The 70,167-nt window shown below is 45.1% G+C and overlaps 3 protein-coding genes across 5 annotated transcripts in view; 1 reads left to right on the top strand and 2 right to left on the bottom strand.

The window, feature by feature from the left end:
- Positions 1 to 16,956: 16,956 nt before the first annotated feature.
- VAMP5 (vesicle associated membrane protein 5) lies at positions 16,957 to 39,972 on the bottom strand. 2 transcript variants are annotated; one of them, XM_051974370.1, is made up of 4 exons: positions 36,786 to 39,972; positions 23,596 to 23,733; positions 22,829 to 22,974; positions 16,957 to 18,228 (listed from the first exon to the last, which is right to left on the bottom strand). In XM_051974370.1, the coding sequence occupies exons 1-4, from the start codon at positions 36,786 to 36,788 to the stop codon at positions 18,210 to 18,212; spliced, it is 306 nt and encodes a 101-aa protein (XP_051830330.1). In that variant the 5' UTR covers positions 36,789 to 39,972; the 3' UTR covers positions 16,957 to 18,209. The 2 variants fall into 2 exon arrangements, with proteins under 2 accessions (XP_051830330.1, XP_051830329.1); XM_051974369.1 differs by lacking the exon at positions 36,786 to 39,972 and adding an exon at positions 34,391 to 35,526.
- Positions 39,973 to 42,611: 2,639 nt separating this feature from the next.
- Positions 42,612 to 49,022, bottom strand: VAMP8 (vesicle associated membrane protein 8). Its single transcript, XM_051974372.1, has 3 exons — positions 48,778 to 49,022; positions 45,686 to 45,844; positions 42,612 to 43,840 (listed from the first exon to the last, which is right to left on the bottom strand). Exons 1-3 carry the CDS (start codon positions 48,778 to 48,780, stop codon positions 43,703 to 43,705), a joined length of 300 nt encoding a protein of 99 aa, XP_051830332.1. The 5' UTR covers positions 48,781 to 49,022; the 3' UTR covers positions 42,612 to 43,702.
- A 14,332-nt stretch (positions 49,023 to 63,354) lies between these two features.
- The window catches only part of GGCX (gamma-glutamyl carboxylase), a 15,151-nt gene continuing 8,338 nt past the window's right edge, over positions 63,355 to 70,167 (top strand). Inside the window, exons 1-5 of one of the 2 annotated variants that reach the window (XM_051974366.1) lie at positions 63,355 to 63,576; positions 64,076 to 64,246; positions 66,714 to 66,872; positions 67,068 to 67,233; positions 67,852 to 67,930. In XM_051974366.1, coding sequence (XP_051830326.1) covers positions 63,534 to 63,576; positions 64,076 to 64,246; positions 66,714 to 66,872; positions 67,068 to 67,233; positions 67,852 to 67,930 — 618 coding nt within the window. In that variant the 5' untranslated portion in view covers positions 63,355 to 63,533. Of the gene's footprint in view, positions 63,577 to 63,696; positions 64,247 to 66,713; positions 66,873 to 67,067; positions 67,234 to 67,851; positions 67,931 to 70,167 lie in introns of those variants that run through there. The other variant, XM_051974367.1, reaches the window with a different exon arrangement.

Raw genomic sequence — 70,167 nt, 5'->3', positions numbered from 1 at the left:
TCTTCTCTATCTTCTTATTCATTGCCACTTTCACCAAAAAAAAAAAAAAAAAAAAGTCCTTAAATCAAAAGGCCTGCTTTGTCACCTCAGGCTCCTGGACAATTGTCCCTTCCTTCATCAGCTTCCTCTTTAACCTTTGTTCTAGCAATGGGTTTCATAGAGGGAGTCTATGATTTCTGGGAAGGTCGTCTTCTGCCAAAGAGGGAAATAGGTAGTTTTCAATTTGTAAAATTTAAATTGAACAGAGGATGGAGGAACATCTCCCATGGCACCAATTAACTTCATTAGCTTCTTGTGCATTTGTTGGCTACAACCTTTCAATAAGATTGTGGCTCTCAGAACATTTGTCCCAAGGTACACAACCTTCCCATTGGTCATCCACTTGGTTAGAATTTCAGGTCACTTTTACACCACATGCAATTTCTTGTTTCTGCTTTGGCTTCTACTTCTACACTGGATATACCCTTATAGAGGTGTTTCTGAAAAATTGATAAAGATGCTGGGGAACTGTCTTCTTGGAGCCAAGAACTATGTCCTCCACCTCCCTTGGTGACAGCTCTTACCTCTTCTTCTCAACTTTCCAAATGATGTTATAAGATCCTAGATTTAGAAATGAAAGAGACTTTTGATGACTTCAGGGTTTTTCCTGCCTCCAACTCCAGTGATTTATTCACTATCCCACTGTTGAATGTGCTATCGTTGCCATTGTTTTCATTTGTTTATTTGGTTTTTTCTTTTTATAGGTATAAAATATCGAATAAATATCCATTAAACATCAAATATCAACAGGTATAAATGGTTGTTAATGTAGGAGCTTAGGGATACTTAGTTTTGGGGGTTTTTTTTTCGATTGAAATGAATGATGATTTTGTTTTTTCAACATAAGAATTCACTCCAGGAGATTTTTTTATAAAAAAAATTTTTTTGGTTATTGGGTTCCTCCCGCCCCCACAGAGGCAATTGGGGTTAAGTGACTTGCCCAGGGTCACATAGCTGTTAAGTGTCTGAGGTCAAATTTGAACTCAGGTCTTCCTGACTTCAGGGCTGGTGCTCTTTCCACTGCACCAACTAGCTGCCCCTTGTTTTTGTTTTTTTAAAGAATAATTTTCAGCAAGATAATTGTATAAATATGTATGCATATATTAGATTTAACATATTGGATTACTTACTATCTAGGGGAGGGGTAGGGAGGAGGGGAAAATTGGAACACAAGATTTTTCAAGGATCAATGTTGAAAAATTATCCATGCATATGTTTTGAAAATAAAAAGCTTTAATTAAAAAAGAGATACTCATATAGCTTGTAAGTAAATCCATGATTCATCATAAAGAAAAAATGTGAATTACAACCTTACCCTTTAAACAGTTTGGTCCTGCTACATTGAAAATTTTTTAAAAGAAAGAAATATCTTTCAATTGATCAAAGATGGACAGAAGCAGCTACACCCAAAGAAAGAACACTGGGAAATGAATATAAACTGCTTGCATTTTTGTTTTTCTTCCCGGGTTATTTATACCTTCTGAATTCAAATCTCCCTGTACAACAAGAAAACTGTTCGGTTCTGCACACATATATTGTATCTAGGATATACTACAACCTATTCAACATATAAAGGACTGCTTGCCATCTGGGGGAGGGGGTGGAGGAAGGGAAGGAAAAAATCGGAACAGAAGTGAATGCAAGGGATAATGCTGTAAAAAATTACGCTGGCATGGGTTCTGTCAATATAAAGTTATTAAAAAAAAAGAAAAAAGAAAGAAATATCCTATCATCTTGCTAAAATTCATAAAAATCAAGACAACTTTTATAACCCTCCACTGTACCCTTGGTGTTTGATATGCTGATTGTTTTTTACTATAAATAATAAAAAGAATAATTTGGGGGGATTTCATTTGGCTTTGGTTTTTAAAGAACTTTCTTTTGTTTTTTCTTCTTTAAAGATTTTTTTTTTGTTATTCTTATTGTTGTTTGTTCTTTAAAGAATAAGTTATTCTCCTAAGACAGGGGAAGCAGTGTTAGATCCTGAGTCCATCTCCCAGCACAGCCCATAACAGGCCCCTCTCCTTGTGGGGAAGAGGCCACAGAAGGGAGGGATCGAATAACCAACCTGGAGGGGGTTTCACTGTGGCAACGCTTGTGTGCATGAATTTTCTTGATATCACATTACTTCCTATTTTTAGCAAACTGTCATCCTGGGAGAGAGGCAGAATAACGTAATGGAAAGAATGCAGAACAGAGGGGAAGGACCATCTAGGATCACAGCCGGCCTCCAACACCTGCTGGCTCCATGTCCCTGGCAATTTGATAAACCTCACTGAGCCCCAACTTTGTCATTTAAAGTGAGAATAATAACAACTTTAGTACCTCCTTCATAAGGCTGTGGTGAAAATCTAAGGACATGATTCTTGTAAAAGTTTTTACAAACTAGAATCAAGATCACTGATTGAATAAAGAACATCAGCTAGGTCAAGATCATTAATATTTCTCAAATAAATGGGTGAGCTCAGGCAGAGGGGTTAAACTCAGCCCACAGGCAGCAAATCAGCCTTCGAGACTGCCGAATGCTTCAAATCCAATTAAAATGTATTTGGGAAATGTTTAATAAAATAAATACATGTATCTAGGATATACTGCAACATATTTAACATATATAGGACTGATTGCCATCTTGGGGGGGTGAGGTGGAGGGAGGGAGGGGAAAAAACGAAACATAAGCGAGTGCAAGGGATAATGTTGTAAAAAATTACCCTGGCATGGATTCTGTCAATACAAAGTTATTATTAAATAAAATAAAATAAATACAAATACAATACATTTAATATATTTTAAATAATTAAAAAAACAATAATGTGTGCTCTGCTAAGTCAATGTGCCATCTTTATTTGAGTCTGATGCCAGTGGTCTTACCAACACAGGGTTAAAACTAAAAAAGATCATAAAGCTGATCAAATCCAGTCTCCTAATTTTGCTACCAAGGAACCTGAGACCCAAAGGGATGAAAGAGTAACAGTCTCTCAAATGTCCCACAAATGAGAGAAAAACTCTTCAGGCACTAAAGAACTGTGAATTGACGTTTTTGCTGTTCATCCATGTGGGACTCTTCGTGATCCCATCTGAGGTTTTCTTGGCAAAGATGCTGCAATGGTTAGTACTTCCTTCTCCAGCACATTTTACAGATGAAGAAACTGAGGCAAATAGGTCCCAGAGCAGCTACTATCTGAGGCTAGATTTGAACTTGGGTTTCTTGACTCTAGATTTCATACTCTATACACTGCGCCGCCTAGCTTGAGCATCCCTTTACAAATGAGAGAAAATCAAGCATCCCTTGGTAAATGCTTTATGAACTTGAGATTACCTTCTTTTGGACTCTGGGTACTGAAGTTTCTAAAGGCCCCTTTAGTGTACTAAAGGAATAATCTGTTACAGACCTTTGGGGGACTATTTTGTACCAATTGTCATCATTATACCACCTTAGTAAATACTCCTTTATAAAAATTACTTAAAGTTGGTTGACTAAAGTGATGCTGAACTGATAATATGGCTAATCAGAGAGGGTACCACTCGAGGTTCAAGCCAATGATATTAGAAAAAGAAACCCTACATTTCTCAAACATAATATTAAAATTGTGAGGAGAAGATATAATTGTTATATTTTTTGTAAATATGTATATATATGTGTAAAGGATATGTGTATTTGTCATAGTTTCCTTTAAAAATCAATTATGTGCTAAAGTAGAAAGAAATCATAAAGAAATTTAAAAGGTCAGAATTAATAAACCCATTCTTCAGAGACCATAACACAACAAAATTAGCAATGAATAAAGGAAATATGACCAAAAGATACAGGCCTAAATAAAAATTAAATAATAATTTGGTGAAAAAATACATCAAAGGAAAAAAATAAATAATGATGTTGACTGTAATGATAACAGTGAAACAAAATATCAAAACTTTTGGGACAACTCCTGGGTCTGTATCCCAAAGAGATCATGAAAGAGGGGGAAGGCTCCACATTTGTAGCAGCTCTTTTTGTGGTAGCAAAGAGTTGCTTGTTATATTTATTTCTAATAATTTTCTTCTCTCTTATTCTTGAACAGGTTAGTTAATATTTTATCAATTTTGCTGGATATTAAACAATGATGTTTATTGTATTAGCCCATTTAAAAAATTTCTCTATTTTAAAAAAATTAATTTTTTTTTAATTTTTAAAAATGTTTAAATTTCTCTATTTCTTCTCCAATTTTCAAGATTTCTTCTTTCATTTGAAAAGCGGTGTGGTATAGTAAATCAACAGGTAGCCTCAGAGCCAGAAAGAACTATGTTTAAGTCTTATCTTGGATATATATTGGCTATATGACTTTTGTCTAATAACTTAAAGTAGAAGGCTTTAATCTAAATATTGCAGAAAATATGCCAACCAGCAAAGGAACTTTCCTCATCTGAGATTTTCCTACAAAATGAAATCACTGCTTTTGTACTTGCTTTAAGGTTACCAATTTATTTTCTAGTACTTTAAATTGTATACTGTTTATTGACCTCTTTTTTAATTTTGTAATTATATTTTCAAAGATGTAAAATTCCACTTTAGCTGTGCCCAAGGTTTTTTAAAATTTTACATTAATGTTATATTATTTTTCCAATCTCATGTAAAGATAGTTTTCAAAGTTCATTTTTATAAGATTTTGAGTTCTAAAATTTGTTTTTCTCCCTTACCTTCCCCCATCACCAGACTAGCAAGCAATCAGATATAGGTTATTCACATATATTTATTTTTAACATATTTCCATATGAGTCATATTGGGAAAGTAAAATCAGGGAAAAAAAACCAGAACAAAACAAAACCAAAAAAAAAAAAAAAGAGTGAAAATAGTATGCTTTGATCTATATTCACTCTCCATAATTATCTCTCTAGATGCAGATGGCATTTTCCATCCAAAGTTTATTGGAATTGCCTTGGATCATTGTATTGCTGAGAAGAGCTAAGTCTATAAAAATTGATCATTGCACAATCTTGTTGCTGTGAACAGTTTTTCTGGTTCTGCTTGCTTCACTTAACATCAGTTCACTTAAGTCTTTCCAGGCTTTTCTGAAATTAGTCTGTTGATTATTTCTTATAAAACAATAATATAGAGGCATCTAGGTGGCGCAATGGATGGAGCACCAGCCCTGAAGTCAGGAGGACTTGAGTTCAAATTTGATCTTCAGGCACTTAACAACTTCCTAGCTGTGTGACCCTGGGCAAGTCACTTAACCCCAACTGCCTCAGCAAAAATAAAAAATTTAAATTAAAAAAATCTTTTAAAAATACAATAATGTTCCACTAGTTCCATATGCCAGAACTTATTCAGCTTTTCCCCAACTGATGGGCATCTATTCATTTTCCAACTCTTTGCCACCACAAGAAGAGCTGCTACAAATATTTCTGTATACGTGGGCCTTTCCCCTTTTTTATGTTCTCTTTGGGAAACAGACCCAGGAGTTGTCCCAAACGTTTTGATATTTTGTTTTACTATTATTATTATAGTCAACATAATTATTTATTTTTTCCTTTGATGTATTCTTTCACCCAATCATTATTTAAGAGATTATTACTGAGTTTCAGTTTAGGCCTGTGTCTTTTGGTCATATTTCCTTTATTCATTGCTAATTTTGTTGTGTTATGGTCTCTGAAGAATGAGTTTATTACTTCTGACCTTTTATATTTCTTTATGATTTTTTCTACTTTAGCATATAATTGATTTTTAAAGGAAACTAGGAGAACTACATGTATCCTTTAATATTCCTGTTCCCCTCAGAACAATTAAATCCCAGCTCTATTTTTTTTTTCTTGTTTCTCCTTTTTTTGGATTTATCCAAATCTAAAAGAGGAATATTAAAGTCTGTTATTATTATTGTGCTATTATCAATATTTTCTTGCTTTTTGCCTACTTATTCTTTTTCTTCTTTTTGCTTATTTGCTCCAACAATTACAGAGATAATTTTATTTTTTAGATCATTTTATTTTTATTTTATATTTGTATTGATATCTTTTTTTACATCATCTTCATTTATTAATATATTTCTTTCCCCTCTTCTATCCAGTGGATCATCCCTGATAATGAAGAATAAAAAAGAAGAAGCAATTCTGCAAAAGTAACAGGCAAATCAATTAAGTCAGATAACATATGCAGTATTCCATATCTATTTTCCACATCTCTGCAAATAAGGGCAGGATGTACATTTTGTCATTTCTTCTCTGGGGTCAAATTTCATCCTCATAAGTAAATTAGATTTTCTTTGTTGTTTTTCCTTCGTTCTCGAAGAGGATTATGACATCAGGGAGGTGATGCTTAGTCACTAATCCTTTTGGTTGTGTTAATACTTAACATTGTTATTTTTTCATCATCTATGTTGCTTTTAAGTACAATATGTCCTTATTTTTCTCACTAGGATTGATTGATGTTAATCATCTGCTTATATGAGATTACTCCTACTATTTTAGAGTTGCCTAAAGCAGAATAGATTTTATTCTGTCCTTTCCCCTTCCTGCCCCCCAAAAACCTACACACATGTTATTTTAATTATTCAACTTTTCATAGTAATCAAAGTAAAGGGGCAGCTAGATGCTGCAGTGGATAGAGAACCAGCCCTGAAGTCAGGAAAAAAAAAAATCAAAGTAAATTCTTTCAAGTAAAGCTAACAATAAAAAATGTTCTCTGAAAGAATATTTCAATTTCTTTTTGTTATTTCAGAACTTCAAAAATTTAAATCTTGTTATAATTCTCCATCTACCTGAAGCTATAGGGCTAAAGGGCTTTCTCTCTACCCTCTCAAGCCCATTCCTTGGTCATCTTACCCTTTTCCAGGGTCTCGGGTGATGTTATGGGCCTAGTTGGACTGAGGGAAGATGATTCCATCCTTAATTTTCAACTCTGCATCTATGTGTTTTAATTGCATAGTGTTTCAACCAAGAGCAAAGTATAAATCTGAAAAGATAGTTGTACATATCTGCTCATGATCATAAAATTGTTTTAAATTGTTGTAAAAACTGAAGGTTTTATTTTTTTTTAAGTTTTTTTTTATTTTTAAAGAAATTTATCTAGGATTTGGTAGCTATTATTGGAAATTCATAAAGATTTATGCCATAATTACTAAGTTTTCTACAATCTCACTCATGGGTAAATGGATGAAAAGAATGGTAGGGTAGAAAAACACAGTCTGGCCTGAACCCACTGGTACCTTTTTAAAACTGTTGGGATGAGGAATTTGAATAAGTTCTTTTTTCTTTTCTTTTCTTTTCTTTTTTTTGCTGAGGCAATTGGGGTTAAGTGACTTGCCCAGGGTCACACAGCCAGGAAGTGTTTGGATTTGAATTCAGGTCCTCCTGACTTCAGGGCTGCTGATCTATCCACTGCAGCATCTAGCTGCCCCTATTTGAATAGGTTCTTAAGAATTTAGTCAACTGCCTTATGAGTACACCGATATTGGTCTAGGCAGATCCCAGGAAGTCCTTCATGTGACACACCAGCCTTGAGGACTTGGGAGCAATTTTATTTGAGAGGGATGGCCACCAGAAATCTCTTGCATTTGCCAAAAGATGAGTTGCTAGTGATGAGACTTGTCATCCCGGGCAGAAACTGAAATTTTTGACTACGGAAAAAGTTATTATGATAAGTTCTCAACTTTGCGTATGAGCCTCAGTTTAATTACAATTTAGTTAAAAATTCTAGGCACTTTGTGGGTCAAAATCCTCTTCAAGCTTCATGAGCCCCCACCAATGGGTTTTTTTTAATGGTAGAAAGGACACACTTTAATCACAACAAAGGCATTTGATGAAATAAAAATGGAATAAAATAACAACAAATTCTTCCTCTTTAAGACTTGAGCTTGTTTTCTCAGAAATGCAAACATATTAGAGAAAAGTAGATTTGCACATGAATCACATATGGGGCGTACACATGTAAGGCCTCCAAAGATAGAAGGAATCTTCCTTTCCATGTCTCTGTTTTTCACAAAAAGCTTCAAGCAGTAAGAATGAATCAGAGAGCTGAGAGGAAAATAGAAAAGTTTTTTAAAGGATGAGATGTGATAAAATATCCATCTGAATGGGTCACGCTAAAGGACAGCCTGAAACATATGGCCAAGGGATACAATTAATTCAGAGAATCCCAAAACACCCCCCCCCAAAAAAAAGCTCAAACAAAAATCCAGACAGTTTTTAACCAGTCTACCACATCAGACTAGGGAACTTTTCCAGAAGAAGAGACATGAGTAATATAGTGGCTTCTCTCTCTCTCTCTCTCTCTCTCTCTCTCTCTCTCTCTCTCTCTCTCTCTCTCTCTCCCCTTTTTTATTTCTCTTTGTTCTGTGTTTTTTCCCTTTCTATCTTTCTCTCTCCCATTTTTCTCTCTGTGTGTCTTTCTCCCTCTGTGTTTTCCTTTTTCTCAGTCTGCCTCTGTCTCTCTGTCTCTCCTTCATTTGTAGAACCTCATAGATTTGGGGATTTATAGGTAGGAAGTGCCAGAGGGAAGCAGGACACCTGGGACTTCAAAGCGCTTGGACTCCCATGGCAGCTGAGTTTGGAGAGCTCTGAGGGGGTCCTGATTATTTTTGCCCTCCAAAATACACTTGTCAATCAACCAGGGATCATCAGCTGCATTCATGGGGTGAAAGAGGGCTGGCCTGGTGACAAAATCCCTAGCCACCCATCTGTGGCGGTGACTTTGATGAGGAGAAGAGGAATAAAGGATGCTTCTCGATTTCTGATCAGGGACAAATGGACTGGGTGGTCTCTGAGGTTCCCCCCAACTTTGAGATTTTGTAATTCCAAAAATAAGCTAATTTCTGACACAGACACTTTTCAAGTTTACCAATTTTTCCATGTCACTTTAAATGAATCAGTATTACTAGTATTAGTGAGTACTAGTATTCCCTTTTATTCTTGAGATTTCCTTTGAGCGTAAAACTGAACATATTTCTAGTAAACTCCCACTGGAATCAGCAAAAAAACCCTGCTTCTCCTTTTCCCAGTGGCTTCTTGGAGTTGGTCTTTGGGGAAGGAAGGAGTACATCCTAAGCTACCTCTGGTTCCGTCGGAAAGAGAAAACGTAAAACCTCAAACCATTCCTGCCCCGGGCTGTTGCTAGGCTTGCAAAGGCTTGGCTCAGCTACCTATGTAGTGAACAGCTACTTGGGTAGAATCTCAATCTCCCCTTCATTATCTTTCTATTTCATACAAAGGAGATGCTGACAATTTACACCCGCCTGAAGGCCACTAGGTGGCGCACTGGATGGAGCACTGGGCTTGGAATCAGGAAGGTGAACTCAAGCCAGTCTAAGACATTTGTTTACGAATTGTGTGATTCTGGGCAAGTCACTTAAACTTTGTCTCCCAAAGTCTCCTCATCTGTAAGATGGGCACAATATCACCACTCACTTCCGGGTTATTGTGAGGATCAAACGAATTAGGAGATGTAAAGCATTTTTCAAACTTTAAAATGCTATATAAACGTGGTTATTATTATTTACTTTTGAGGTTTACCTCAAGTTGGAAAATGGGAAATGAGACACAAGCAATACTTGACCTGTATTTTATTTTATTTTTTTTTTTAAAAATAACTTTTTATTGACAGAACCCATGCCAGGGTAATTTTTTACAGCATTATCCCTCGCACTCACTTCTGTTCCGATTTTCCCCCTCCCTCCCTCCACCCCCTCCCCCAGATGGCAAGCAGTCCTTTACATGTTGAATAAGTTACAGTATATCCTAGATACAATATATGTGTGCAGGACCGAACAGTTCTCTTGTTGCACAGGGAGAATTGGATTCAGAAGGTATAAATAACCCGGGAAGAAAAACAAAAATGCAAGCAGTTTATATTCATTTCCAGTGTTCTTTCTCTGGGTGTAGCTGCTTCTGTCCATCTTTGATCAATTAAGGCTCTCTTTATCGAAGAGATCCACTTCCATCAGAATACATCGTCATATAGTATCGTTGTTGAGGTATATAATGATCTCCCGGTTCTGCTCATTTCACTTAGCATCGGTTCATGTAAGTCTCGCCATCTTAACCTGTATTTTAGAGATTTCCCTGAAATAAATTTCATGTAGGGGAAGAGGAAGCAGCCTTTGTGACAGATTTATGTTGTTATAAGCAAATGGTTATTTCTCTAAACTTTAAGGAGCCAAGCCTAGAAGACACTGACCCAAAGTGTGGGGAAGGGAATAGGAGTAGGACAGTGACGCTGAAATTAGAACAGCTTCTTAATTATCCTACCAGAAAAACAGGACAAAATAGCTACTTCTTTTGTGGGCTTTTAGTCATAGATTTTAGTCCTTCATTTCCCAAGGGGCAATCCTCCGCATCACTGCCTACAACATCTCCATTATCATCTCTACACCTGCCTGAGGAAGATGTATATCAAAAACACTCATAAAGGGGCCTAGGACATGAAGGCCTACAGGTACGGGAGCTAGCACACGCTTTCCTCACTCAGAGGTCCCCATTGTCTTCCAGCAATATTCAATTGTCCCATGTGATGTTTCTCTCTGCTGATTCCCACTGGACGTTGCATTCACACTATTTTCCTCAAGTCTTCAGCTATCTGGTTATTTTCAGGAACTGTCCAATATCCAGGAAGAAGACTATCGTTAGTAATCTGGATATATATATATATATATAGTTAGACTATAGAGTTTCCCTCCCTCCCAGAGATTGCAGCTCCATTTAGCAAACTCAGAAATCCACTGCACAGACCTGTGGGTTAATAAGCCTCCCGCTGAAGCTCCCAGTAGTCTTTCATTGTATCCTCATCTGAGACACAATCTTCCACTGTTTTCTGCAACTCTGGACTCCATCTCCTTGAGGTCTTGAGCTAAATAAGCCTATTTCCTACCTCGTAGACTACAGTTGTCCTTATTCAGCTCTCCGAGACAATGGCTAACTCTTTTATTTGCTATTTTTCACAGGATCTACATACTTCCAGATCAGGAAGGGACCTCAGAGAATATCTAAACACAGTAGTTAGCAGATAATCAAAAGCACACATTGTAATAGTTCAATATTTATAAAGTTCCTACTATGTGTCAAGCACTGACCAAGGGTAAGAATACAATAAAAGGAACAAATCCTACACTGAAGATGTTTATATTTTCTCAGAGACAATATTGTATACATCCATAAATATACATGAAATAAATATAAAATCAATTCAAGGCATTTAAATACAAGTAAGTTGCATGTTCAGTCAATTCCTTCCGATAATGGGTCTTATATGGTGACAAATATAACCACTTTGGCATTCTTCCTGAAACGTCATAAACAAATATTGTCATAAGTTAAATAGATATTTCCTCTGTGACCTCTGGATCTCGTGAACAGCCTTTGCAATGAGTGACAATTCTGGGCTGGTACATGGCCCGACGTGGATGTCATTTCTTCTCAGAGGGCTTTCTCGGCTGTAGTATTAAGCAGAAACAAGGCTGCCTCAGGGCTCATCCCTTCCCCTCTCTCTGAACAGAGATCCTCATGGTCTGTAAATGAACTAGCTAATTCTCTGACCTTCCACTGGCTACCGACACTCAGATTCTTCCTCATCTTAATCATGATCTCTGCATCTGGTAAGCGGAATCCATTGCTCAGAGTCTCCCTAGCAGATTATCCCTCACACCTTTCTTTCTGCTCACCATGGAAACACAATCACTCCCCGCCGGGCAAAAGGTGTTTTGGATGCACTCTCTAAGGCTATTTTGTAGACTGAAAAGCTGCTCAATCTTTCCATAACTGGGTTAAAAATGGTTTTCTAATGACCCATGATTCTGTGTAACCTGGGGCTCGAGTCTATTTGCATAGACTGTTCTCATGGATGGAAAATAATGGCTCCATGCCTTTGTGATGGATAATGTTAGCAAGAGCTTAGAAGAGGAGAGATGTGAGTTTTTCTCGCTTTTAGTTTAGAGAGAATACAAAATCAGGTGTGGGAACTCTTCAAGGAGGGGTCCCTGGAGAGAGAAAAAGAATACAAGAAGCTGACATGTAGAGAAGGTATAAAGAGGAGAAGGAAGAGGAAAAGGAGAAGGAGAAGAAGGAAAAGAAGGAGGAGGAAGAGGAACAAAGAAAGAGAAGGAGAGGAAGAGGAGGAGGAGGACCAGGAGGAATTGCCTTAGCAGGGGTCCTCAAACTTTTTAAATTGGGGGCCAGTTCACTGTCCCTCAGACTGTTGGAGGGCAGGATTATAGTAAAAACAAAAACTTTGGTTTGTGGGCCTTTAAATAAAGAAACTTCATAACCCTGAGTGAAGGGGATAAACGTCCTCTGCTGCTGCATCTGGCCCACGGGCCATAGTTTGAGGACCCCTGAGAGGGTTTAGAAAGTCAGTTATGAGTTCTCTGGCCTAAAGAGGATATCTGACAAAAAAGAGCAGGAAAGGAGAGCTGTATCCAAAAGCTGTGTCCGGTATCTAGGATCTGCTATAGCTGGAGTTAAGATGACCCGAGTTCAAACCTGGCCTTAGAGAGCTACTAGCTGTCTGATCTGGCCAAGTCACCCAACTGAGTTTCCTCATCTGTAAAATGGGCATAAAAACACTTTATTTCTCAGGTTGTGATGATCAAATGAGATAATATTTGTAAAGTACTTAGCAAACCTTAAATGAGAGCTGCTTGTTGCTGCTGCTGTTACTACCCTGGTGCTGGACGACCCAAGAGAATAGAGCCCTTGGGTGTTTGACTCACTGGGGCATGGAGACGGTGATGGCTAACCCCACAATGGGCCGGGCGGGCTGGTGTGTGGGCTCAAGGTCATCCACAAAGTCAGGATCGGTCAGTCGGGCGACATCAAAGACTCAGAGCTAAAAGCAGGTCCCGCAGGAGGGGCAGGACTATTTGGCAAGATCAGCTTGCCTTCTGATACTTCCGGAGTAATGAGAGCAAAGGTAGTATGTGTAACCAGACCGTGCCATTGATGGGTCACAAGCACGGGTATTGTACTTTGTATATTTAAGCTAAGACAGGCTGGTCATTGTTGTCCAGTCATTCAGCTGTGTCCATCTCTGTGTGACCCCGGGGACTTTCATCCATAGGGTTTCCTTAACAAAGCTAATGCAGGGTTTGCCATTTCTGTCCCCAGTGCGTCCTTATGTTACTGATGTGGATCATAGGCAGATGGGGAGGATGTTGCGTGATTAGCCCAAGATCATATAGCTAGTGTTTGAGGTTGAATGTGAATTCATATCTTCCTGATTCCAGACCCAATGCTCTACTCATTGCACCGCCCAGCTGCCCCAATATGACCCACATATCTGTTTTATAATGTGGTTTTATTTTTGCTTTATTAAGAACTTTTGCTAAATACGCTATTACTATAGAAGCATCATATTTTTTTTTTTCAGACAGCACAAGGAAAGCTTCATTCCCCTCCCTTGGGAGTCAGTTCTCCTAACACTGAATCTAGGTCATGTGAGTCCAGAAGCAGAATTCTTTTTCAGGAAAAGAATGCTATGAATGAGATTTTTTTAAAAAGTGGGATGCAAAACTCTGAGGTGCCACTACACACCTCTCAGATAGGCTAAGAAAAAAAGAGAATGACAAATATTCATTTGGAGGGGATGGGGGAAAACTGGGACACTGATGCACTGTTGGTAGAGTTGTGAACTGATCCAACTATTCTGGAGAGTCATTGGAACTATGTTCAAGGGCTATCAAACTATGCATACCCTTTGACCCAGCAGTGTCACTACTGGGTTTGGATCCCAAAGAGATTATGAAAAAGGGAAAATTACTCACATGTGCAAAACTGTTTGTAGCCACCATTTTTGTAGTGGCAAGGAACTAGAAACTTAATGGATGCCCATCAGTTGGAGAATGGCTGAATAAATTATGGTATATGAATGTTAGGGAATATTATTGTTCTGTAAGAAATGATCAGCAAGAGGATTTCAGAAAGGCCTGGAGAGACTTACATGAACTGATACTGAGTGAAATGAGCAGAATCAATAGAACAATGTACCCAGCAACAGCAAGATTATACAATGATCAATTCTGATGGACATGGCTCTTCTCAACAGCAAAGTAATTCCAGTCAGTTCCACTGGTCTTGTGTTGGAGAGAGCCATCTGCTTCCAGAGAGAGGATTGTGGGCACTGAGTGTGGATCACAACATACTATTTTCACTTTTTGTTGTTATTGTTGTTTGCTTTTTGTTTTCTGTCTCATTGTTTTTTCCTTTTTGATCTGATTTTTCTCATGCAGCATGATAATTGTGGAAATATGTTTAGAAAAATTGCACATATTTAACATATTGGATTTATTTGCCACCTAAGAGAGGCGGTGGGAAGAAGAGGGAGAAAAAAGTTTGGAACACAAGGTTTTATAAGAGTGACTGTTGAAAACTATCTGTGCATATGTTTCAAAAATAAAAAGCTTTTAAAAATTTAAAAAGTGGAATACAGTAATGTGCTTTCTTGTGCTTTCTATTTGGATATACTGGCAATGTCAAGCCATAGATTAAGAAACTGAGAGATGAGGAGAGATGATTTTCTTTTGATTTATCTGAGCAATAGAACAGCCAGATTTAATATTGTCACTTAAAATTTTTTATTCCACCAGTGTTCATCTTCACAGGAGGACATTAAAGTAAAAAAAAGTTTTCATCCCAAAGAGTAATTTGAATTGGCTTCTTGCCCAGAGAGAATTTATCAAACAACTCAAAAAAGAATTTAGAAGTCAAATGAGAGACATTGAGGAAAAACTAAAAATAAAAAAACAAACCCAAGAAAAACAAGAAGATTATGAAAAAAAAAGTTAACCAACTAGAAAAGGAGATATGAGTCTCAAAGACAAAAATAACTTTGAAAATTATAATTGGGCGAGAAGCCAATAAAGATATGAGAGACTGAGAAATAACAAAAGAGATTATAAAGAATGAAAAAATAGAGTAGAATGTGAAATATCTTATTAGAAAAACAAGAAATCAAGAAGAGAAAATATAAGAATAATTGGACTGCCTGAAAATTATGACTGAAAAAAGGATCTTGACACAATAAAGCAAAAATAATCCAAGAAAATTGTCCTAGAGTGATAGAACATGAGGGGAAAGTCGAAATAGAAAAGAAAATCATCCATCACCATCTCAAGGAGATCCTTTGTGGAAAACACATAAGAACATTATCGCTAAATTTCGAAACTCCCAGATCAAAGAAAACATTTTGCAAGAAACAAACAACAAAAAATCCCCCAACAATTCAAATACCCCCAACAATTCAATTAGAATTGTACAGGACTTAGCAGCAGCCACAATAAAAGACTTTTATTGCTCTTGGAATCACATCTACTGATAATCAAAAGAACTAGGCCTGTGGCCAAAAATATCATATCCAGCAAAATTATCTATAATATCCAATGGAAAAAAAAAAAAGGACATTCAACAAACTTAAAGATTTTCAGGACTTTCTATCAACCAAACCCAAACTTAATAGAAAATATAACATTCAAGAGCCAATATCAAAGATATTGGATATTCAACATGGAAAAAACATTTTTTAACATGGGAAATTTATAGCATATGCTTAAGATTGACATCAGCAATACAGCAGCTCAAAAGAAAGACTGGGGCAGAGTTAAAGTAAAAATAGTAATTATGTCATACAAATGAGATGCAGAGGAAGAATAGACACAGAATCCTTAGAATGGGGAGGACGGTTAGTAGTTTTGAAAAACTGTTCACATTGGGAATGGGTTAAATGAGTAATATTACACATGTACTATATATATATATATACACACACACATATATATAGCACCCTCCAAAATCTATAAAGAAATAAGAGGGGAGGATTGGGCATACAAGGAAGTAAAGGGTGAAGGAAGAAGACAAGGAAGGATCCATGGATGGGGGAGTGGGGTTAAGTAATAGCAAGGCAAGTTAGGAACAGAATTAATGCAAAGAGTCAGCAGGGAAGATGTGTGTGTGTGTGTGTGTGTGTGTGTGTGTGTGTGTGTATCTACATATATATCCTTTCCTAACTATAACCAGCTTGGGGGTGGGGAGGGAATGAAAGGAAAAGAAAAGAATAAAGTATAAAAGGTGCATAGCAGAGAACAAAAGAACAATTTACAAGGAAGTAAAGAAAAGATAGACACTTATAAATATAATTTCTTCTGCTAATAGATATACTTTCTTGAACTGGTATTGTTATTTTTTTTGAATCCTCTCTGATATTCTGCTGGGCACATGACAGTGTTCTCTTTTGTTTTGTATTCCTTTTCTGTTTTTTCCTTTTTCTTATTCTGTTTTTTTAAATAAAATAAATTTGGGGAAAAAATTTTTTTTATTCCATTTTGATGCAGCAGTATCTCAACTATGTCAAAAATGTTTTAGCAGTCCTTTTTGTAGTGGGGAGGAACTGAAAACTGAGTTGAGAAATAGCTGAAGAAATTATGATATATGAATATAATGGAATATTATTGTTCTATAAGAAAAGATCAGCAGTTTTATTTTAGAAAGGCCTGGAGAGATTTCCATGAACTGATGCTGAGTGAAGTGAGTAAAACCAAGAGAACATTATACATTATACACAGCAACAACAAGATTATGTTCTGATCAATTGTGATGGATGTGGCTCTTCTCAAAAATGAGGTGATTCAGGTCAATTCAATAGACTTGTGTTGGAGCAAGCCCTCTGCATGCAGATGGAGGACTGTGGGCACTGAATGTGGATGGATCACAATATAGTATTTTCACCTTTGTTGTTGTTGTTTCTTGCTTGGTTTTTTCTTTCTCATTTTTCCCCCTTTTGATCTGATTTTTCTTGTGCCACATGATAAATGTGAAAATATGTTTAGAAGAATTGCACATGTTTAACCTATATTGGAATATTTGCTGTCTTGGGATGGGGCGAGAGAAAAATTTGTAACACAAGGCTTTGCAAGGATGAATATTGAAACCTATCTTTGATATATTTAAAAAAAAAACCAAAAAGCTATTATTAAAATTTTTTATTCCATTCAGTCAATATAATTTAGCATGTAAGAGTATGTTATTTGAGAAGGAAGCAAATGTTTATTAACCATCTATTACGTGGTAGGCAAGATGCTAAGAACTTTACAAATATTATCTTATTTATTATTTTCTCTCACAGAAATCCTGGGGAGGTGTTGTTAGTATCCCCTTTTCCAGATGAAGGTTACAAATGAAGACAGAGGTTAAGTGACTTGTTTGATAGTTATGTCCATGCAAAATTGGGAAGAAGAGAAGAATTATAGGATGCAGGTACCTGAGGTGTTTTGGATGAATTTATGCAACACTGTATGATTATCTTTACATTTTCAGTCATAGGACAAATCAAAGGTCACCTGGGCAGGTGCTAGCAAATTAGCAAAGAAATCTTGTACACGAAGACAGGCTGCTAGTCTACATTTGCTCATGTGTGAAGGAAACCAGGGCTGGCTATTCAAAGGCCACCTGATGGCTTCAGCAGAAACTGCTCTCTGAAGAACTCTTCCAGTTTACATCCCTGGGAGACACATGGTTATATCTGCCCACTCACTTCTCTTTTCCCTTTGGTGCTTTTGCAGAAACGAAAAATACTCTTGACATGCCCCTGATTTATTGATTTGATCTTCAGATCTTTTTTTTTATATTATACATTAAATTATATTTTAGCTTTTACTTCCTTTTTTTTTTTAGAATTTTTTTTATTTTATTTTATTTTTTAATAACTTTTATTGATAGAACTCATGCCAGGGTAATTTTTTACAACATTATCCCTTGCATTCACTTCTATTCCGATTTTTCCCCTCCCTCCCTCCACCCCTTCCCCCAGATGGCAAGCAGTCCTATATATGTTAAATATGTTGCAGTATATCCTAGATATAATATACGTGTGCAGAACCGAACAGTTCTCTTGTTGCACAGGGAGAATTGAATTCAGAAGGTATAAATAATCCGGGAAGAAAAACAAAAATGCAGACAGTTTATAGTCATTTCCCAGTGTTCTTTCTTTGGGTGTAGCTGCTTCTGCCCATTTTTGATCAATTGAAACTGAATTAGCTCTCTTTATTGAAGTGATCTTCAGATCCTTAAAAGGTGGAGACAGTGTATATGCTCAGAACTAGTGAATTACTTGGTTAAATCCCTATAGCAGAAGAACGTAGAGAGAGACAAGAAAATATCCACGATATAGAGTTCTCCGTCAGAAGCTCCATCCAAGAGAAAGAGTCCTGCTAGGAACACTCTAGGGAGTCTTAGAGGATCTAGGGAAAACATAAGAGCAGAGGATCATCATGGTAGCAACTAGTATTTGGACAGCGCTTTTGGGCTATTCTGAGTAACTTGCATATATGTCCCCTTTGATACAAAGAGCTCAGAGATACAGGGCTTTCCTGTCCCCTTTTTGTAGAGCAAAAACTAAGGCCATCAGAGGTCCAATGCTTTGCCCAGGTTAACTGGCTAGAAAGGATGGGAAGCAGGATGCAAATTCAGGCCCGCTTGGTGCCATGTCCAACGCTGTATGCTCTGTGGCAGCCTGCCACAGAGAAGGGAGCTCAGATTGTACAAATATGGAAATTTGATTAAACAGTTCAGAAGTATCAGAAGTCAGATGTGAACCTAAGTTTTCCTGATTCCGGGTTCAGCACAATAGCTACTATACCACACTTTCTGTCTAAAGAGGATGGCGGGTGATATTGTAGATTGAGCTCTGTACCTAGTCTTTCAAATCTGACCTCAGACTAGTTGTGTGACTCTGGGAAAATCACTTAATCTTGTTTGCCTCAGTTTCCTCATCTGTAAAATGGAGACATTAACCCTACCTTCCTTCCAGGGTAGTTGTGAGGATATAATGAAATAATAACTGTAAAGTGCTTTGCACTTCACATAGTAAGCCATATATAAATGTTACCCACAAAGAGAGTGGACCATTGGAGAACTATCCCCTTTGAAGTAGACGAAAGATTGAGCATTCTGTCACTGCATATGAGCTAATTATCGATTCATTGTACATGCATTAAGAAACATATACTGTGTTCCTGATTTGTAGTTTATGTATTCTATTTCTGTATATGTTTCTACTTGATAATAACTTTCTAACATGGATTATACCTGTATGTGTAGCAAATTGTAAAGCTCTTTTAATGCCCCCAAACCCCTGTGAAACAAAGGTCCTTCTGTTCAAAGCCAACAGTCTCTTATTGACGTATCATAACATCAGTCTCTAAAAACAAAATTTGATTTTGCAATAACAAAATTAATGTAACTAACATAAGAAAAAAGCTATCAATTGGGAGAAAAATCTTGGGCCAATTTTCAATACATATCAGAGGATATGAAGAGATAGCTCTCAAGAGAACTGAAAGCTATTAACAACCAAATGAAACTCCAAATGATTAGACACTAAATAAATGCAAATCCAAACAACTCTGAGGTTTCACTTCATGTTTAGTTGATATGATGATGTCAAAGATGACAAAAGAGAGGAAAGGATGATGTTGAAGGTGTTTTAGAAAGACTAGAACACTGACGGGCCGGTGATGGAGCTGTGAATTGAGTCAATCATTCTAGAAAGCAATTTAGCCCTATGATTACAAAATGATTCAAATGTCTATATGCTTTATCCCAGAGATTCTATCATGAAAGAACTCAAAGAGGGAAAGGATGTACACCAAAATATTCATAGCAATATTCCTTGCAAGATCAAGAACTGAAAATAGACATCCAATGCCTGTGAAAGAGATTTTAAAATTATGACATATTGTGCCATAAGGAATTGGAAATGTGAGGGATTCAGAGAAGTATAGGAAGATTTTTATGAACTGATGCAGAGGAAAGCAAGCAGAACTAGGAAAGCAAAATATACTCGGAAACTAGAAAAACAGTAATATACACAATGACAATTTCCAACTGAAATGGAAAAAACAACTATAAAACATTCAAAAGTGAATCCTGTGCAGATAAGAGTACCACAGGATAAGAAGGCATAGTCTACCCAGTTGGGAGGAAAACTGTGAGAGAGCTCAGATCTACTGGTATATGGTACGTGCTATTTATTTTTTTTTTGGCTTTTGGAGTCACTTGGAGTTAAGTGACTTGCCCATCACAAGGGCAAGTCTGAGGCCGGATTTGAACTCAGATCCTCCTGACTCCAGGGCTAGCGCTTTATCTGCCCCTGTACATGCTAATTTATGAATTCTCTTATTGGATAATTAGAGGCGCTGTGTCGCAATGAATTTAGAGGACTAATCTTGGAGTAAAGAAGGCATAGATTCAAGTCCTGTGCCGGACATATACTATTTGATTCCAGGCAAGATATCTAACTTTTCAGGGCCCCAGACAGATCTTTTAAGAATATAAACTAAAGACAAATGGCAGGCTAGTCTAGCCTGCATTGTTAGAGGTCTTTTCCACTCTGGGACTTCTAATACTGAATGAAACTCCAAAAAATTGTGTATTACAAATATCCCGGGCACTACAGCATAGTAGAGAGAACATTCACTAGGAGGATCTCAATTCAAGCTCCAAATCGGACCCATATCAGCTACTTGTAACCCTGGACAAGTGCCCTAGGCCACATTCTGAGACCAGAAATTATAAAGAAAGTATTACTCGCATGGGGAGGGGGATTTTCCTCATCAGGAAGTACCCAGTGACACTTGTCTGACTGACAAGGATTATTTAGGAACGGCTGCAGCCCCTCAGGGCTGCCCTAGTCCCTTTCCTAGGAAAAGAGGTTGGAGTTGGGCTTAAAATCCAGAGGGGATACTGTTTTTGAGACTGCTTCCTCCCACTTTCTTTATATCATCTTGTTCCTTATTACATGCAAAATGTTTAGGTTTGACAGCAAAATGCTAGATCTAGAGAGAGCAGCTTCTAGTGGGTGTGGGCTACAGAACATGATGATTCGAAGTGGTTTGGAACTTTAGGTTAAAACTTAAAACGTAATGCCTGCTTGTCAGAGTGATCCCAGGATTACACTCCCTGTTACAGACAGATAAAGAAGATGAGACTCACAAGGGGAATTTTCTTTCCCAATTTCACAGGAGGAGAGTTAAGATTTGGGATTTGGACCCAGGGCTTCTAGCTCCAAATTCATCGCTATTCCCAATACACCATCTTCAGTTAGTGGTTGATCTCCATAAAGACCAGGCTGGCTGTTCTTTGGTGTCCCTAGCATTGTCAGCTTGGCTACCTGCTTCCCCAACCGTCTACCCAATATCCACCCCCCAAAAAATGAATTGTCACTAAGGAGCCCCAAACAAAGCAAGGGGCCGATAGTCTTAAGCGATCTACTTTCTAATGCATTCTTCATTCCCACTGAAAGCACCTCTTGGTTTTTCTGGTTTTTCTCTGCCCTCGGATTATGCTTTGTCCTGGTTCGTGGGTTCTCCCAGAATTTGGTGGGAATCCGAGTAACCCTTGAAAGGTCACTTGTGAGCTTATGTTCTGTTGGCCCAATCAGAGGAAAGGTCAAGCTTTCCATACCCCCTGGCTGGGAGCTCAGTCTCCAGCCCCTGGATCTCTGATGAGGAAGCTGATCGTGGGCCTTGGGCCTTCTCCAGCACTCCAGCTCATTACCCAGAAGCTGTCAGGGCAGCCTTAGATTAGACATTCAGCCCCATTCAGCCGCTGACAGAGGAAATAGGACCCCTTCACTTCAGTCCACTTCTTTCTGAGGAATTAGAAAGGAGAGGGAGGGGGAATCGGTGTGATGAGATTATTTAATAATAAGGATGTTTTGTTTGGTTGGTTTTTGAGACGCGGTTTCTCTGTCTCCCCCAGGCAGTGGCAGCTCACTGGCTGACCCCTTCACTGACCAACATGGCCATTTCTGACCTGAGCCAGATGGATCCCTCCTGGGCAGCTCAGGGGAGCTCACACATGGCAGAGATCTCCACACTGGTGGCCTGGACAGTCCATTAGCTGCGTATTAGCCCTACCCAACTCAGAATTCCCAACTCCAGCAATTCAGCCGCTTCCTCCTCCCCGGGCAGGGAGTAAGAGGCAGTATCTCCAGCACCTCCTCACATTTATGAAACAGCTTACAATTTTCATTTTTTAAAAGGCCTTTAGTATCACCTTTTGATTCAGGGAAGCAGAGCCGTACAGTGGGAAGAGAGTGACTCCGGAGTCCGAGGGCTTGCACAAATTTTGTCCCTCTTTATTGCCTCGAAGGGAAGGGAATAAGTATATATAGGGTGCCTACTATGTGCCAGCCCTGAGCTAAGTACTTTTGGTAAATTTTATCTCAATCGAACCTCATAACAATCTTAGGAGGTAGGCGTGATTTTCTCCCCATTTTATATTTGAGAAAACTGAGGCAGGCAGAGGGGTCACACAGCTGTTGAAGGCAGGACTCCCTGACTCCAGGCCCCGCACTCCCTCCACCCGGACATTCTCTAGGAACGCCATCTAAGTTGGAGAGACAATATGTCTCTCTCTGGGGACGTGGGCTTGGAGGCAGTGGACTTCCTAAACAGGGCACGGCCCACCCTGGGGTGGAGGGAACAAGAAGAGAAACTGCTCTGACCCTTTCGCACAGAAACCAGGCGGTTTGTCCAAGAGTGGTATTTACTGAGCTATTTTCTAAAGTCTCGCAGTGGGGCAGGATAGCTTGGACCCTGTAGGGTTCAGGGCCAGCAGGACTACAGGAATCAATGTCTAATAACACGCACTTGGCGGAGTCAAGTCCACCCAGGAAAAGTCCCTAGAGTTTTTCCAACTCCATCACTCTCTGTGGTTCTCAGGGCCCTGGCAGCTGGTGGGGTGCAGTGGAGAGGGTGGGCTCGGTCCCTCTCCCCCAGAGTTCTCGCTCACTCTCCTAGCCTTGGATGGATCCCCCAGCCCACGGCCAAGACTCACTGCCAGGGTTTTAAGATCGCTAGCACCACGATGAGAATGACTAAGAGTAAACCACCAACGGCCAGGCCCAGGATCACTTGCCACCGCTTGTTCTTCCAGAGTCTATCCTGGTCCAGCGCCTTGGCCGTCTTGTTGAAGGTGGAGCTCTGTAACGATAGAGATGGGAAGAAGCTGAGGGCAGGGAACCAGCGCCTTCCAGGTCAACATTCATGGTTTTTTGGTACCCTCTGAACCCTCTCCTTTATCCCCAGTAGCTCTCACTCAGGCCCTGAATTCCACCCTCATGAAGAATCATGGATCTAAATCTCTTGGGCCTCCAAGACCCAAGTCATCTAAGTCCCTCATTTTACCAGCGAGAATCTTGGGCCCAACGGAAGGACTTGCTGAGGGTGATCAGCAAGTTTGAGTTTGGGCCTTCCTGACTCCCGCCCAATGCTCTCTCCATAGAATCCGCCATTATTGCCCAATGAGCCTTGACCTACTGATTTAAGAAGCCAGAGACTCTCCTTCCATATCCCATCTCCAACTTCCCTTCTCTGCTTTTGGAGGGCTGAATTAACATCAGCAAAATGTCTGTAAAAGACATCAGTGTTCTTTCCCATCATCTCCTTCTCTAGGAACCCGCTCCCACCAGCCCATACACCCCTGGCCCGGCCCTCAGTGCCTCACTCGGGGCCCACCACGTTCCTGTTTCAACACCTCAGCCACATTCCTACTTTCCCTCCCAGTTCCCTCTTCCCTCTCCCAGCCCCCATTCACCCTCCTACCATATCGAGGAGCAGGTCGGATCGCTGCTCCAGTTCTGCTAGTTTGCCGTCCCGCTCCAGAACTCGTTCAAAGTTGTTCAGCATGATTTCAGTCACTTCATTTGCCTGCTGCTGGCACTTCTCCAGGTCCTTTCCCGCCTGAGTAACAAGGTCAAAGTTAAGCCGTGTCCTTTTCTCTTGGCCATCGAGCCACCGAGACCATCCTTCCTTCCTCCTTCCATTTTGGTGAAGGTATATGATAGATTTTGAGCAGGAAAGAACCTCTCAGAACATCTAATCCCATTCCTCTCCCTCAGCCTTTCAAGCAGTAAGGAAACCATGATCCAGGAGGGTAATCAACCTGCCCAAGGCCACACAGACCGAGTCACTATTTGATCTCTGACTGAAGTCATTGCACTCTCTCTTGCATCAACCTTGCAGGTGACTCAGGCTAGAATCCATCTCTGGCCCTCTAGATTCTGAGATTTCTAAGGGAATTTAGAGAGGATCTGGTTGGTTTCTTTACTTGAGAGATGAGGGAAAGATCTCCCCAGATAGGGATGATGTGGTCAAGGTCATTCAGCAACAAAGAGTATATCTTGAAGGAACCCTCCAGGTCTAATGCTCTCCAGTTCTTCCCTCCCTTTCTCTTTCCTTGCTTCTTTCCAGTTCTTCCCCACCTTTCTCCTTCCTTGCTTCTTTCCAGTTCTTCCCCACCTTTCTCTTTCCTTGCTTCTTTCCAGTTCTTCCCTCCCTTTCTCTTTCCTTGCTTCTTTCCAGTTCTTCCCCACCTTTCTCTTTCCTTGCTTCTTTCCAGTTCTTCCCTCCCTTTCTCTATCCTTGTTTCTTTCCAGTTCTTCCCTCCCTTTCTCTTTTCTTGCTTCTCTCCAGTTCTTCCCTCCCTTTCTCTTTCCTTGCTTCTCTCCAGTTCTTCCCTCCCTTTCTCTTTCCTTGCTTCTCTCCAGTTCTTCCCTCCCTTTCTCTTTCCTTGCTTCTTTCCAATTCTTCCCTCCCTTTCTCTATCCTTGTTTCTTTCCAGTTCTTTCCCTTTCTCTTTCCTTGCTTCTCTCCAGTTCTTCCCTCTCTTTCTCTATCCTTGTTTCTTTCCAGTTCTTCCCCCCTTCTCTTTCCTTGCTTCTTTCCAGTTCTTCCCTCCCTTTCTCTTTCCTTGTTTCTTTCCAGTTCTTCCCCCCCTTTCTCTTTCCTTGCTTCTTTCCAGTTCTTCCCTCCCTTTCTCTTTCCTTGCTTCTTTCCAGTTCTTCCTCCCTTTCTCTTTCCTTGTTTCTTTCCAGTTCTTCCCCCCCTTCTCTTTCCTTGCTTCTTTCCAGTTCTTCCCTCCCTTTCTCTATCCTTGTTTCTTTCCAGTTCTTCCCCCCTTCTCTTTCCTTGCTTCTTTCCAGTTCTTCCCTCCCTTTCTCTATCCTTGTTTCTTTCCAGTTCTTCCCCCCTTCTCTTTCCTTGCTTCTTTCCAGTTCTTCCCTCCCTTTCTCTATCGTTGTTTCTTTCCAGTTCTTCCCCCCTTCTCTTTCCTTGCTTCTTTCCAGTTCTTCCCTCCCTTTCTCTATCCTTGTTTCTTTCCAGTTCTTCCCTCCCTTTCTCTTTCCTTGCTTCTTTCCAGTTCTTCCCTCCCTTTCTCTATCCTTGTTTCTTCCAGTTCTTCCCTTCCTTTCTCTATCCTTGTTTCTTTCCAGTTCTTCCCCCCTTCTCTTTCCTTGCTTCTTTCCAGTTCTTCCCTCCCTTTCTCTATCCTTGTTTCTTTCCAGTTCTTCCCCCCTTCTCTTTCCTTGCTTCTTTCCAGTTCTTCCCTCCCTTTCTCTATCGTTGTTTCTTTCCAGTTCTTCCCCCCCTTCTCTTTCCTTGCTTCTTTCCAGTTCTTCCCTCCCTTTCTCTATCCTTGTTTCTTTCCAGTTCTTCCCTCCCTTTCTCTTTCCTTGCTTCTTCCAGTTCTTCCCTCCCTTTCTCTATCCTTGTTTCTCTCCAGTTCTTCCCTCCCTTTCTCTTTCCTTGCTTCTCTCTAGTTCTTCCCTCCCTTTCTCTTTCCTTGCTTCTCTCCAGTTCTTCCCTCCCTTTCTCTTTCCTTGCTTCTTTCCAGTTCTTCCTTCCCTTTCTCTATCCTTGTTTCTTTCCAGTTCTTCCCTCCCTTTCTCTTTCCTTGCTTCTCTCCAGTTCTTCCCTCCCTTTCTCTATCCTTGTTTCTTTCCAGTTCTTCCCTCCCTTTCTCTTTCCTTGCTTCTTTCCAGTTCTTCCCTCCCTTTCTCTATCCTTGTTTCTCTCCAGTTCTTCCCTCCCTTTCTCTTTCCTTGCTTCTCTCCAGTTCTTCCCTCCCTTTCTCTTTCCTTGCTTCTCTCCAGTTCTTCCCTCCCTTTCTCTTTCCTTGCTTCTTTCCAGTTCTTCCTTCCCTTTCTCTATCCTTGTTTCTTTCCAGTTCTTCCCTCCCTTTCTCTTTCCTTGCTTCTTTCCAGTTCTTCCCCCCCTTTCTCTTTCCTTGCTTCTCTCCAGTTCTTCCCTCCCTTTTTCTTTCCTTGCTTCTTTCCAGTTCTTCCCCCCCTTTCTCTTTCCTTGCTTCTTTCCAGTTCTTCCCTCCCTTTCTCTTTCCTTGCTTCTTTCCAGTTCTTCCCTCCCTTTGTCTTTCCTTGCTTCTCTCCAGTTCTTCCCTCCCTTTCTCTTTCCTTGCTTCTTTCCAGTTCTTCCCCCCTTCTCTATCCTTGTTTCTTTCCAGTTCTTCCCCCCCTTTCTCTTTCCTTGCTTCTTTCCAGTTTCCCCCCCTTCTCTTTCCTTGCTTCTTTCCAGTTCTTCCCTCCCTTTCTCTATCCTTGTTTCTTTCCAGTTCTTCCCTCCCTTTCTCTTTCCTTGCTTCTTTCCAGTTTTTCCCCCCCTTTCTCTTTCCTTGCTTCTCTCCAGTTCTTCCCTCCCTTTCTCTTTCCTTGCTTCTCTCCAGTTCTTCCCCCCCTTCTCTTTCCTTGTTTCTTTCCAGTTCTTCCCTTCCTTTCTCTATCCTTGTTTCTCTCCAGTTCTTCCCTCCCTTTCTCTTCCTTGCTTCTTTCCAGTTTTTCCCCCCCTTTCTCTTTCCTTGCTTCTCTCCAGTTCTTCCCTCCCTTTCTCTTTCCTTGCTTCTCTCCAGTTCTTCCCCCCCTTCTCTTTCCTTGTTTCTTTCCAGTTCTTCCCTTCCTTTCTCTATCCTTGTTTCTCTCCAGTTCTTCCCTCCCTTTCTCTTTCCTTGCTTCTCTCCAGTTCTTCCCCCCTTTCTCTTTCCTTGCTTCTCTCCAGTTCTTCCCTCCCTTTCTCTATCCTTGTTTCTCTCTAGTTCTTCCCTCCCTTTCTCTTTCCTTGCTTCTTTCCAGTTCTTCCCTCCCTTTCTCTATCCTTGCTTCTCTCCAGTTCTTGCCCCCCTTTCTCTTTCTTTGCTTCTCTCCAGTTCTTCCCTCCCTTTTTCTTTCCTTGCTTTCTTCCTTTCTAGCTTCCTTTAAAGTTTTGTCAATGCCTTTTGTTCTTACATCGAGGTCACTTTCCAACATAGCACCCCACCTCCACCGCCTACAATCCTCCCTTGTCATAAAGAAAAATGCTTAAGCCAAACCAACTCGGTGCCCGTGTCTAACAGCACCTACAACATTCTGAGCTCTTCGTCCTCTACCCGTCTGCCAAGGAGAAGGAGGTGTGGTTTATTATTTGTTCTCTAGGACTAAGATGAATCATGATAATAGGACTCTACTATTGTTGGGGGTTCACAAAAAGCCATTGAAGAAGAATGATGTTAGTCAGTCAACAAGCATTTATTAAGCACTTACTATGTCCCTGCCCTCAGGGAACTCGCCTAGGCAAACATCTCTGAATCTATAAGGTACACACATTGTAAAGGAGAGGTCATCTCAGAGGGAATAACCGGAAGGGGGCATGAAGCAGGGAAGGAGCCGAATCTTGAAGGAAGGACTGGAATGGGGTGAGCCTTAAGGCAGGGTGACCTCCAGACTTAGGCTATTAAAATGAGGTGATGTCAGTCATGGAAATGCTTACATGGTGGCCATGTCAGAGAGTAACAAATGAAGGAAAGAAGAATTATTGATCAACTGTGAGCTAAATATTGTACTAAGGGCTGCTGAGGAGAAAGATGATCTCTTCCCTCAAGGAGATTACATTCTTCTTTTTCCCCTGAGGCAATTGGGGTTAAGTGACTTGGCCAGGGTCACACAGCCAGGAAGTGGTAAGTAAGTAGCTGAGGTCAAATTTGAACTCAGGTCCTCCTGACTTCAGGGCTGGTGTTCTATCCACTGCACCACCTGGCTGCCCCCAGAAAGATTACATTCTTAATGAGACAGTCAACCAAGATTGAGAAGTGATCTTGGAGGAAGCTGAATGGATCCATAAAACAACTGATCAATGGACAGCTTTCCAAGAATAGTTTCGCCGCTGGCAGAGCAGACGCCAGATCACAGATGTCCATACTCCCCGCCCGGTCTGGAATCTCTAGCGCTTCTCTACCGACTTGTTAGTGATCTGTCCGGTCCATAGGTTCTCTCTCCTAACGTAAGTGGAAGGAGATTCTTTCCACGCAGGGCCCTTGGATCCTGGCTGGCCTGTGGCTTTCACATCACAGAACCGAGAGGAGATCCACCATCCCAAAGCCGTGTGGCCAGAAAGGATGCTGACATGTGAGTCAGAACAAAGGAGAACCCAGCTTTCCTGACTAGTCAGACCAGTTCTGCCTCCCATCCCGCCCCTAATCTCAGGGAAGATTAAAGCTTTTCTTTACTCTTAGGAAAATCACAGCCTTCCCTTCCCCTGGCGAGGGCTGTGGGGGAGTTGGGCTCACCCAGACCAAAGCAGTTTCTTTGTAGCTTAAATTGGCCACGTGATCAACGAGAGATCGTGGATTTGGGAGAATAGAGAGAACAGGAGGATCCCAAGACTCGGAAGCCAGAGGGAAGAAGGAGGTTTATGGGCTGAGGGACCGTGTTCAGTGTGATGGAAAGAACCTTGAATTTTGAGTCGATTTTAAAAGAGACCCTTAATTCTGTGTATTGTTGTTCATTCATTTTGGACTCTTTATGATCCCATTTTGGGTTTTCTTGGCAAAGGAATAGAGAGCCATTTTCTCCTCCAGCTCATTTGACAGATGAGGAAACTGAGGCAAAAAGATCAAGTGACTTGCCCAAGAGGACACAGCCAGTAAGTATGTGAGACCAGTTTTAAACTGTGCACTGTGGCGCCACCTAGCTGCCCTCCTTGGTTCCCATCCTTGCTCTAATGAACTTGGACAAGTTTCTCATCTTCTCCAAACATTTTCTCCTCAGTGCTTAGCAAATAGTAGGACCTTAATAAACATTAATTAGCTATTGACTCATTCATGAAATAGACATTAAAATACTTTCACTACCTGTTTCCTAGATTAGAAAAGGACTTTGTTCCTCCTGAAACTAAGATTATTTTTAAGAGTAGAGGAAAACACCCTGTTGTAGAGTAGAATGCATTAGAAGAAAAGGAGGGGGTGATGGGAACTAGAGATCAAAGAGCAGAGTCTGGGAACGCTTCTGTGCCTTGGCTGAATCGGGGCAGTCACAGTCAGGTCTGAGGGCCGTCTCTCTGCCTCCAGAAAAGGTTTTTAAAATTCTAGCTTCCCTAGAGGGCCGCCAACTCTTCCCCTTCCTGACTGACCATCCTTAACGTTACTCTGCTGGGCTATGCAGTTTACTGCTGATTTATTTCCAATTCGATTCAAGTGTGAGCCATTCCTCTAATTCTAGAACTGGAAGGGTCCAAGCTCTAGTTCCCCCTTCTCCCCTTCAATTTCACCCGGGAGAAATTCCATCTTCATTAAGAAAAGGAAGGAAAGTGACTTGTCCAAGTTCCTCTCTCCAAGAGGAGAATAATGCATTGGCAGAGTTTTTTAGGGTTGCAGGGCACTTGAAAAAGTCCCTCATTAGGTAAATTTGGCTTGAAGGAGCTCTGAAGCTCCATGGAGATCTATGACCACACATATCTAAGCCCTGGCACATCCCAGGATCCTTTTTCCTCAGCACCCTCATCCAGCAGATACTCAATAATTATCAATGCTTTATCATTCAGCATAAAGACACATAAATAGGGGCAGCTAGGTGGGGCAGTGGATAGAGCACCAGTCTTTTTTTTTTTTTTTTTAATAACTTTTTATTGACAGAGCCCATGCCTGGGTAATTTTTTACAGCATTATCCCTTGCACTCACTTCTGTTCCGACTTTTCCCTCCCTCCCTTCACCCCCTTCCCCCAGATGGCAAGCAGTCCTATACAAGTTAAATATGTCGCAGTGTATCCTACATACAATATATGTGTGCAGAACCGAACAGTTCTCTTGTTGCACAGAAAGAATTGGATTCAGAAGGTAAAAATAATCCGGGAAGAAAAACAAAAATGCAAGCAGTTTATGTTCATTTCCCAGTGTTCTTTCTTTGGGTGTAGCTGCTTCTGTCCATCCTTGATCAATTGAAACTGAGTTAGATCTTCTCTTTGTCAAAGAATAGATAAATAATCTTGGCCCCTGCTTTGAAGTTAGATGGCCTGAGTTCAAGTCTTGCCTATAGCATCCGTACCAATCAGAAACCAGAATAATAAAGACTCTGAGTTAGAGACAAATTTGTCATGCTGCATTGGTAGAGGGAATTCCTATACCTGGAGTTCCCTGTATACATAAATGTATAGAACCAGATTATTTAAAAGTCTAAAAAAATAGATCCTGGAGCTTTATTATCTGTTTCTCCAACCCATGAGAAACTATTTGTAAAGATCTTTGGAAATATATTAAAGTATAAGCTATTTTTAAATTTTGGTACAGTTTTCTGAGGTATTATTCCAAATTTTAGAACTGGGGGATGGATTTGCAGTCAGAGCAATTTAGGGTGAGCAACAGGACAGAGGACAGGGAAGAGCAAAGGGCAGAATGGGAAAGTAGAACCATTTCCTACTAAAAGAAGAGCTTCATCACAATTTATTATTGTAATCTCATTATTCCTGAAGGAAGAGCTTTATAATAATTTATTATTATAATCTCAGTATTCATTTTTAGAATCTAGGGGTTTTTTTTTAACCTATTTATATCAAATTTAAGGATAAATCAAAAACCTTGGGTCCAAATGTCAGTTCTGATGCTTTCTACCTGAGCTGTATAACTTGTATTGGATTGGGTCTCAGTTTCCTCAGCAATAAAATGAGTGCATTGGATTAATTGTCCTCTGAGGTCCCTTCTATGCTCTTGTGACTTGGAAAAGTTTCGAGGAACTTTAGAGAAGATCTCATCCAGAGATGATGCTCAGAGGGGATGCTGAATTTGAGAGATGGAAAGCTATAGAATCTCCCCCCTAACTAACCCAGAATCTCCCCTTACATGGTATCCAACAAGTGGCCATCCAGCTTTCGCTTCTCACCCCTAACTAACCCAGAATCTCCCCTTACATGGTATCCAACAAGTGGCCATCCAGCTTTCGCTTCTCACCCCTAACTAACCCAGAATCTCCCCTTACATGGTATCCAACAAGTGGCCATCCAACTTTCGCTTCTCACCCCTAACTAACCCAGAATCTCCCCTTACATGGTATCCAATAAGTGGCCATCCAGCTTTCGCTTCTCACCCCTAACTAACTCAGAATCTCCCCTTACATGGTATCCAACAAGTGGCCATCCAGCTTTCGCTTCTCAACCCTAACTAAACCAGAATCTCCCCTTACATGGTATCCAACAAGTGGCCATCCAGTTTTCGCTTTAAGAGAACCGGTAAATTGAAATCCCTCGCCTCTCAGAACAGCCAATTCCATTTTTGGACCGCTCTGATTGTTAGGAAGTCTCTCCTTACATCAAGACTAAATCTGCCTCTTTTCCACTTCCACCCATTGTTCCTAAGTCTGTTCTCTGGGGTGAGAAAGAACAAGTCTCTTCTGTCTGCCACTTAAAAATCCTTTAAATAGTGGTCAGCTGTGGAGTTCCTCCCTCGCTCTTTTCTCTGACTCAAAATGGAGCCGTTTCCTTCCAATGATCCTGATATAGCGAGTTCCCAAGGCCCTTCACCAATCTGGTGGTCCTGCTCTGGACCCCTTTCCTGCTTAACATTTGCCCTTTCTATATGATGTTAGCTGTTCCCATCCCTGCTCCCTGTGCTTGTCCCACATAGCTAAAACTTGACTCTGCCTGTAATTTAGAAGGGGCTATTTTTATGACCCACAGCTGTTTTCCCAGCTCACTTTCCCTCCTAGAAACCCATGCCAGGTTTATAGGATTAGGCCTGGAAGAGACCCTACAGATCATCTCAGTTCAACCCTCTCCTTTTTCTTATCAGTGAAAAAAAGAGCCTTAGAGAGGGGAAGAGGCTTGTTTAAAATGGTCACAAAGTTCCTAAGCGGGCAAATAGGTCTCCTGACTCCAAACCTGACACTCTTTCCCTTAAATGATGCTTTCTATTATTCTCCTTCCTCTTTAATGAGCCTCTGGGGTCAAATCGATGCCTAATTTTAAGAAGCAGACTCTGTAGGGATTGCCTGGGAAGTGACGGCGGCTTGGATGATAAGAGAACTCTCACCCACCTGTAAGGCAGCCAAGAGAAAAGTCCCAGGTTCAGTTCCTGCCTTGCTGCCCCTTCTCCCCTCCTCTGTGCCTCAGTTTCCCTTCAATACTGTTTTTGAATCAAAAGGAAGAAGAAAATCTCTGGGAAGGGAAGAGGAAGGTCTATATTTTGAGATGAGGTGATATAAAACAACCAGATTGCAATAAAGATTTTTTTTTCAAAAGAAATAACTTAGTAAACATTTTGCACTTACTACTCTAGTGTAACTCTCAGGAGAATGTAAACTCCCTGAAGGCAAGAACTTTCATTTTTATCTTTATTTCATCATCAGCTAGCTCAGCAATATGCAATCAGCAATTAAGCATTTTACTATTTATTGAATTGAATTCATCCCTTCCCTGTGCTAGGTAATGTGGTGAAAAGAGAGAAAGTGTAAGAGCCTGCCTTCCCAAACAAAGCACAATTAAGTTAGGAAAGTCAGACAAACACATAGAAAACAGCCAATCTGAATGCAAAGCAAATCAGTTCTATTAATTAATTAATTCAAGTTATTAATTTATTAATAAGAATTAATTAAGTGCTGAATTGTGTGGTGAAAGCAGGAGAATGTAGGGGGAGTTTCCAGATTGATGAGAACCGGGCTTGGCAGTTGGGTGGGACTTGATTTAAATGGAAAGAGTGGATCGGCAGGTCTTGGGAAGGGGAGAGAGAACAAGGGAGGCAGGGAGGGATGGAGGGAGGAAAGTAAGGAAAAGGGAGAAAAATATATATATAAAAATAAAAGTCAAAAACTGATAAATACATTTTAAAAAGAAAAGGAAAAATCTAATCGACTTTTAATCAATAACACACAAAGGAACCTTATAATACAGGTTTTATAGAAAAAGAAATGGAGAAAAGTTAATTGCTTCTGTTGGGCTGTGCTAATATAATAACAATTATAATGTTGACTAAACAAACAAACAAAAAAAAAGTGGATAGGCAGGGAGGAGAAGCAAGGACATTCCAGCAAGGGCATCCATATGTGGGAAGGCTCAGTGGTTGGAGTCAATTTAGCAGGCAGCTCTGAGGAGTGGCCTTGAAAAGGGAGGAGCTGTCCAGGAATGAGAGATGAAATCCGAAGGTAGAGGAGGGCCAATTTTTTGAGGTATTTGGAAGCCAGAAAGAGGAGTTTAGGCTTGAAGTGGGAGGAAGAGGGAGACTTTGCTTTTCAAGGGAAGAAGGAGTATGAAGAAAACATTTAAAGAGTCTTCAAAATTTTAAAAATTTACCCTATCACTGGAGCCTCAGAATTAAGCCAAGAAGGTGGATACTACAGATATTTTACAGATAGAAAGGAAATTCAGAGTTGTCTTTTTGCGCAACTAGAAAAGTCAGAGGTGGGATAATGAAGAAAGGAATCTCCTGACGCTTTCTATTACTCCACAACTCATCACAAATTCATTAATCATTCCACTCTTCTTATGAGAAAATGAATAAGATTCTGACCCACTCCTGGACAGGAGCAGCACCTTCCTCTCAGAGATATCCCCTATGTCACCCTAAACTGCTCGTTCTTTCTCTCCTCTCAGCTTCTGCCAAGCCCCGTCCATTCTACCTGCCCAACATCTCCCTTATATGCTACCATCGCCCCTTCTTCCTCCGCCCCTGCCATCACGATGGCTCTGGTTGATCACCCTACTCCAAGTCTCCTCCATCTCCAACTCACCCTCTCCTCAGCTATCAAAAGTCCAAGTTCAACTGTCATTCTCCTCTTCAGTAAATTCCATCCCACCCTTATTATCTCTAGGATCAAATACAAAACTTTGTTTGGCTTCCGCCCTTCACAAGCTGTGCTTTTCCTACCTTTCCAGTCCTATCTGTATCTTATCTCTTTACATGTTTGCTTCCTTGATGGTCCCCAGATAAAATACTCTGCTTCCTCTGCATTTCCCCCTGCCTGGAAATGTCTCCCTTCTGCCTCTGCCCCTAGAACTCTCCGGCTTCCTTCCAGTTTCCCCCTAAAGTCCCACCTTCTGCAAGAAATTTTCTCAGCTCCTTAACATTAGTTCCTGCTCTCTGAGATTGTTCCAACTTATCCTTTATATATTTTGTTTCTCACAGCTATTTGCACACCGCTGCTCTCCACTCTCCATCAGAACCTATCCAAGGACTGAGTTCTTGAGGGTAGAGTTTTTGCTTCCTCTGTATCCCCAGCTCTTAGTCCAGTGTCTGGCACATAGTAGGTCCTTTTTTTTTTTTTTTTAACTACAGTTGCTTGCCATTACCTCATATACACATCCTGTATGTACCTCCTTACTCATGTTTGTCTTTCACATTAGAATGAAGGTTCCCTGACGGCAAGAAGTACTTTTTTCTTTCTTTCTCTGTATACCAAGGACAAGCACAAGGTCTGGCCCAAGGGAAGTCCTTCATAAACGTTTGCTGACCACTTGCCTGACTATTCCACTGGACTAGAAGCAAAGGAAGTCACTCTTCCGGTAGGATTCCGACTTTGTCAGGACTGATATCCTTGATTCTCCCTCTGGCTCCTTGCATATCTAGTACTCTTCCTTTGCTCGGGGCCCCGCCCCCAACTGCCTTGGCCCAGTTGCTGGGCCAGCCTGACTTCGTTCCAGGGTCCCAACCTCTAGCTCCTTCTCCCAATCCCCGTTTCCTGCCCCAGCCCCCATCTCCAGCACTATCTTCCTGCTCTATTTCCTCTTCCTGCCTCCTTGTCCCTAGAGAAGGAGTCATCCAAGCCCTCTGAACCTCAGAACCACTATCACCTCCATATCTCTGCCCATGCTGTCCTCGGCAGCGGGCTTTAAAAAGTCCAGATGATTTCCTGGCAGGCACAATACTGTCTCCACGAAGCACTCTTTGGGGGGAGGAGGGGAAGGGTGGATGCTGGGGAGAACTGTCAGCGGCTCAGGAAGAGTCTCAGCTCGAGAACGCAAGCCAAGAACTCGGTCCGAGGAATTTGGGGTCAAAGTGGAGGGACATTTCAACAGAGTGTTTGTGACTGGGAAATGTTTTCAGTATCTCAGCAACCTCAGTGGGATCTCTTCAGCCCCCCTCTCGACCCTCCTCCACTGGACAAACCCCTTCCTAAGCGGCAGCTCCCTCCTTCCACGAGAGGGTTAGGGGTGGGGCGCAAGACTGAGCCAAAAGCCCTAAGTACCCGAGTGCCCTTGAACAAGTAAACTACTTAGCCTCCCTGAACCTGGGTTTCCTTATTTGCTAAGATGAGGGGGATGCTATTACCTGCCTCCACTCCCTCCCAGTCCCGCAGGATTATCGTGAACATCAACCGGAAGGAAACAAGCACTGTTCAAGTGCCTACTATGTGCTAAGTCCTTTAAAATAGGACCTCATTTGATCTCCACAATAACAAGTACTACTGTGAGCCCCATTTTACAGTTAAGGAGACTGGGGGGCAGATAGAGGTTAAGTGATCTAGGTGGACTTAAGTATACAAAATATAATGCAAATATAAGTTATGGCTACATCGAGCAGCCGTAATTCCCTCGGGGAGGAAGTACACTACAATCGTTTTGGTGGGAGTTCTGCTTTGCACGCTGGGAGACTTTGGACAAGTCCCTTAAAACCTTCTTTGGCCCTGGTTATTTACTCTGTAAGGAAGAGGGATGAGATGCCGACTCTAAATCTGTGGTTTCGAGTCCTACCAACTCCTACCGAGGCAAAGTCCGACGACTACCACCTGGGCAAAGAGCAGCCGGCTCTAATTTATAATCTTAGAATTATCTGATGCTCGGAGAGGGTCAGAGTTTCCCTGTTTATCCCACAGGACTAAAAGTCAGAGTCTAGAACCCGAATCCCTAGCTTTCTGGCTCCCGCGTCCTACCAACTCCCTCCTCTTAGGGCAAAGAGCAGCCGGCTCTAACGTACAGTTTTAGAGAATGATCTGATGCTCAGAGAGGTTCAGTGTTTTCCCTGTTTATCCCACAGGACTGAATGTCAGAGGCCAGAACGTGAATCCCCATCTGGCGCTAAGCCTAGTGCTTTAATAATTACGCAATAATCGCTCAATAAAAGTTCGGTGCCTTGCCTTGCCATGGCTGCCTATTGATCATAATAATCGGGGACCGTCCTCGGAATCTCCAGCGCCTCCAGTTTCCAGTCTCCTGGAACTACCCTCTGGCTAGGTCCCACTTCGCTCTAGCGCCTTCCCCGCTCCTCCGCCCTGTTCCCACCTCCCAACATCACCACCGTTCCCCTCAAGTCTTCACGGCTCTCGGAAGGGTTTCCTCCGCCCTCGTGATCCCCCCAAGTCACCGGGCTCCTGATCAGTTGAGGCGAGAGCTGAGTCCCCGAACCCGCCAATCCTCGGCTGCCGAGGCTCTGGAGAAGGGCTGGGGGGGCCGGGAGTGCAATCTCCGCGCGGGACACCTGGGTCCCATTATGCTCCGCGAGGGTCTGGGAAAGTCCCCAGGTTCCTCTTGAAAAGTGATTCTTCCTGCTTCCCTTCTTCCGCCTTCCCCTCGATGCCCCGGAGAGCGCGCCCGCGAGCGCGGACTCACCTGCGCCCGTCGATCAGCCGGGCTCGGGCCAGCGCGGGGTGGGGTGGGGGTCCGGCCCGCAGAGCTCCGGCTGAGCGCTTGCCCCTGCGGGGCCTCCCCTCCCCCCGCCCCTCTCGCAGCTGTCGCCCCCTCCCCCGCAGCCCCCCGGCCGAGCCCCTCTCACCATGCTGTCGCGCTTCCTCGGCTCTCCTCGCTCTGCGTCTCTGCCGCCCGGGAGGTGCCTGGGGCAGTGCAGGCTTGGGGGGCGGGAGGGGGGGAGATATACACTGAAAGGAAGGAGGGAAGAGGCGGAGCCAGGATCAGAGAGGGGGGCGCCTCCCGGGCCGGGCTGAGCGGAGCATGACAGCCCCCGGGCTGGCGCGGGCGGAGGTGAGGAGGTGAGACCCGAGCCGGTGAGGACGTGAAAGTGAAATCGAAAGTCCCCTGCGAGGTACGGAGTGCGCCCAGATTTGGTCGCTGTCCCTCCTCCCCCTCCCCCCAACGGACTTCAGCCTCCCGGCCTCCATCGCAGCCTCCTTCCAAGTAGGAAAAAAAAAGGGCCAGCCCGGCCAGTGACGCCACGGGACGCTTGGGCTTTGATGGGTGGAGGGCGAGAGCGGGGTCCATTGTCCCCCACGCGGGAACCCGAACCAGACGCGTTTCTGCATCTTTGCGGCCAGACGGGACTGGGGCCGGCTCCCTACCACCCGTGGGATCAAAGACAAAAACTCCTTTGTTTGACAGATAAAGCCTTCCAGGCTGGCCCATCTATTCCATGGGTTAGGTCACCCCTCTCCAGCGTGCTGAGGTTCCGCCGCCCCGGCCTGAGACCCGGCGGCCAGCTCACATCTCCATCCGGGCCTTTGGGAGCTAGAGGCTGTCCCTCTTTGAGTGGTCCCCTTCCTCACTTCCAGGCTCTGGGGCATCGTCCTCCCAAGTCTCACCAGCCACCCTACGCTTACTTTACGTGGGCCCCGGGCGTCCTGTGCCAGCGTCTCCGGGGCCCAAAATCAATTCTAAGGTTCTTAAGGGAGACCTCAAGAGTATCCTTGTGCAGCAGGAGGATTTCAGAAAGGCCTGGAGAGACTTACACGGATCTGATGCTGAGGGAAATGAGCAGGACCAGGAGACCATTATATAATTCAACAATACTATATGAGGATCAATTCTGATGGACCTGGCTATCTCCAGCAATGAGATTTGTTCAATAATGAAGAGAACCAGAAACGCCCAGCGAAAGAACTCTGGGAGATGACTATGAACCACTACATAGAATTCCCAATCCCTCTACTTTTGCCAGCCGGCATTTTGGATTTCCTTCACAGGCTAATTGTACAATATTTCAAAGTCCGACTGTTTTTCTACAGCAAAATAACTGTTAAGACATGTATATTTATTTTGTATTTAATTTATATTTTAACATATTTAACATGTATCGGTCATCCTGCCCTCTAGGGGAGGGGATGGGGGAAGAAGGGGAAAAATTGGAACAAAAGGTTTGGCAATTGTCAATGCTGTAAAATTACCCATGCATATAACTTGTGAATAAAAAGCTATAATAAATTTTTAAAAAACATGCAAAAAAAAAAAAGTATCCTTGTATCCCTCTGTGGGCCCTTGCCCTGTGTGAGTTCTCCATAAAATAATTTATTTTTGGCAAGCGTACACCTGGCACCAGAACAGAGTAATGATCTTGGAAAAGCAAAGGCAACAATGGGTTGTTTACTTTCCATTTACAGATGGGTGTATCTGTCCTTTCCCCTGATAAGCTCCTCGCAGGGAAAGTTTGGGTGTCTCTCGGTCCCTGGCACTAGTCACGGAATAGGTGTTTGCTAAATGCCTGTGCAGGGATTAGTTCCGTGGGTGAGAAGGGAGCTGGGGAAAACCCGTCATTTGAGGAAAAGTGGCAGGAACGGGAGGCATTGGAGGCAGAGCAGCTGTGGTCAGAAAGGCTCAGGTCAAAGGTCCGTCTGCTGACACCGGCTCCTGAACAAGGATGTGAACTGGAGAGCAGGTGAGAACGCGCACGGATCAGGGGGCGGCCTCTCTCACTGGGGGGGAGGCCGGGAGCTCCCCAGGACAGGAAGAGCCCAAAGAGAAGCCGGCTGAGCCACGGGCCTGGCCATGGAGAGAGGGAAGGGAGTTAGGGGAGGTGGCCGACCCAGGCCGTCCTGCCGTCCCCATTGCAGGAGCAGAACTCAAGCTACGACTCCCTGGTTCTGCCTGTGCCGGATGTGGGCTTGGGGAAGGGCTTCAGGGAGCAGTCTCTTCTCCAGGCTGGAATCGCCATGGACTTCAGTGTTGGGAAGCGTGAGCTCCTCGCGAACATGAAGATGTTTCTGAGAACGCCTCGGGATTTCGTCGGGACGGGGACCCCCGGGACACATTCGTGCAGAGGCAGGTGGGCCTTTGGGCGAGAAGTCGTAGTCACGGTCACTAGCGCTGCTGGGTGAGACGCAGGCCTGAAGCCGGTGCTCCTGCCGGAAGCTGCCGCCTCCCTCCCTCCTCTGGAGAGCTGGGCGCTCCCGGCGTGGAATATCGCTCGCTCTGGGAGACTGTGGATTCCTTGGTTTTGCTGGACTTTGTAGACACAAGAGAAGGCTGTGTGTGTGTGTGGGGGGGGGGGGGAACATGGCACAGTAGATAGAGTCCTGGGCTGTGTCAGGAAGATCTGAATTCAAATTCAGCCCCAGGTACCAATTACCTGGGTAAGTCACTTGACCTCGTGTACCTCAGTTTCCTCATTTGTAAAAATGAGTGGGAGAAGGAAATGGCAGATCCATCGCTACAATATCTTTGCCAGGAAACCCCAAATGGGGTCCCGAAGGCGTGATAGAAATGACCACCAGTGGCTCAGTGGCCAGAGGGCGGGACGTGGCCAGGAGGAGCTAAATCCGGCCCCAGACACTAGCTGGGGGATCCTGGGCAGACCCCTTAACCTCTGTTCCCAGCGGAGAAGGAAATGGCGGACCACTTCGCTGCCTTGGCCAAGAAAACCCTGTGCATGAAATGCTGCGATCCAGGAGGTCCCGGAGAATCAGACCGGGCTGAATAACAAACAGCTATAAAAACAAAAGTTTGGGGTTTTTTTTTAAAAGTGGTTGTTGTTGTTCAGCCGCTTCAGCCGTGTCTGATTCTTCGTGACCTGATTTAGGGTTTTCTCGGGGACGACAGAATGGTCGGCCATTTCCTTCTCCAGCTCGTCTGACAGGGACTGAGGCAGGCAGTGACTTGCTCAGGGTCACACACGTTAAAAGTAGTTCCCAGAACTGTTTTCCTCGTGCGAGTGGAGCAGGACGGGCTACAGCTCCGAGTTTTGGACACCGTGTGTCCAGGGCAGCCTCTGACTGAGCCCGTCCACTAAAAAGCCCCATTCTTCCCCCTCTTCCCCTCCCCCCCAATGGCACTGGACAATTATCAAGTTTGTAAGAGGGAAAAGTGCAGCAGCTAGTATTGGGGGGGGGGGCAGTTATGCCCAAAGACCCGAGGTTAGAGCGGAAGCCTGCGGGGGGCTGGGGGGAGGCCTTTGCCCCAGCCTCCGGCCTATGACTGTCTCCACCACGCTCGGTTTCTCAGCCTCCAAAAGAAAACAAAAAAATCTATATTTATCCCTAAAACCACCATTGTAAGGGAGAGCTGAGAAAGCAAGACCCCATGCGGGGCGGGCCCAGGGGATGTAACAATGAGCAAGGAACCTGGGGCCGGGGGGCGGGGAGGAGAGGGGGCCGAGACACAGGGGCCATTGTCCCGGAGGAGGGAAGGAGGCAGGGGGCCCGTCCTGTGACACTGACTGTCCCGGGGTGAAGAAAGAAGGCAGCTCGCTCCAGCGCAGGAAAGCCAGGGCCCCCGAGTCAGAGCCGCTCACAGGACGCGGCGTCACGCAGGGGGCCCGAGCTGACCGCGGCCGGAGGACAGAGGCCCATTGTCCGCCACAAGGGAGGCCGGACCTTGTCCCGGGGTGAATGGGGAGGAATGCTCACTCCAGCATGGGAGGAAGAACCCGGGGCCTCCTGCTCCCTGATGGGGAGGGGAAGGGGGAGGCGGCTGAGGTTAGTGGCTGTCCCTGGGACACTTAGTAGTTATGTGATCCTGGACTAGCCACTTAACCTGCATTGTTTCACACACACACAAAATAGTACCTGCCTTGTAGTAATATATATATACGTATGTGTATCTACATTATATATATATATAAATATTTTAAGAATCAAATGATAACATTAGCTATTAATAGTATTAAAGGAGAAGCTAGGAGACACAGTAGATAGAGTAATGGGTCTGGGTTAGGAAGATGAACCTTCCCGAGTTTGAATCTGCCTGCAAACACTTATTCGGTGTGTGACCCTGGATGAGTCACTTAAACCTGTCTGCCTCAGTTTCCCCATCTGTCAAATGAGCTGGAGAAGGAACTGGCAAACTGAGAAAACCCCAAATGGGACCAGTAAGCGTTTGCAGGCAGATTTGAATTTGGGAAGATGAGTCTTCCTGACCCCAAACCTATTACTCTATCTACTGTATCTTCTAGCTTCCCCCTATTAATATTTTCCCCCCTGAGGCAATTGGGATTAAGTGACTTACCCAAGCTGTTACCCAACAGCTAAGAAGTGTTGAGTGTCTGAGGTCACATTTGAACTCAGACCTCCTGACTTCGGGGCTGGTGCTCTATCCACGGCGCCACTTAGCTGCCCCTTATGTTATCATTCTCATAATATTGCTGTGAGGCAGCTCTCATTATTTTGAGGTGGCTAACTCACTTGCTCAGGGCATACGGCTAATGTGTCAAGCGACTGAAGCTGGATTTGAATTCAGGGCCTCCTGACTCCAGGGCCCGAGTCCTATTTCACCTCCTAGCTGCCTCAGGTGCTATTATTAACCCCTTTTTATAGCTGAAGACAGACTGACGGGTTAAGGCACAAGCCAAGGTCGCACAGAAGTACATAAGCCAGTCTTCTGACCCTGGGCCCAGTATTGTAGTGCTTGAACCGTAGACCATCAATAAGGCAATTGGGATTAAGGGACTTGTCCATTAAGTGTCTGAGACCAAATTCCACCTGGGATTCTCCTGACTCCGGCCCAGGCTCCACTTCCGTCCGACTGCCCTTTTCTGCCAAAGGATTAGTCCCCCGTGGGGAAGAGAGGAAGGTAAAAAGCAGCTCTTATTTGAGGAAGAAGGTTCCCCTCTTATAAGGCGCTTAGGGAGTAAAGGTTTGGTCCTAGAAGGGGGTGATCAGGGGAGCCGATGGCTCTCGGCTGTTGCCACTCCCACGGCCAGTCCTCGGTAAGGACTTGTTTTTAGGTGATAAGTCACAGAGAAAGTGGCGACCTACACCGGAGAAGGGAGGCTCCCCACCAGCGAGTTCTCATACCAGTGAGAGCTAGCCCCACCCTTGAGATCCCGGGTCAGTGGCACGTAGGAGGAGTATCCGGGAGCACCAGAGCACCGGCCCTGAGCCCTTCTCCAAACCAGACGGAACTGGATCTGGTACCATCGTGTCCTGTGAGTGCGTCAGTGCCCTGCAAGAAAAGGGTACTCGGGTGCCCAGGATCCCCCTTCAGTCGGGACCTTTGGGTTGTTCCCTCAAAGGGACCAAATGCCATCACTCTCTGGGGGTGTCTCTGACTGGAGCCGATCAGAGTGGACCACTGGGAGACTCGGGGTGGGCTGGGGGTGAGCCTGGGGAGATGGGGGTTGGTGAGGGTTAAGCTGGGCAGATGGGAAGAGCCCCTTGGCTCTTCTGGGCACCCAAGGCGTGGAGAGTTGTTCACAATGGGATTTTCTGACGTAAAGACACAGATGGTCAGTCAGTCAGTCAATTATAGTACAAGGGGACACAAAACTCCAGTTCCCGCCCTCAAGGAGCCCACATCATACAAGAAGGGAAGGGGGGGGGGGGTCCGTTTCCTCAGCCAGTAGAACGGAAGCTTCTTGAGGGCAGAGACATCTTATTTTTTAAATCTTTGCCCTCCCCCGATACATCCTGGAGGAGTGGAGAGAGAGAGCTGGCCTTAGTCAATTAATAACGAACATTTATTAAGCCCTTACTATATACCAGGCAAAGTATCAGGACACAAGAAAAGGCAAAAGGAGTCCCTTGCCTTCAAAGAATACCCACTCTAACAGGGAGACAACATGCAAATAACTAGTGATCTACAAGACCGGGGTTCAAGATCAGATGTGTATTAGCCGGGTGACCTGGACAAGTCACCCGGCCTTTCCCAGATTCTCAAAGATCCAAAGTTCAGGGAAAACTGCAGTTGATCTGCACTGATCGGGGAGGGGAGGCAGGAAGAAAGCCAGGGAAGTCACAAGTCCTCTCTGGGCCTCCCTAACAGGTACCAAGTCAATGCTAATGGAATTGACTCTACCAGATCACAAACTTTGTGTAAGCAAAATCCTGTGGAAACAGAATATAAAAGGGAGTTATGATTTCTGAATCAAGGAGAGGGGATGGGGACTGAACTTGTGATGTCTCTGGAAGAGGGAACTCCCAGGTGAGGGAAGCCCCTTCCCCAGTGCAGGCCGGCACTTTGTAATTTATAGCCTCGGAGAGTTGCCTAGAGCGTGGAGAAATCCAGTCTTCTTGCTCAGGGTGCAATCCCCAGGAGGCTGGACCCGGGCCTTCCTGGTTCCTGTCCACTAGGACTCACCTAACTTAGAAGCTGTCCCAGTTTCTCACGGTCTGCCACCCTGATCCCTAAAGCAGAAAATTGTGGGAGCTGGAGAAGGAGCTCAGGAATGCCCCAAAGCAAAGGGGACAAAAAAGGGCTTGAGGCAGGGAGGAGACCGTCTACACGGGAGAGGACACTGGAAGGTCTTTATTACCCACAGGTCACCAGCAGCATTCCAGGGGACACAGGCCCAGGCAGAGCCCCCTGAAACTCAGCCACAGTCTAGTGCATCGGACCGGGCCCGCCCCTCTTTCCCCCCTCCCCCCCCCCACCTGGTACAGGGTGCGGGCTGAGCGGGACAGAGGCCCACAGATAAGGGCCCATGGGGTGGCCGGGCAGCATTCCACTTAGGGGAGGGACAGAGGAGGAAAGGAGGCTTCCCCAGACAGCACGGAGGAGGAGGAGGGAGTACTGGAGAAGGAAGGAGAGCCCCTAGATCACGCCAGTGGCAAAGAGGATGATCAGGAGGAGGATGACGCCCACGATCACGCAGATGAGAATGATCATTTTCACATTTTTCCACCAGAATTTCCGAGCCACCTTCTGTGATGTGGTCTTGAAGTGTTCTGACTGTGGGGGGAGACAGAGCAAAAATGAATGGTGCTTCCTGGGGCCTCCAGAAGCCAGGGGAGTGGGCAGGCAGCGCCCTGCCTTATCGCCACCCCAAAGGGTTCCCTGGGACTTCCAGTGCCCACCGGGAAGGGCCCGGGGAGCCCAAACTGCCCACTGCCTTGCCCGTGGTCAGGGATCGACGGTCAGCCAAAGGCCAGGCTCTCGGGTCGGTGCCTTCCTTGTAGGCCACACAGTTCAAGGTCCAGCGCCTCACTGGACTTAGTCCCGCGAGGGATTTACTTTAAACAGCTGGGAGAAAAGAGATCCAGCTGAGGCCCAGTGACGCGCTAAGCTCTCAGCGGGGCACAAGGACCAGTTTTGTCTTCTCCCGGTTCCCTTTCAGGGCATCTCAGCTGAGCCTCCGTGGCCCCTGCCCGTCAGCAGTGCTGGAAAGGCCCACAAGAGGCGTAGGCTGCCATCGTTCTATCAGAAAGGATCCCAGAAAAGCTTGGAAAAACCCACACAGACTGATGCTGGAGAGGTGAGCAGAACCAGGAGACTGTACACAGTAACGGCAAGATCTGATCACAAGCAGCTCTGAGAGACTCGGCTCTTCTCAGCAATACAGTGATCCAAGACAATTCCAATATGGAATCCAGAAAGAGAATTATGGAGACCGAATGGAAATCACTTTTTTGAGGGTTTTTTTTTTCCTTTCTTGAAGCTCTCCCCTTCGGTTTGATTTTTCTTTCACAACATGACTAATGTGGAAATATGTTTAAAATTATTGTACACGTATAATCTGTATCAGATTCCAAAAATCTCCCTCTTGTCTTGAGGAGGGAGGAAAAAATGGAACTTAAAATCTCTATCGGATTGCTCGCTGTCTTGAGGAGGGACAAAAAAAATTGGAACATAAAATCTTACAAAAATGCTGAAAGTTATCTTTACGTGTAATTGGGAAAAAATAAAATACTATTGTTGTTGTTTTTAAAGGCACAGGGTTTGTTTGGGCTGGTACAGAAAGCCTCCTATAAAGGGTTCTCAAGAGATGGGGAACATGGTGAGACTGGCCCTAACACATCACTGAGGTTTTCTACGAAGTCGGGTTCAAATAAACATTCAAGTTCCTCTGAAGAGGAGGAAAATATCCCAACAGGACAACCTACAAGATTTCCTTGGGGAAGTGGGGAAAGAGGCCAGCAGACTCCAGTCCCTCGGGAGGAAGGACAGGGTTCATGGGCTGACTGTAGGAGAGTCCTGCGTTGTCATGGCACCGACCAATAAAGCCACTCCTTGCAATCGGCCGTGGGCGGCCTCCCTGAGTCATTACCTGACAACTGCCCTGGAGGTGACCACCCTCATTCCCGGTAACCCAGGGAGCTCCTCCTGGCCCGGAGAGACGAGTCTGACAGCAGAGGGACACACGTCCTATCTCCCCCAAACAGGGGAGCGCTCTCTGTCTCTTTCATATCTCTCTCTCTCTCTCTCTCTCTGTCTCTCTCTCTCTGTCTCTTTCATCTCTCTCTCTCTCTGTGTCTCTTTCATCTCTTTCTCTCTCTCTCTCTCTCTGTCTCTTCATCTCTCTCTCTCTCTCTCTCTCTCTGTCTCTTTCATCTCTCTCTTTCTCTTTCATCTCTCTCTCTGTCTCTTTCATCTCTCTGTCTCTGTCTCTTTCATCTCTGTCTCTGTCTCTTTCATCTCTGTCTCTCTGTCTCTTTCATCTCTCTCTATCTCTGTGTCTCTCTCTCTTCCCTCCTGCTCCTTTCTGTTTCTCCTTCTCCTCCTCCTCCACTTCTCTCTTTCCCCCTCCAGAACTGCCCCCTTCTGTCCCTCTCTCTCCAGTACCCCCAGCCCTCTCACCGTGGCCTCCAGGTCTTCCGTCTTGTTCCGAAGATGGTCCAGGTTTTCTCCCCGAGCCAGGATGCGCTCCACATTTTGGGTCATGATGTTCTTCACCCCTTCCACCTCATTCTGGAGGCTCCTCACCCGATCACTGCCCCCTCCACCACTGGCTTCCTCCTGGTAAAGGACATAAAGAGTTAAAAGGACCACGTAGAAAGTCTCCAAAGCCTCAGAAGAGGAAACCAGACTCTGTCCAGAGTGGGTCAGTGTCCCCAAATCCTGTAGGGGAGTCAGTGGCGAAGGACTGAGGCATGCTGGGAGAGTGGTGAGGGACGGATGGGGTCACCTTGCCTCTTTCTCATCTGACTTTTCCTTTCAATAGCTACAATTAAGAGAGTGGAGAATGGTTTTGGCTCAGGGGCAACTTGTCCTAGATGGAATAGAAAATATATCATATTTCCTTATTGACTACTTTGATTAACTAATCAAAGTTACATAATCAAATATTTATCATAAATATTTATTAACTGTGTGATTGTAGATGAGGCTCCTAATTTCTCAAAATCTAGGTTTTCCCTTCTGTCAAATGGGGATAAAAAATATACCTCACTTCTCTTGTAGATTTTAATTAAAATCTTTTTTTTTTTTTAATAACTTTTTATTGACAGAACCCATGCCAGGGTAATTTTTTTACATCATCATCCCTTGCACTCATCTGTTCCGATTTTGATTTTAATTAAAATCATTGCAAACTTTACATGCCTACTATGTGCTAGTCACACATGAAAAATTTTTTTAAAGGATATACTTCCTGTCCTTAAGGAACTCGGTCTAGGGAAGGGAGGGGAGACATTAATACAAAGTCTTTAAGTAGAATAAATAAGCAACGATGAAGAATTACTTCAAGAGGGAGAAGGTGCTGAAAACTGGGGAGATCTCAGCGAGAGGTCTCAGGGAGAAGGTGGGGAACTGGAGCTAGGGAAAGAGGGGAGCACATGCTTCTCTGCTTCACCTCAGAAACCCCAACTTCAAGTCCCACCTTCATTAGACTGTAAATTCCTCAAGGACAGGAACTATCTTTTGGTTCTTTTTTGTCCCTTAGAGCTTAGCCAGGTTCAATCAATCAACGTTTATTAAGTTCATCTGAGTTCAAATCCATCCTCAGACACTTACTAGCCGTGTGACTCTAGATGAGTCACTTCACCCTATTTGCCTCAGTTTCCTCCTCTGTTAAATGAGCTGGAGGAGGAAATGGCAAACTACTTCATTATCTCTGCCAAGAGAATCTCAAATGGGGTCAGGAAGAATGGGACACAACTGACAAAGATTGAACAGCAAGTTGATCGATTGCCTCCATTCAGTTGGACTGTGCGGCCCCTTAGAGAGTCTAAGTTACCCCTCCCCCCCAACTCAACGTCCCCCCTTCAGCCGTTGAGCCACAAACTTCTGCTTTTTCTACACCACCCCCCCACCCAGTGGCCCAGGCCCAGGGGATGGGAGCGATCCAGGACCATCGAGGATTTTCAATCAAACTAAGGAGTATGGGGAGAAAAGGGGGGGCGATTCTTCTTGGATCCTGGCCTGTGGCTTCACGATACCCTTCTTGGGGTGGAACTAAGCCGGGCATGAGAGTCAAAGGCCCCGAGTTCAAATCCCAGTCCTGATCCCAACAGACTTTCATGGGATCCTCACCATTACCCCAGGGCTATTATCATGCCTCTTTTTTACAGGTGGGGAAACCAAGGCTGATGGTTAAGTGAGTTACTCAGGGTCACACACAGCCATTATGTGTCTGAGCTCAGATCTCCGGGGCTTCATTGATCCATCCCGGCTACTCGGGATTCAGATGCTAATCCTGAGCAAATCCCTTTATTTTGATCAGCCTCCATTTCTATGTCTCTAAAGTGGGATTAAGGGCCATCTAAGTATAGATAAACAGGCCCTAGAGTCAGAGGGATCTGAATTCCAGCCTTGGATTAGCTGGGTGATCCTGGGCAAGTCAATTAGCCCCGTTTACCTCAGTTTCCCCATCTGTAAAATGACTTGGAGAAGGAAACGGCAAGCCTACTCCAGTGCGCCTGCCGAGGAAACCCTAAACTGGGGGCGAAGAGCCAGACCCCATTAAAACAACTCACAAGGTACCGTAATCTGAGGCATCTTACAGGGGCTGGAGAGAAACAAGTAGGATAAATCACAGAGGGCTGAATAATGTACAGATTAATAATGACATCATTATGGTGATTTTCAGTGGCCCATCCCTTCTCCTTCACCCAGCCGGAAGGGTAAGACTGCCTGGATAAACTTGGCCGCCAGTTAGGGGACCGCCCCAAGGTCACCCGGCTAGGAAAACAATAACGACAGTTTGGAGCAGCCCGAGGCTTTGGGAGACTAAGGGAGAAAGCTTTAAATTCCGCCTGAAAGGGGAAGAGGGGCCCTTCCTCTTCTCCGAGAAGGCCCCGATTCCTCCTTCTCCCCGCTCGGCCGGAGCCTGGGGGAGCAGGGCCCAACTCGTGACATCACACCCTCCGAGCACGAGCTCCGCGTTTGAGGAAGCCGGGCAGAGAGTAATGAGGAGGGGACTCCCGTCCCCCGCGCCCCCATCCGGGCCCGTCCTAGCTGAACCCCAAGGTCTTTGCTTTCCCGTCAGAACCGGAGGAGGCGGCGGCCCCCGGCCCTCGGCGGCTCCCTTTCTGCCCGGCTGGGCCCGCGACGGGGGACGCTCCCTGGGAGGGGGCTCCCGGGCCGGCGGGGGGTGGGCAGCCAGGCTGGGCTCTGTGGCCCCCCGGCCCGGGAGTCCTCCTCCTCCTCCTCCTCCGCCCCCACAGGAACTCGGCCAACCATTCCAGGAACAATCGCCGGCCTTCGGGGCCAGCAGCGAGGTCAGGGGAGTGAAGGCCGGCGGGAGGGAGGGGTGGTCCGAGAAGGACTGGCCAGCCCCCACCCGGGACCGCCCGGCCTCCCTCGGAACCAAGCGTTCGTCGGGGGGCGGGAGCCCCGGGGGCCTTCCCAGCCTCCCTCTCCCCAAGCCCTCCAGGTGACAGATCGCCACTCCCCCTCCCCCACTGCGGACCCCCCTCCCCCCTCTCCCGCGCGAGGCCTCGGGCACTCACCATCTCCGCTCCCGTCCAGCTGGGGCCCGTCAACAGCTGGGACAACAGCAGCCGAGGAACTGGCTCGGGTACTTTGGTCCCGGCTGCGCTCAGCGACTTCCTGCTTATTCCAACTTTTAGCCCGCCCCGAAGGCTGAGCCCGGCTCCGCGTCGGCCGCTCTACGCGCCCCGTCCGGACTGGGCGGCCCTCCCCGGCGCACCTGGAGCCACAGGTTGCAGCCAGGAGGAGGAGGAGGGGCCGCCGCCGCGGGGCCTCCCCCAGCCTCGGCCTGCGCTCGGCTCGCTCAAAGCCCTAGGCCTCCCGCGGCCGCCCAAAGCCTGCGGAGCCCCCTCCCGGCCCCCCAGAACCCGGGGGGACCAATCACCAGTCACCCCCGCCTCAGGCCGCCCTCCCAACTTCCACCACCCGGAAAAAGGCGCCGGCCGTTTTTTATGGAAACATTACAAGTCGGAGCCGGAAGGGACCTCGATAGTCCCGGGGGCCAAGGAGATAAGAACTGGCCTCCCCAGCCACTGTCCGGCGACGGACTGGAGAATCCAAGCCTGGCTTTCGTTTGGGCCGGCTGACACGTGAGGGGGGGGGGCTGGCGCGAGCCCAGGAAGCTAGAACGCGGCCTGTAAAAAAAACCAGAAACCTGCGTTCTGAGGGGACCTCTGACTGCCACTGGCCGCTCCTAACCCCTCAGGTGCCAAAGCCGGAGGTCCCCGGTTGGGAAAAGCCGGATTGTTTTAGTTTCCTAGCCGCACACTGAACCGAGCGTTTCCTCCAAATATTTAAAAACTGGCTTCTGAGAGGAGAGCTATGGTTTTCACCCACATGAGGAGGGATCTGGGACGCACGCGAAACGAAGGATCCTTGCGCCGAGGATCTAAAGGCGCTCTTCTGCGCCTGTGACGGGAGTTTACACACCAGAAGTACCATACTCTGATGCATTTTTAAAAATATTTTTATTTCTAATAATTATTATATATTTATATATATTAGTGATTTAAAATTTTAATAATAGCTTTTTATTTCCAAATACATACAAAGATAGTTTTCAATATTCACTCTTGCAAAAACCTTGTGTTCCAAATCTTCCTCCCTCCCTTCCTCCCTCCCCTCTCCCCTAGACAGGAAGTAATCCAAGATAGGTGAAACACCTGCATTTCTTCTAAACGTATTTCCACATTTATCATGTTACACAAGAAAAATCAGATCAAAATGGGGGAAAAATGAGAAAGAAAGAAAAAGTAAGCAAACAATTAACAAAAAAAGTGAAAATATTATGTTATGATCCGCTTTCAGTCCCCGGGGGCTCTCTCCGGATGCAGACGGCGCTCTCCATCACAAGTCTACTGGAATTGGCTTGAAATTCAACATTTATTAAGGCCTTCCTGTGTGCCTAAGCATTTATTATGCACCTACCACTCTGATACAAAAACAAGGACAATGAGCTTGCCCTCTGGAAGTTTGTATTCCACTGAGGTGGACGTGGACACGTGTATATAGAGTTGGCAAAGGAGAGAGAAGAAATAGGTGGGACGAGGTAGATTTGGGAGGGAGAGCAGTGGTGTGTGAGTGTGTGAGTGTGTGTGTTTTAGGGGAGGGAGTTAGAATGATGCATCTTGAAGGAAGACAGGATCCAAGAGTCAGGATGTATCAGGGAGAAGGATGCTTATGGGTCACTGCATCCAATTCCCAAATTCCAGGTCACCGAGACCATAGCACAGCAGCAATCACCTGCTGTGAGAATAAAGAAATAAATCAAATCCAAAATGAGAAACTGACTATGTTGCTAAACCTTTCACTGCTTGAGGGTCTTAAAAAAAATGGTCATCCTTATTTTTAGTACAGGGTAGCTGGGGAAAAGTAAAATCCTGGATAAGGAGTTCAGAGATCTGGGTAACTTGGGGCAAGTCATTTCACTTCCATGCCTCAGTTTCCTCCTAGGGCAAAACAGCCAAGAGATTACCACTGTATTGTTGGTGTTATAGTGCTCAAAGACCACCTTTCTAAAGATGAGGAAACAACTGAAAGACTCTCTAGAACAACTTTTAAGTCTAAAATCATGGTTGCTGTTTCTGCAGTCGGAAGCCAGATATGTGTGTGTCTGGGAGCTGAGAATAAGGAGCATCAGTTAGGGACACACCGATGGAGGGAGGATGCCCTGTGGAAGGGGGCAGCTGCAGAGGCAAAGGATCCTCACTGGTACCCATGACGGCAAGGGCTGGAGAGCAGGAATGTGGCTGGGCAACTGCCCACACAGCCTGCCTGATGGAGCTGAAAATGGGACGGGTGTGTGGTGTGTGTGTGTGTGCATGTGCGTGTGAGTGTGTGTGGTGTGTGTGTGTAGGTGTGTGTGTGTGTGCATGTGCGTGTGAGTGTGTGAGTGTAGGTGTGTGTGTGTGTGCGCGCGCTTGCATGTAAGTGTGTGAGTGTATGTGTGTGGTGTGTGTGTGTGTGTGTGTGTGCTCTGTCTCCTCTCTCTCCCTGTCTCTCTTTCCCCCTCTTTTTCTCTCTGTTTCTCATCTGTTATAGCCGCCAGTCATTCTGTCCCCCGCTCCCAGATCGCACCAGGCGACAAGAAATCCTGTCAGAAACACCTTCAGAGAGCGCCCGGTGGCCCCGAGGGAAGGATTTGCTTTCCCTCCATCCCTGACTCCCTGCCAAGGGAAAAGTACTTGCTGGTCTTTCTAGAGTAGATCTAGGTGGGAGAACAATGGCCCAGAGGCCCAGAGGGGGAAGCAGCCTGTCCTGTCTCCGGGACGATTCTGCCGCTGAGAAAATTTATTCCGGCTGGGCTCTGGATTAATTAATTTACTTTTGTGGTTGCCAGGACACCGGACGGGGAAGGGAACGGCTGGAGGTGCCAGCCTGCCTCCCATCACACCCTGCGGGACCAGGGGAGCTCAGTGTGAAGCAGGGGGGTGGGGTGGAGGGGGCTGACAGGAAACGGTGGCCTTTCCCAGAAGGAGAGCCAGCGAGCCAGAGGTGGGGGAATGCCGCACATACCGGAGCAGGAATGTTCCTTCCAACGTGTGAGCCGAGGCCAGAGACGCTCTGGCACGTGGCCCGGCTCCCGGGGAGGACTCTTGGCCGGCTCCCAAAACCCTGCGTCCAGGCCCTGTCCTGACTACATTATCATCCTCATCTTCCTCCACACAGGCTCTGTGCAAATGTGATTATGGCCCTGGGCCCCTCAGAGACCGAAGTGCTAAGGCAGATGATAATGACATTGACCCGAGCCAGAAGCAACACCTGCTAATTAAACATACAGCAACCTCAGCGCAACGGGCAGGGGCCAGGGAAAGGGAGGAAAATGGTTTCGGGGCTTCGGAGGGGTATTAACTCAAGGCCTACTGAGCTTGGTCTTAAGAACACTATTTTCACAACTGTATTTTAATATCATCAGTTTTGTTATATGTTGTTTTGAAAAATGGATGCATTTGATAAATGTGGAAATACATATAGAAGAACTGCCTAAGCTTGACATCTATTGGATTGTTTGCTGTCTAGGGGAGGGGACTGAGGGGAAGGAAGGGAGAAAAATTTGGAGCTCAAAACTGAATATTGAAAACTATCTTTGCATATATTTTGATAATAAAAAACTATTATTTTAGGAAAGAGAGAGAAAGGAAGGAAAGAGAAAGAAAGAAAGAAAGAAAGAAAGAAAGAAAGAAAGAAAGAAAGAAAGAAAGAAAGAAAGAAAGAAAGAAAGAAAGAAAGAAAGAAAGAAAGAAAGAAAGAAAGAAAGAAGAAAGAAAGAAGAAGGAAGGAAGGAAGGAAGGAAGAAAAGAAAGGAACAAAGAAAGAAGGAAGGAAGGAAAGAAAGAAAGGAACAAAGAAAGAAGGAAGGAAGGAAAGAAAGGAACAAAGAAAGAAAGAAAGGAAGGGAAGGAGGGAGGAAGGAAGGAAGGAAGAAGGAAAGAAAGAAAGGAAGGAAGGAAGAAGAAAGAAAAGAAGGAAGGAAGGAAGAAAGAAGGAAAGAAAAAAGAAAGATGCATTTAAGAACGTTGCCCTGAAAAGGCTTGGCTAGACTAATTGCAAAGAGGGCCAAGATACTTTTGGAGTCCAAGAATTCTGGGACAGTGTGCATATTGAACATGAAAATCTCTCACATTTCTCACAGTCAAGGAAGGGACCTCCCTCTAAAAGAAAGATCACTTTAGGACATTTGAGAAAGGAAATAAAGACTCCTGATGGATTGGGGGGGGGAAGGATGGGAGGGGGGGTTGGAGTGAAGTCAGGGAGAAAAAAGCAGTATAGCATAACAACACACAGAAGCAGCCAGGAGGATTCTGGGGTAAATAGTGGGTTTGATTCCCAGGAACACAAAGGATAGGCTCAGGAAATGATTTTTTTCCCCTAAACTCTAGCCCCACCCTTTCTCTTCTTCTCTATTTCCTTTCTTCCCACGTTATTTCCCCCCAAGAAAATGGAAAAAGAAAGAAAAGAAAAAACTCTTTGTAACAAATATGCAAACAGATTTCCACACTGACATCTGAAAATGCATTTTTCTAACTCTCCCCATTAGGAGTCAGGAGGAAGGTATGGCTACATCCCTTATCCTTGGACTGATTGTTGTGTCGATGAGAGATCTAACATTTTTCAGCGTTGTTTGTCTGAACAGTGTTTTTTAAATTGTTAACTGTCCTGCTGGTAGATTCTGACCCTAAGATGTCCCTCTGACTTGGTCTTCCAGGACCCCAGGGCCTTTTAATGGCTCAGATTAATCATGGCCTTTAGTATAGGATCCCAGGTCAATGATGGGAAAGAATCTATACTTCTCACTACTCCCCAAGTAGCCATCCTCCTTCCTTTCTTGGGATGAGACAGAGAACCTAGACCCTCCATGATGGAGCTCCAGTGAAGCACTTGCTTTAGTAGGGTTCACTCTTCCTCCCCTCAGTCAGTTCTCTTCCTCATGACTGGCTTTATAAGATTATATATTTATAGTTGAGAAAGATCTTAAAGTTCATCTCATCCTCTCTTCCATTTTACAGATGAGGAAACTGAGGCATCAGGCTGTGCTTCTGACTCTGAATTTTCTCTACCATGCCATAGAAACCTCTTCCCTCTGGAAATTCCCTCTCCTTCTGGACTCATCACACTGGAAGTACTTTCTGCCCACAGTTTCTCTCCCTTTGGTTTGTTCCTCCCAGCACCTTTATTTGGAGGAGGATGGCTTAGCCAGTTATGTCACCAAACCTCTCCAGGCTCAAGACTTGAATCTCCAGACTTTCTTTACCATTCTTTAAGTTGGGGTGCAGACACCCCACCAGTCCCCATCCCTGGAAACCCTTTACATTTGCCTTCCCCCAGTAACCCATAAACTCCTTAAGGGCATGATGGGATATTCCTGAGTTGGTGTATAAAAAACCACTAGAGTGACCATAATGATCTCATTCTGTTCCAAATTTCAGCCTAAAGTATAAGGTTTTGGCCAGAATCAGGCCCAGCCCAAGACAATTGGTATAGTCTTGTAGGACTGGGGTATAATGAGTTCATTAAAATTGGAGACTGGTGGTCCAGAGGAAGATGAAGGCAGATTGACCGTTTTCTCTTAGTCGTACTCCCAGAAAAAATAATTTCAGTATTGTGCTCCCCTCTCCTGGTAGATTGGGGGTAACTGCCTGTGGTCATTCAGCAAGAACTCTGTTCATATGTCCTGTGTCCTTAAAAACCGAACAGTCGACTGCAGAGTTTTTCAGTCTGAAAATTTAAGCCTTCTCCAAGTTCTACTTAGTATTCTCTTAAAAACTCAGCTTTTCTTCAAAGCAGCCTAGAAAGATTGGATTTTGTGGGATGTAGAATGAAAGATTCTCTACATTAGAAAAGAACAAATTCAAAAGAATCTGTGGTGTTCTCTTGCTAGGATACACGTCTTTCTTTGCTTATCAATGGTCCTGACCCAGTTGCTTGATGCAGGCCTCCTGGTAAAAGGCCCCTTTTAGCTTTTTAAAAACTTAATACTATTCATTTATTTATTCCTAATTACATATTTAGTTTTAAACATTCATTTTGGTAAGATTTCGAGTTCCAAAGTGTTCTCCCTCCCTCCTTTCCCTTCTCCCTCCCTTAGACCCTTTTAGCTTTTAAGGGAGTCCTTCCTATCTATGTAAATATTTGGTTTTGGATGGCTTGGAAATGATAAACTAACAGTTCTTGGAATCCCACCAGGGAGAGAATGAAAGCCAAAGCAGATCCCCAGAATTTGAAGATTATTGATCAGTGTCCTGAAGAAAGTGCTTGAGGCTTTTCTTGTAAATTCAGAATCCCAATTTGGCCACAAGGTTCGGTTCTGGTTCTTCCATGGAAGGGGCATTTGAAAGAACAATGCTAAATCCTCCCCAGGGCTCCAGAGGGTTTTCTGGAATTGGGCAAAAGAACAAATGAGCCAGTTGCTTCACATTGAATTTGCTGGCAAGGATCAGGGGAGCTGAGTCAGTTGAAAAAGATTCCCCTTTCACCCTTGAGCCCTAATGGTCACTCCCTGCAGGGAGGACCTTGAAGAGCTCAGAGCAGAAGTCTCAGGAATATTTCCCTGACCCCAGCAGAAACAGCTGCTGCTGAGCTGGCTGAGAAATAGAGCTCCTCTGCTGGCCCAGAGCAGGATCTGGAGTTGGAGAACTTTTGTGTCTCTCCCCCCGCCCAGGAAGGCAGAGTCAGGACTCAGAAACAGAGCTCAGTCAGGGGCAATTTGGACTTTGTATGGGGAGGTGGGCCAGACAGTGTGGTGGACCCCAGACCCACAGGGCCTACTAGCAGTGGTTGTCTTGCCCAGCATGGTAACCTTGGCAGAGATGGCATTGGGCAAAACATGGATCCCAGCCTGGGCAGATGGCAGAGCCGTTCTCAGCAGGAACAGTCTTGTGGCAGATGAGTGGGCACTGGCATGGGCAATGCCAAAAGCCAGGTCTGCCATAGCCCACTAATTACTATAATATTATGCAGATTGGTCCCTCCCTTTTGTTTCTGGGACAACTCCTCCTTAGGAAGGGCCAGAAGACAAGGGATGGCATTGTGGGAAGGGAGCTTCCATTGCAGGGGCCACGAGGAGAGCCCAAAATATCTAATTGGCCCCTACAGATGAAAGAGGGCAATCCCACAGGGGCCTGTTATGGAGCAAAGGTTTTGTATGTCCCATCACTTCCCCTTTCTCCTCTGGGATCTCAGAGAGGAGGAAGTAAGTCCCAGGACATTAAGAGAGTTTGATTACAGGGCAATTCTCCTTGACCTATGATTTGAATCAATGGCTGTCGAGGAAGCATCCTCAACTTTCTTGTAGTCCTGATGGTCTGATACTATTCCTGCTTACGGTCATATTTTAACATTAAGAGAGTTCCTATGAGCTGCAAAGTTTTATCATTAACCATCAAATAGCCCATTTAGACCTGGGCTCAGTTCTTCCTCCCAGATTGAAGCATTCTCTCAGGGGATGGTTATATTGTTTGCTGAGTTTTTGTGAAGGTTCTGTTGTAGTTTTTTCTCTTCCTTCATAATTCTGCATGTCTCAGGGCTTTTTGAATCCCAGAAATCAGAGGAGATCAGTAATAGCTCTAAGGCTATTTAAGATAGCTAAGTACTCTAGAAGAGATATATCAAACAAGTGACTCAAGTGCTGCAGGTGGGCCCGCCCTACTCCCAAGTGGGTCCCAAAGCAGATTAAAATGTAAGTGGGAAATATTTAACAAAATAAATTAAAACTACAATAAAGCCTGGGTAATATTACAGTTTAAAATACAAGTCCACATACAGCCTACAGGGATCCTCAGGCACTAATTAGTGGTTTCTGTTTGAGCTAGACACTACTATCAAGTACCTTACCACCAAGGGGTGGAATGTGGTGGGTGTCATAATTTAATCCCTTCTTCCATGAAGCTTAGGCTAAATTTTTTTCCTCAATAGTATTTTGTTTGTCCAAATACATAGAAAGGTAGTTTTCAGCAGTCATTTTTGTAAGATTTTGTGTTCCAAATTTTACTCCCTGCTTTCCGTCCCTTCCCCAGGACAGCAAGCAATCTGCCAAAGGTTATATAGGAACAATACTGTTAAACATAGATCATTTTTTTCTTAAAAATTATTGAGATATTCCTTGAAACTGAGGGGCTCAGGGGACTAAGGGCTCAGACTGTCATCCCCTGAGTACAAAGCAGCCAGGTAGACATGAGAAGGCACTTGGATGCTTGGTTGATGGATTTTTTTTTTTTTTTTTGCAGTATAATTGGGGTTAAGTGATTTGCCCAGGGTCACACAGGAAGTATTTAGTGTCTGAGACCAGATTTGAACTCAAGTCCTCCTGACTTCAGGGCTGGTGCTCTATCATTGACCACTTAGTTGCCCCTGACGGGTGGCTCTTGATGGGAGTGTCATTCAGCCAAATGAACTCCAGGTGCTTGTCCTTGTTGAATATCCACATGACCTTATTCTCTCTCTTTTCAACTCTTCCCTCCCTGTAGTAAGTAGCATTCTCGTTGGCCTTTTTGCTCCCTCTGCCCAAAACAATCCATCCTTCACCATTTGCCGAGATGATTTTCTAAAGTAACGGGTTGTCCCCATTATCCACCCTGTTCAATGAGCTTCAGGATCAAATATAAACACCTTTGCTGTGCCCAAAATTCATTACCTTTGACTCTTCTCTAAATATTTTACCTTCAAATAATATTATTCTGTGCCTCACCTCTGGAATACGCTGTCCACCTTCACATCTCCCTCTTAATCACTCTGACTTCCTTCCAGACTCAGCTCAAATCAGCAAGCTCAAATCCATATACTCTTGTACGTCTTGTATCTACCTACTTATTTTCATGTTATTTCCCACATTGAGATATAAGCTCCTCAAGGCAGGAACTATGTTTTTGCTTTTCATTTATAACTTCAGCAGAGTGTCTGGTACAAAGTAGGTGTTTAATAATTGCTTGTTCACTGGACTGGACTTGGTGACTTATTACATCCAGGAATGAGTGGGTAAAGATTTAACATCCAGCTCCTGAAAAAAAAAATGTAAACATACTTTTACATTAATTTGCATTACTATCATTTTCTTCATCACATTAAAAAATATATATTTCCATACTTGTCATGTTGTACAAGAATAATTAGACCAAAAGGGAAAAAAACTATGAGAAAGAAAACAACAAAAAAGGTGAAAATACTCTGCTTCGATCTATATTCAGTGTCCATAATTCTCTCGCTGGATGCGGATGGCATTTTCCATCCCAAGTCTATTGGAATTGCCTTCAATCACCATATTGTTGAGAAGAACCAAGTCTATCACCAAGTTGATGATCACATAATCTTCTTGTTGCTATGAATAATGTTTTCTTGGTTATTCACTTCACTCAGCATCAGTTCGTGTGAGTCTCTCCAGGCCTTTCTGAAATCCTCCTGCTGGTCATTTCTTACAGAACAATAATATTCTATAATATTCATACACTACAATTTATTCAGCCATTCTCCAACGAGGGACAAACACTCAGTTTCCAGTTTCTGGCCCCTATTAAGAGGGCTGCCACAAAGGTTTCTGCACATGTGACTCCCTTTCCCTCCTTTATGATCTCTTGGTGATCTAGACCTAGTAGAGATACAGCTGGATCAAAGCGTGTGCACAATTTTATAGCCCTTTGGGCATGGCTCCAAATAGGGCAGAGTTCTGCTCTCCAGAATGGTTCTCCATCACTTTCTCAAGTTAGACAATCTCTATGACAACAAGTTAAGCCTGGATTTGTAACTTTGCCTATTTCCAGCATAGATGCTGGCATTGAAAATTGAATAATTGACTCCTAAGCAGATTAGAGCTGGCTCCAGCACAGCCTTGCTTCTCACACTCTAAACAAGCCCGATTGTTTTCTCTGGGCTTAGCTCCAACTCTCTGTGGAGCCCCTTCCCCTTCCCTGCCCTATTTTCCCCTTCATTTGAGCAGCTGTGTTCTTCACTCTCTGAGACTGCAAACCAGAGGTTTCAAGGGGTTAAATTCAGAGACAAGCTGTTAGTCCCCAGTTGTTAGTGTTTTCTTCTCCTTATGGAACATAAATATTGATCAGTTTACTGGTTATATCCCCCGAGCAGAACATAAACTTCTTGAAGGTGGGGAACTGGTGCTTTTAAAAAAAATTAATTTTTAATTTTTAAATTTTAATTTTTTTAATTTAAATTTTAATTTAATTCTTTGTATCTTTAGAACCTGCAAACTCCAGGACTTAGGGAATGTTTGTTGGACTGAAACGGATTGGACCGAGTGGCAGAGCTGGGATACAAACCTGACTGAATTCCCAACTCCTTCTCTCGAACCCTTTTTCTGCCTTTGTGGGTTTATAAGCGGCTGGGGGTGGAGGTGTGCTGGACCTGGCATCCGGGAGCCCCAAGTTCAAATACCACACCAGACACTTATGAGCCGTGTGATTCTGGCTTGCCACTTAACTGAGGTCTGCTTCACATCTGCTTACACACCTGTAAAATGTGGGTAATAATGGCCTCTACATTTTAGACAGCTAGGTGACACTGTGGTTAGTCTGCTGGACTCAAACTCAAGAAGATCTAAGTTCAAATCCCATACACTTATTAGCTGCGTGGCTGTGGGTAAGTATTCAAGCCTCAGTTTCCTCATCTGTCAAATGGGAATAACAGCATCCCTCTCCCAGGGCCAAAGTGAGGATGAAATGGGATAATGCAGGTAAAGTGCTTTGCAAGGCTTAAGTACGAGCTCTTATTCTTGTACTGCTTCTTTCTTTTCATCTGAGATGCTCTTCTCTTTGTTCATTAAAATTTGCCTCCAAGACCCTTCTCTGTGAATTCACTCATGGTCCTGCTCACTTTGTTCATCTCTTGCTCTGTGTTCACATGTTGCTATTTAAGGGTCCAAGTCATTTTATTTGTCAAAGTGCAGAGTGAAGGGCGGCACAGTCCAGATATTGTCCTCCAACAGGACAAGGATCCCTGGGGACTCTCACTGTCAATCTGACTCGATGAAAGTACACAGAGACTGTTTTAGGCCCTGAGGCTACAAAGGCTGGGTCCCTGGAACCCCCTTGGGCTCTGACAGGTGAGCTTTTGCCTCCTTTGGGCCCATACCAGGCCTCTACCTTGAGACAGCTAGGTGGTTCAGTGTATTGTGTGCCGGACTTAAAATCAGAAAAATTTCCATTCAAATCCTCTTCGGATACTTATTAGCTGATCCTAGCTGGTGTCTGCCTCAGTTACTTCAGTTGTGAAATGGGAATAATAAGAGCACCTACTTCCTAGAGTTATGGGATTCAGTATTTGTAAAGCACTTAACACAATGATTAAAAACTTAGTAGCCTTTGAACCAAACACTGAACTCGCTGATTAAAAAAAAAAAAAGTTTTCTATGTTCAAAATCACACAAAGATAGTTTTCAATATTAATCTTTATAAACCTAGTGAACTCATTTTTTTTTTTTTTTTTCTGAGGCAATTGGGGACTTGCCCAGGGTCACACAGAAGTGTTAAGTGTCTGAGATCAGATTTGAACTCAGATCCTTCTGACTTGGGGTTGGTGTTCCATCCACTGTACCACCTAGCTGCCTACTCATTGTTTTTTTTTTTTTAATTGCTAAGGTTCGCAAAGAGCTTTACAAAAATGATCATATTTCATTCATTCCTTCAATAAGGTTAGTAGGCACTTAATAAATACTTGTTTCCTACTTTCCTTTTACCCCACTTCCCAACAACTCCAAACCAGGCCCATCCCTTTTCCACCTTCTCCTAATTATAGTTTTCCCTCATTAGAATGTAAGCTTCTTGAGAGCAGGGATTGGCTTGCTTGTTTATATTTGCATATTATATGATGCAAAGTAGTGCCTGGCAAACAGTAAGCACTTAATTAAGGCTGTTTCTACCTAGATTTTGGAATCATGTCTATAGAGATGATAATTGGAGGTCATCCAAAGAAGAGTTTATAGAGAGAAATGAGAAGAATGACTAACACAGAAGCTCACTTCTGCCTACTGTTAATCATGGCTAAAGATCCCGAGAAGGAGGAACGGGGCTGGTAGAAGAAGAATCAGGAGAGCAGGGCCATGTCGCAGGGCCATGTCACAGGGTTCAGAGAGGTTTAGAAGGATTGAGAACTGATCCTTGGATGTAGCCGGAAGGGATCACTGGTGTTTTCACAGATGGGCTTTTCAGCTGAAGGAGGAAGTGGAAGGGCAGCTTGCAGAGGATTTGGGAGAAACCGAGAGGAAGTGGAGACCCATAAGCGGAGGTGGTATATTCATGGGAGGGTGAGGTCAAGGGATCAGGAGACCAGGAAGAAGGGAGGAGAGGGAGCTTATGGGAAATGACTAGTTTCGGGGAAGTGTGAGGAAAGCTGTTTCGCTGAAAACTTTTCCAGAGTTTGGGAGAGGTGCCGGCAGGGGAGACTTTAAGAGAGCGGATTAAGTTTGGAACAACCTCTGTGAGGAGTGGGACCAAGAATCGACTAGTAAAAAGATGGCCTTGCTGCGGTGAGAGCCCACTCGAAATGAACAGATTTGAAAAATTTCTCTGGGAGAAAAGAAGGGAAGGAATTATAAAAATTGTATAAATTTGTAAAAATTTATAAAATTAGATGTAACCCCTCCCCCCCACATACACACTTTAAAAAATAACAAATTTCTAGTAGATGGAGTCAGTTTGGTAGAGGTTCCACTCAGTCACAATTTGAGGGTATGAGAATAGTTGGGTTTTTTTCCTTGAGGCAATTGGGGTTAAGTGACTTGCCCAAGGTCCCACAGCCAGGCTGTGTTAAGTGTCTGAGACTAGATTTGATCTCAAGTCCTTCTGCCTTGAGGCTGGTTCTCTATCCACTGCACCACCTAGCTACTCTTGTTTATCTCTATTAGATAAACTTATCTCACATTAGATACATACTTGCTGATGGTTTTAACTAGATGCGACTGATCATTTTAAGGAAAACTCCATTTATCCCTAAGCTTTCTAGTATTTTCCATAGGAACGGGTGTTGGATTTTGCCAAATCTTTTCCTGCATCAGTTGAGATGATCATGTGGTTTCTGTTAGTTTGGTTATTGATACAAGTCAATTACACTAACAGACCGTGAGTGTGCGAGGAGGCAGAGAGCAGTCATGCAGGATTTGGGTCCGGCCGGCTAGGGCTGTTCCTTAGGACAAGGGAACAAAGGGATTTGTGGGGCAAGGAAACTGGAGGGTAGCATTGCTTCACTGTGAGATCTAGATGGAGGGAGGAGGGGGCAGTGTAGACAGACAAGTGGTGATAGCCCGGGTGGAGGGGCTGGAGGTTGTGGTGAGGAGGAAGAACAGGTTTGGAAACAGTAAGGCAGGAGATCTCTCTCTCTGTCTCTCTCTCTCTTTCTGTCTCTCTGTCTCTGTGTCTCTCTCGCTTTCTGTCTCTCTGTCTCTTTCTGTCTCTGTCTCTTTCTGTCTCTCTCTGTCTCTGTCTCTTTCTGTCTCTCTCTGTCTCTGTCTCTTTCTGTCTCTCTGTCTCTGTGTCTCTCTCGCTTTCTGTCTCTCTGTCTCTGTCTCTGTCTCTTTCTGTCTCTCTCTGTCTCTGTCTCTCTTTCTGTCTCTCTCTGTCTCTCTCTGTCTCTGTCTCTCTCTGTCTCTCTCTGTCTCTGTGTCTCGCTTTCTGTCTCTCTGTCTCTTTCTGTCTCTCTTTCTGTCTCTCTGTCTCTGTGTCTCGCTTTCTGTCTCTCTGTCTCTTTCTGTCTCTCTCTGTCTCTCTCTGTCTCTGTCTCTCTCTGTCTCTCTTTTGCTGAGACAATGGGGCTCACACAGCTGGGAAGTGTTAAGTGTCTGAGGTCACATTTGAACTCAGGTCCTCCTGACTTCAGAGCTGGCGCTCTATCCATTGCACCCAGCCCTGGCTTTTAAAAAATATTGCTAAGGGTCACAAAGAGCTTTACAAAAGCGATCATATTTGGTTCATTCCTTCAAAAACACTTAGGAAGCGCCCGCTGAGCGCCAGACACGGTGCTAAACACCCAGGTACAAAGAGAGGCGAAAGGCGGCCCTGCCCTCCGAGTTTACAGTCTAGTTTGATCCTCACAACCCTGGGGGTTGGGTGACCTCGTTATCCCCCTTTGACTGATGGAGCCGAGGCTGCCTGAGGCTAATGGGGCGCCAGGGTGGAGGCCGACTCCCACGCTGCCCACAGCGCTGCCCAGCTGCCCACAGCGCCTGGGAAAGGACAGAGACTGTTTGGTGGGTACGGCGGACCGACGAGTAGCCGCAAGAAGAAATGTGTAACTACTCTGGAAAAACCGGAGATAATTTCAAACACAGGGAGACCGGGGGGCACTGGGGAGCCACGGAATCTTCTTGAGCAGGGGAACCACTTGGTAGTCTCTCCTAACCGAATCTAATGTCCTCGGCCACCAGGGGGAGCTGACTCCCGGCCCTGCGCAGAACACGCGAGGCGGACGACCTTCTTTCCCCTTCTGTATAATGAGGGGCTTGGCTGCGGTGAGCCTGGTTGGGGGATGGGGGCGGGGTTGCTGGAGGTCGTAAAGAGCTGAGGGCTAGCTCCGGCGGAGGAGGCGGAGCCCGCTCCCTGGGGGCTCTTTGCGACATTCCCGGCGCTTCTCGCTTTGCGGCTCCTCGGAAGGAGAGGAGAGCCGTGGCGTGGCTAGAATCCCGACGGAGAGGCGGGGTTCGCGAGCTTTAATCCTGCTTCTGTGCATGCGCGGCTCCGTGCAGCTGCTGGGCTGACGGAGGTAGTGGCTGCTGAGCCTGATCCCCGCGGGACCAGAGAGACTAGGCCGGAGGCTAGAGTGGCGGCGGCGGCGGCGGGAGAGCATGGAGTCCGAGGCGTCGGCAGCGGGAACCCGTCCCGCCGGAGGTGGCGCCCCCTGCCCGCCGGGGGAGGCGGGGCCTAGAAGGAGGGGCCGATGGCTGGGGGAGCCCCTGAAAAAAAGGGGAGAGGGACTTGAGGGATCCCCAGAAGGAGGGGAGGCCAAGGGCGGGGGGAAGTTGTAGGAGAAGAGGAGGGCAAAGAATGGGGGGAGCCCCCAAAAGAGGGGCAGTAGTTGCAGGGAGCCCCAGAAGGAGGGAAGCCAGTGGTTGGGGGAACCCTCGGAAAAGGGGCCGTGGCGGGGGAGCCCGCCTGCATTGGAGGGGGCAGCTGGTTTGCTCAGAGGGAAAGAGAAAAGTGGTTTTAAAAGGAGGCCCCTGGTCTGCAAGTGACCGAGGGTACGAGGGGGAGCCCCCTAGGGCAGAAGGGACGGTTGGGAGGGATGCAGGAGTTTGGGGGAGACGCCTGGGCTGGGAGGCGGCGGTGGTCCCAGGGGGACCCTCCCTCTCACAAGAGCCCCTTGGACCCCTTTGTCCCCCTCCGACAGGGCTTGGGCCGAGGACCAAGGCTGCGCAGAGCGCGGGGCCCAAGGCCGCCGGCCGGATGGCCAGACTCTTTGGCTTCGAGCTGGCGCAGCTGTCCAGCTGGCAGCGGCTGGTGAGCCTCCTGAATCGGCCAACTGACCCCGCGAGCCTGGGAGTCTTCCGGGTCCTCTTTGGTGAGTGGGGACGGAGGTGCCAAGGAGGGGCGGGGGCCTCGGCCTCCCCCTGCCGCCACATGATGGAGATGGCCAGGCGGCCGGGCCTAGTTTGCTGACCTAGAGAACTTTGACCTCAAGGGCGGCCAACAGTGGAGCACTGAGAAGACTCGCTCTTGAATTAGTCTAGTGGGCGGGAGCCGGGGAAAGCCCTCCCCAGAGGAGGCAGGGAAGAGTCCCCCTATGCTTGGTCCTCTGAAACACGAATAAAGGAGCTTTCCCATGTACAGAACAGTTGTCTGTGAGGCTCCCAATGAGGTACCGCCTTTCTCTTTTAAAATATAGACTCAATTCCATCACATAACTCTTCTTGGCTGTGGTTCTAAAATGCTTCACTGGCCCTTCAACCCTCCCTTTCCTCTTCCCTTCCATCCTTTCCTCTTCTCTTCCCTTCCATCCTTTCCTCTTCCCTTCCCTTCCATCCTTTCCTCTTCCCTTCCCTTCCATACTTTCCTCTTCTCTTCCCTTCCATCCTTTCCTCTTCCCTTCCCTTCCATCCTTTCCTCTTCTCTTCCCTTCCATACTTTCCTCTTCCCTTCCCTTCCATCCTTTCCTCTTCTCTTCCCTTCCATCCTTTCCTCTTTTCTTCCCTTCCATCCTTTCCTCTTCCCTTCCCTTCCATCCTTTCCTCTTCTCTTCCCTTCCATCCTTTCCTCTTCTCTTCCCTTCCATCCTTTCCTCTTCTCTTCCCTTCCATCCTTTCCTCTTCTCTTCCCTTCCATACTTTCCTCTTCCCTTCCCTTCCATCCTTTCCTCTTCCTTCCCTTCCATCCTTTCCTCTTCCTTCCCTTCCATCCTTTCCTCTTCTCTTCCCTTCCATACTTTCCTCTTCCCTTCCCTTCCATCCTTTCCTCTTCTCTTCCCTTCCATACTTTCCTCTTCTCTTCCCTTCCATCCTTTCCTCTTCCCTTCCCTTCCATCCTTTCCTCTTCCCTTCCCTTCCATCCTTTCCTCTTCTCTTCCCTTCCATCCTTTCCTCTTTTCTTCCCTTCCATCCTTCCTCTTCCCTTCCCTTCCATCCTTCCTCTTCCCTTCCCTTCCATCCTTTCTCTTCTCTTCCCTTCCTTTCCCTTGCCTTTCTTCTCTTCCTCTTCCTTCTTTTTCTTTTCTTTCTTTTTTTGGCAACCTTAACCTTAGCTCCCTAAGCCTGCTTCTTCCATCCCCCCTATTAAAAAAAATTAAAACATTTTGGCAAATTTGCTCATTCAAGCAAAATATATTCCCTCATTTTGTCCCAAAATGTAACTTCTGTACATTGAATCTGTTTCTTGGCTGTTGGGGAGTACAAAACGTGCTGCATTAAGTCCGCTGGCCATTGCGTTGAGTAGAGTCCCCGGTCTTTCTGATCTCTTTTTCTTTATCATGTTGTTACTGCATAAGTTGTGGCTCTGTGGCTTTTACTTTGTAGAAGTTCATCCCAGTGCTCCCAGCTTCAGACATCCTTTGCATCATTTCTGAAAAGCAAAATGATATCCCATCGCTTTCCAGAAACGTCAAGCCATGACTTGTCCCCCTTGTAAAAATACAAAAAGAGCCTGTCGCCAGCCCTGTGCCCCCCTGGCGCGGGGGCTGACCTTGGCATGCAGGTGGTGCAGTGAGTGGAGCGCGGCGCCTTACGCGTTAGAAAAAGCAGCTTCCAATTCAGCTTCAGACTCTTATTAGCTGTGGGACTTCTGCCAGTTTCTCTGTAAAAACAAACTTGTGTCAGGGTTGTTCAGTGGATCAAATAAAGGAGAAGTACCCAGCATGTTGTTGCTGTTCATCACGTCTGACTCTTTGGGAAAGATACCGGAGTGGTTGGCCGTTTGCTTCTCGAGCTTATTTTACAGATGAGGAAACTGAGGCAAACTAGTGTCTGATTTGGCTCGGGTCTTCCAGACGGGGCCCGGCACTACCCACCGCGCCACCTAGCTGCCCCTTAGCACATAGAAGGTTGTAATATTCTTCTCTAGAACGTGATCCTCTCGGCGAGGGGGCTTCTGGGCGCAGCCTTCCTTTCAGATCATTAATCAGCACAAGTGCAGCCGGGGGTTAAAGTCCAAATCCTTTATCGTCTCTTTCCAAGTCTTGTCTCCTTTCCTGGGCCCGGTTTGCTTTCTTAGAGGCCTGCAGGAGTCCGAGAGCTTGAGCTCTGGCTTCGGAATCTCCCCGACTTCCAAGGGTTTGTGCCTCAGCTGCAGCCGCCACAAAGGTGGAAAATGGGGCGAATCTGTCTCGGCCTCCGAGAGCTTCTAGTGCGCTTGTCCTTTCCGGCCCTGAGAGCTTCTTACACGCCCACACTGAGCACACACCGAGGATTAAATCGATGCTAAACTAGATTTAACCATTGTCTCCTCCGTTCCCCTTAGTGCCTTGTTTCTAGTTCTGGCCCAGTGGGGTTATACAGACGTCAGCTGTTGTTGCTGAGCCTTCTGACCCCCCTTTCCAGGACTGCTCATGGCGCTGGACATCCCCCAGGAGCGGGGGCTTAGCTTCTTGGACCACAGGTACCTCGACGGGCTCGAGGTGTGCCGCTTCCCCTTGATAGAAGCCCTGCGTCCGCTGCCCCTCGACTGGATGTACCTCGTCTACACCGTCATGTTTCTGGGTGAGGACTGTGGGATGGAAAGCAGCATTCGATAGGGGGTGGCGTTAGGGGCAGCCTGCCGGGAAGTGGCTGGGCCTCCGAGTCCTCGCCTGGGCTCCCTGGCAGTCCTGGGGCTGATGCTGGGGGCGGAGCGGACCGTGGCTCTGCTGGTACCATGACTGCCCCCACATCCCCCTCCCCACAACTTAATCCCAGGCGCACTGGGCATGACACTGGGGCTGTGGTACCGCCTGAGCTGCCTGTTGTTCCTGCTGCCCTACTGGTATGTGTTTCTGCTGGACAAGACCTCCTGGAACAACCATTCCTACCTGTATGGACTGTTGGCTTTCCAGCTGTCCTTCATGGATGCGAACCGCTACTGGTACGAGGTGCTCCGGGGCTGGATGGGGAGGGGATGGCAGGTGAGTGGAAGGGCTCTCTCAAGCAAACTCTGCTTTGCAGAATAGACTTAGATTCAGGCTGCATTTCAAGTGGGTTCTGAAGGCGGTCCCTTGACATGGAGAGGGCCCACTGAGGGAAAGACTCCATTTCCTCTAGTTGCCCCCTGGGCTACACAGGGACATTGAAGTAGTTACTTTTTGGAGTCTTTCTCAAGAGGAAGCTGAGGTAGAAGGGGTTGCTTTCTTCAGATATTTGAAGAGCTGTTCTAGAGTGCAGAAGAGAGATTTCAGCTCAACACGAGAGAACTTCTACTTACTGTTGTTCAGCAGTTGAATGAGGTCTTTTGAGAGGTAGTGAGCTCTCTGTCCCTGGACAGGTGACCATTTGTCAAAGATACTGATGTGCCAGGTAAGACCAGGTCTAAGATTTGATGGTAAAGGGGCTTTGGTTATTGGGATCTCAAGAGTAGAAAAACCAGGGAAAGGAGAGCATCCTTGGAATAAGCAGGGTAGAGAAAGGGAGAGAATTAGACCCTAGATGTAGAACCGGGCAGAACACGTATCCCCTAATCTTTATTGATTTCCTTCTCTGAGCACAGGTCCCTGGACGGCTTGAGAAATCGCTCTAAGAAGAACGCCCACGTCCCACTTTGGAACTACACAGTCCTGCGTGGACAGGTGCGTAGGAGTCAGCGACGTGGCTGTTGCTCTTGCTCCCTCCACCACCAGCCCATTTCATCAGGGATCATGTGGAAGCAAAGGTGCCATCGCAGGCCCTGTCGGCTTGCCGCCATTCTCATTCCTCCTCTCTGTCTCCGTGTCTCTCTCTGTCTATTTATCTCTGACCCCGTCTCTCCCGTGTTTGAATCTCCTTTCTAGGCAGATCACTCCCAGGCTGTCCATCCAGCCCCATCTCCTGAGCTTCGGTCTTGTGTCATCAGCTGGGCGTTTCAAACCAGATGTTTTAGAGACATCTTAAACTCCATAAAATTGAGGCCAGGATTGACCTCTTTCTCCCTCTCTCCCTTTCACATTTGCTCGTGTCTTTCACAGGCTCCCCTGTCCTCTTTTCCCAGGTTCAGAATCTCTGAGTTATCCTGGACTGCTTGCCCTCCTCCCACCTTCCAGTGCTTCTGCTTTCCTAACCCTTCACTGCGAGTGTCGCTCCCTGCCCTCCCTCTCCCCCCCACCCTGTATCTCACTGCTCCAGCTGCTGTACACACTGCTGCCCAAGGATCTCCAATGGGGATATGACTCTGCAACTTGGTCACAGCCAGTGGCTTCCTGAGGCTCCTGGGATAGCATTCAGAGCTCCAGGGGTCAGGAAGCAGCGGTTGCTCTCTGGTCCTCGGGCCCCCCTGCTTTTGTACTGCCTGGCTCAACTTTGCTTCGTAGACTGTCCTTTCTCTCGCTCTTTCTCCATCTCTCTCTCTCTCTTTTCCCCTTCCTCCTCCCCTCTCTCCCTCTCCCTCTTTCCCTCCTTCTTTTTCTCTCTCCATCCCTCTCTTTTTCTCCCCTTCCCCAAGTCTCCCATCTCATTGTCTGCCTTTTCTGTCCCTCCACATGCTAGTTCCTCCCCTAACAAGCTGCCCCCACCCATGCACACCTAATTCTGGGTATATATCTATATGGAAGCAGATTTGTGTGTATTGTGTGTGTGTAGGAGAGAAGTTCAGTGTGTTTTTATATTCTATACTTCTCTATACTCAGAGTTGTAATTAACTTAAAATTCTTGACCTTTTGTTCTGCCAGATGAACTCTGTTATTATTTTTTCTAGATCTGTAAAATAATTTCTTGGGAGTTTGATTGGTACGGCACAGAATAAGTAGATTAATTTAGGTAGTACGGTCATCTTTTATTATATTAACTCGGCCTACCCATGAGCACTCGACATTCTTCCAGTTGTTTAGATCTGACTTTATTTGTGTGGAAAGTGTTTTGTAATTGTGTTCATATACTTCCTGACTTTGTCTTGGCAGGTAGACTCCCAAATATTTTATATTATCCACAGTTATTTTGAATGGAATTTCTCTTTCTATCTCTTGTTGCTGGACTTTGTTGTTAATATATAGAAATGCTGATGATTTATGTGGATTTATTTTGTATCCTGCAACTTCGCTAAAGTTGTGAATTGTTTCTAGTAGTTTTTTAGTTGATTCTCTAGGATTCTCTAAGTATACCATCATATCATCTGCAAAGAATGATCATTTAAGTAATTGTTTCTAGTAGTTTTAATTCATCTGTAAAGAGGGATAATTTGGTTTCCTCATTACCTACTTTTAATTCCTTTAATTTCTTTTTTTTCTCTTATTGCTAAAGCTAATATTTCTAATACAATATTGAGTTCATTGGTGACAGTGGGCAACCTTGTTTCACCCCGATCTAATTGGGAATGGTTGCTGATGAGATAGATCATTTTAAGGAAAACTTCATTTATTCCTATGTACTCTAGTGTTCTTAATAGGTATGGGTTATACTCAGATTTGTAGACACAACTGGAGTATAAGCTCTTAACAAACAGCGATTCTTTCATTCTTCGGACTTGTATCTGCAGCATTTGGCCCAAAGCGTGGCACGTAGTAGATGCTTATTGATTGGTACAAAGACATAAAGCAGCCCCTTCCCTCCAGGAAGCTGCATTTCATGGGAATGTATGTACACAAAGAAGTTAACTAGAAATGTACAAAGTCATTTCCAGGGATCACCTTCCTTTAGGAGAGGACCCGTGGCTTTAATCTGGAGGCAGAGGCGGAGAGGGAGTGCACTGCACTTATGGAGCATAGGTGTGGGATGGGAGCGGCAGGCAGGCAAGTTGGACCGGACAGGAAGTCAGTTGGGCTCAGATTTGAAGCAATCAGCCTTTCCCCTTAGAAGCAGAAGGGAGCCATCAAGATCCTTTGAGCCGGGAAGCTAG

This window comes from Antechinus flavipes, chromosome 2 (genome assembly GCF_016432865.1).
Source record: "Antechinus flavipes isolate AdamAnt ecotype Samford, QLD, Australia chromosome 2, AdamAnt_v2, whole genome shotgun sequence".
Classification (NCBI taxonomy): Eukaryota; Metazoa; Chordata; class Mammalia; order Dasyuromorphia; family Dasyuridae; genus Antechinus; species Antechinus flavipes.
This window is presented reverse-complemented; position numbering and strand designations above follow the sequence as displayed.

Bases quoted from the DNA above. Each gene is read 5' to 3' on its own strand.
- VAMP5 (XM_051974369.1), bottom strand. The intron at 22,975-23,595 runs GTAGGAGGGTGA...CTATCGTTACAG, and splicing joins CCGACCTGCTCCTCGATATG to AGCTCCACCTTCAACAAGAC.
- VAMP8 (XM_051974372.1), bottom strand. The intron at 43,841-45,685 runs GTGAGAGGGCTG...CTCCCCCCACAG, and splicing joins CGGAAGACCTGGAGGCCACG to TCAGAACACTTCAAGACCAC.